This window comes from Nerophis lumbriciformis, linkage group LG20 (assembly GCF_033978685.3).
Source record: "Nerophis lumbriciformis linkage group LG20, RoL_Nlum_v2.1, whole genome shotgun sequence".
Classification (NCBI taxonomy): domain Eukaryota; kingdom Metazoa; phylum Chordata; class Actinopteri; order Syngnathiformes; family Syngnathidae; genus Nerophis; species Nerophis lumbriciformis.
The window spans coordinates 42,889,250-42,961,338 of record NC_084567.2 but is presented as its reverse complement, the minus strand read 5'-3'; positions in this window follow the sequence as shown (position 1 = coordinate 42,961,338).

Genomic DNA, 72,089 nt, shown 5'->3' with positions numbered 1-72,089 from the left:
TCTAGGTCTAAGTCACACCTACATAAAGGTTTTTGTTTCATGTCTCTCCGACCTTCCTAGTGGGAGTTACAGGCAGTCTAGTTTTTTTTTTCATAGGGGGTGCTAGAGCGCAATTTTGAGTTGTGTGGTTCGGTTTTGTAAAAAAAAAGGCAATTTTCGCAGGTCCTGATGTGTGGGTCAAATATGGTGAGTTTTGAAGCATGTTAAGTGGGTCAAATTACAGTTTAAAGTGGCGGCGGAAGAATAAAGAATAAAGAATAATAAAACCTTACAAATTCAATAGGTCCTTATGTCCCATTGCATAAGGACTCCCTTTGGGAGTCCTTATGCAATGGGCCATGCGGGCCCTAATAATACATATTATCTGGTAATCTTCAATTGCGATGCAGCATCCGAGCAACTCTTCAAAGGTCAACTGCTTTAATATTGCACTAAAGAACTGTGATCCAAGCTATCATTTACTTCAATATTGAAGGTCAGAAGCTAGAAGGGGAACTGCACATGTTTGGGTATTTTATATATAATTCACAATCCTTGTGAGAGACAAGAACACGTCTTTTTCTAACGCATTCTAACTTGTAATTAAACAAAATATAAAAGTCTGTTTACAATAATGGGAGCAACGATGTCATTGTGTCTATTCTGACCGTAAACCCAATAAATATCCATCCAAAAAGCGACATCAATAATCCATTTACAAGTTGCGACCTGAATATTAACCAAGCATTAGCAATATTGTTGTTATAAGCTGTCATGTCTGTGTAATCATGTTTTGTTTAGTTATAGGACTCTTTAGTTTCTGGCTTTTCACTCCCTTGTCTTGTTTGCATGATTACCCATTAGTTTCACCTGTTCCACGTTTGGACTCATTGTGCACTCTTGTTTGTCACCATAGCAACCCATTAGTTTTCACCTGTCACGTCACGCACCTGTTTCACGTTTTGAGTCACGCACCTGTTTTCGTTAATCATGTCTGTAGTATTTAAGTTCAGTGTTTTTCAGTTTGTCTTTCTGACGACCTCACCACATTTATGCTCTGTCCATTCTTTCCATGTCCATTCTTCATGCAACCATTTTTGTCCAAGCCAAGTAAGTTTTTGTTCCATGTTTATAGTCTTTTTGTTTTTCATAGTTTGTTCTCCGCCACTGTGCGTGCTTTTCATTTGTACTTTTTTGCTATAGTCTTTTGGTTTCATAGTTTATTCTCCGCCACTGTGCGCGCTTTTTGTTTGATCCTTTTTTTTGTATTTATAGTCTTTAAATAAATCATGTATCTTCATTCCCGTCTCGCCCGTGCCAACTTTCCGTTGCATCCCGGAAAAGCAAACACCCAAGACCAAGTCATGACATGCACATGTTTGGGTATTTTATCTATAATTCACAATCCTTGTGAGAGACAAGAACACGTCTTTTTTTAACGCATTCTAACTTGTAATTAAACACAAATAAAGGTCTGTTTACAATAATGGGAGCAACGATGTCATTGTGTCTATTCTGACCGTAAACCCAATAAATATCCATCCAAAAAGCGACATCAATAATCCATTTACAAGTTGCGACCTGAATATTAACCAAGCGTTAGCAATATTGTTGTTATAAGCTGTCATGTCTGTGTAGTAATGTTTTGTTTAGTTATAGGACTCTTTAGTTTCTGTCTTTTCACTCCCTTGTCTTGTTTGCATGATTACCCCATTAGTTTCACCTGTTCCACGTTTGGACTCATTGTGCACTCTTGTTTGTCACCATAGCAACCATTAGTTTTCACCTGTCACGTCACGCACCTGTTTCACGTTTTGAGTCACGCACCTGTTTTCGTTAATCATGTCTGTGTTATTTAAGCTTTTCATTTTCTGTTGTTCGTCCTGACGACATACCCATATATGCTTCTGCACACTCTCCACACCCTTATGATCCTTGCTGCTCTTTGTTCATGCCGGTTCCATGCCAAGTAAGTTTTTGTTTATCAAGCCACAGTTAATGTTTTGTTTAATTGTTCATAGTTTCCGCCACTGTGCGTGCTTTTCATTTGTATTTTTTTTGCTATAGTCTTTTGGTTTCATAGTTTATTCTCCGCCACTGTGCACGCTTTTCGCACCTTTTTTTTATATATTAAATAATAATAATAATAATAATAACTGGGATTTATATAGCGCTTTTCTAAGTACCCAAAGTCGCTTTACATATAGAACCCATCAGTCATTCACACCTGGTGGTGGTAAGCTACTTTCATAGCCACAGCTGCCCTGGGGTGGACTGAAATCATGTACCTTAATTCCCGTCTCGCCCGAGCCAACTTTCCGTTGCATCCCGGAAAAGCTAACACCCAGGACCAAGTCATGACATAAGCGCTAACGTTGGTGAGCTGCTGTCTCGTCTCTGAGCTTGTGAGAGTTAATTGTCCTTTATAAATATTTCCTTTCATATAAACCAATAAGTTGTAACTTTAACAGCCAACTTAGACAATTGTTTAAAGGGGAACATTATCACAATTTCAGAATTGTTAAAACCATTAAAAATCAGTTCCCAGTGGCTTATTATATTTTTCGAAGTTTTTTTCAAAATGTTACCCATCACGCAATATCCCTAAAAAAAGATTCAAAGTGCCTGATTTTAACCACCCGTCCATTTTCCTGTGATGTCACATAGTGAAGCCAACACAAACAAACATGGCGGAAAGAACAGCAAGCTATAGCGACATTAGCTCGGATTCGGACTCGGATTTCAGCGGCTTAAGCGATTCAACAGATTACGAATGTATTGAAACGGATGGTTGTAGTGTGGAGGCAGGTAGCGCAAACGAAATTGAAAAAGAAACTGAAGCTATTGAGCCATATCGGTTTGAACCGTATGCAAGCGAAACCGACGAAAACGACGCGACACGGGAGAAAGCGAGGACGAATTTGGCGATCGCCTTCTAACCAACGATTGGTATGTGTTTGTTTGGCATTAAAGGAAACTAACAACTATGAACTAGGTTTACAGCATATGAAATACATTTGGCAACAACATGCACTTTGAGAGTGCAGACAGCCCAATTTTCATCAATTAATATATTCTGTAGACATACCCTCATGTCAGCAGGCCAGGGAAGCTAGGGTCGATATTCTTCTCTTGATCATCTTCGGGATGGTGTGAGCCAAGACATCCAGGGGGGTTTAGCTCGCTCGTCTGCGGGAACAAACTGCCGCCATTGCTTGCCGTGCTACCGAGGTCCTTTGTCCCTGAATTGCTCACACACTCCGGCAGATTCAATGGGGGTCTGGCGGCAGATTTCTTTGACTTTATGGTTGGAAATACATCTGCTTTGAGTGTCGCAGGATATCCACACATTCTTGCCATCTCTGTCGTAGCATAGCTTTCGTCGGTAAAGTGTGCGGAACAAACGTTCAATTTCTTGCCACTTTGGCATCTTTGGGCCACTGGTGCAACTTGAATCCGACCCTGTTGGTGTTGTTACACCCTCCGACAACACACCGACGAGGCATGATGTCTCCAAGGTACGGAAAACAGTCGAAAAAACGGAAAATAACAGAGCTGATTTGACTCGGTGTTTGAGAAAATGGCGGATTGCTTCCCGATGCGACGTCACGTTGTGACGTCATCGCTCCGAGAGTGTCATGTCTGTGTAATCATGTTTTGTTTAGTTATAGGACTCTTTAGTTTCTGTCTTTTCACTCCCTTGTCTTGTTTCTATGATTACCCCATTAGTTTCACCTGTTCCACGTTTGGACTCATTGTGCACTCTTGATTGTCACCATAGCAACCCATTAGTTTTCACCTGTCACGTCACGCACCTGTTTCACGTCTTGAGTCACGCACCTGTTTTCGTTAATCATGTCTGTAGTATTTAAGTTCAGTGTTTTTCAGTTTGTCTGTCTGACGACCTCACTACATTTATGCTCTGTCCATGCCTGATACTTCTTTCCATGTCCATTCTTCATGCAACTATTTTTGTCCAAGCCAAGTAAGTTTTTGTTCCATGTTTATAGTCTTTTTGGTTTCATAGTTTGTTCTCCGCCATTGTGCGTGTTTTTCGTTTGTACTTTTTGCTATAGTCTTTTGGTTTCATAGTTTATTCTCCGCCACTGTGCGCGCTTTTTCGTTTGCACTTTTTTTTATATAATAAATAGATCATGTACCTTCATTCCCGTCTCGCCCGAGCCAACTTTCCGTTCCATCCTGGAAAAGCACACACCCAAGACCAAGTCTTGACAGAGAGCAAATATTAGAAAGGGGTTTAATTCGGCAAAATTCACCCATTTAGTGTTCGGAAATCGGTTAAAAAAATATATGGTCTTTTTTCTGCAACATCAAGGTATATGTTGACGCTTACATAGGTCTGGTGATAATGTTCCCCTTTAACCCTTCGCAATGATTAAAAGTCACAAAATATAATATATCAACATCCTAACAGTCAGCATTCCAGTGAGAGCAGACATTGTACAGTAAGTGATATTTGATTATGTTTAGCAGCTGATAACTAACGTTTTTTTGTTTGTTTGTTTTTCAGATTAAACCAATTGAACTCAATGATGGCAGCCAGACTAAACTTTGAAGAAAGGAAATCCATCCATCCATTTTCTACCGCTTATTCCCTTTTGGGGTCGCGGGGGGCGCTGGAGCCTATCTCAGCTACAACCGGGCGGAAGGCGGGGTACACCCTGGACAAGTCGCCACCTCATCGCAGGGCCAACACAGATAGACAGACAACATTCACACTCACATCCACACACTAGGGCCAATTTAGTGTTGCCAATCAACCTATCCCCAGGTGCATATTTTTGGAGGTGGGAGGAAGCCGGAGTACCCGGAGAGAACCCACGCATTCACGGGGAGAACATGCAAACTCCACACAGAAAGATCCCGAGCCCGGGATTGAACCCAAGACTACTCAGGACCTTCGTATTGTGAGGCAGATGCACTAACCCCTCTGCCACCGTGAAGTGTTATTCTAAAATGCTACTGGAAGTATGAACATGCAGGCGAAGTGCAAGGACAATTTAGGAGGGGGTTTCAGAAAGAACCACCAACGCGAGTTAGTTACCATCACTCGAATTAGAAATAGATTCTAAGATGATGCAACTGTTCACAACGTCCACAAGAAGCCTAAGCCCACAAGGTAAGAAAGAGTACTGGAAACGTTTCAGCGAAGTCCAAGAAAGTCTGTACGGCAAGCTTGTTGTGAGGTAGGGATTTCAAAATCATCTGTCCATGATGTTTGTAAATACTTTTGCATACGGAAAATTAAACAATTAACACCTAGTTTCAAATTATTTAAGTTGTGTATACATTTTTTGGGGACACCTTGTATTTCCATTGACGTGAAAATGTCACCAGATGTTGGGAACAACCCAAGTAATCCATACGTAGAACAAATACGTTCAGAAATTAAGTTGTGTATAATAATGTGAAATGACACAGAAAAGAAGGATTGAACACAAGGAAAGTCAAGACAACATCTAAAATATATCAGTAATCAAACAGCTGCTGACACAAGGATGAAGCTTAGAGGTGACAGAGCTTTCGCCGCTGCTGCTCCCAAGCTCTGGAACGACCTACCTCTGAGTGTTAGACAGGCCTCCTCTCGTCCTGTTTTTAAATCTCTCTTAAAAACATACTTTTATTCCATGGCTTTTAACACTGAGTGATATCCATCCTGCTATGGCGCCCCATAATACACCTGCTGTCAACCTGTTTTTATGTTTTTATGTTCTATTTATTTTATTTTTTGTCAAGCTCTGTTTGTGTTGTGTTGTGTTTGCTCGGTTCTCGTATTATCTTTTAACCTGCCCATTGTACAGCACTTTGGCTACCCCTGTGGTGAATTCTAAATGTGCTTTATAAATAAAGTTGATTTGATTTCATTTGATTTAACTGACAGCCTCCAAAAAGGTCTCATTGCCAAAGTGTGAGTCAAGACACATCTCATGATGGGTAAGAGCAAACAGCCGTCTCAAGACCACCGCACACACTACACTCTTAGAAGTAAAAGTGCTAAGTAGAACCATATATGGTTCTTCGGCTCGTCCTCATAGGAGAACCCTTTTTGGCTCCAGATAGAACCTTTTTATAAAGGTTCCACCTGGAACCCTTTTGGAGGGTTCTACCTAGAACTGTGTGTGTAAGGTTCCACCCAGAACCCCCCATGAGAGGTTCTACAAAGAACCCACGCAGGGAGTTCCACTAAGAACCCTTTCGTATTTCAAGGGTTTCATCTAGAACCCACACAGGGAGTTCCACTAAGAACCCTTTTGTATTTCAAGACTTTCATCTAGAACCCACGCAGGGAGTTCCACTAAGAACCCTTTCGTATTTCAAGGGTTTCATCTAGAACCCACACAGGGAGTTCCACTAAGAACCCTTTCGTTTGTCAAGGGTTTCATCTAGAACCTATGCAGGGAGTTCCACTAAGAACCCTTTCGTATTTCAAGGGTTTCATCTAGAACCCACACAGGGAGTTCCACTAAGAACCCTTTTGTATTTCAAGACTTTCATCTAGAACCCACGCAGGGAGTTCCACTAAGAACCCTTTCGTATTTCAAGGGTTTCATCTAGAACCCACACAGGGAGTCCCACTAAGAACCCTTTCGTTTGTCAAGGGTTTCATCTAGAACTCACACAGGGAGTTCCACAAAGAACTCTTTCATGTTTCAAGGGTTTCATCTAGACCTGACACAGGGGGTTCTAAAAACATTCCTTTTCAAAGGTTTTCACCGATAACCGTCTTGTCTTCTGAGGGTTCTATAAAGAACCATATTGTATTCCACAGATCAGTTTAGTTCATATTATATTGTGGTCATTTATCATGTTGACATTGAACAAACATTCAAAACATTTTAATGAGAAAAACATTTATTTAAAGATAGGCACCATTATTGGCAAATGTTATCAGGAAGTATGTCCCTGGTGACACAGGATCTTACCCATGCTTTCAACAATCCCTGAAGAACTCTTTCTTCCAAAAACGGTTCTCTGGATCAAAATAGTTCTTACTGGAACCCTTAGTGTTAGTGAGAACCCTTTTAAAACCAATTATTCAGAAAAGGGGTTTTAAAGGGTTCTCTGGATCGAAATGGTTCTTACTGGAACCATTAGCGTTACCAAGAACCCTTGAAAAACCCTTTCTTCGGGAAAGGGTTTTTCAGAAGCAAATGGTTCCAGTTAGAACCTCAGCCCTTGTAGAAGAACCCTTTTAGAACCCTTATTTCTAAGAGTGTAACTAATAATGATGGCATTAGTTACAGGCACATATCTAAGCTCCTGAATGTTCCAGTGAGCACGGTTTGATACATAAATGGAAAGCCCAACCATACGACCGTAAATTGGCATCGATCAGGTGCCCCTCGCAAGATTTCTGACAGAGAAGTGCAAAGAATAATCAGAAGAGTTGTTTGAGAGCCGAGGATCACCTGTGGAGAACTTCAAAAAGACCTGGAATTAGCAGGTACTGTTGTTACAAGGAAGGTCAAGGTTTCTTTAATGGTACCCGGAGGTGAAATAGTTGTGCGGACATTTGTATTTCAGCGTCAAGACAGAATGAAGCAAAACAACACAAATCATATTAAACATTAAAACATTTTAAAATTCAACAAACCATCACAAGTATACAGGCACACTGTAGAACAATAAAATATGATACCTAATAAACCAATAAAATCATTGTGATTAAAGTGTTATGGCATAATAAATCATACTTGTGGAGGGGGGCGTGGTCTGCGGGCCTGCGGCGGAGCGGGGTGTGTATCAATCAATCAATCAATGTTTATTTATATAGCCCTAAATCACAAGTGTCTCAAAGGGCTGCACAAGCCACAACGACATCCTCGGTACAAAGCCCACATAAGGGCAAGGAAAAACTCACCCCAGTGGGACGTCGATGTGAATGACTGTGAGAAACCTTGGAGAGGACTGCATATGTGGGTAACCCCCCCCCCCCCCCACCCTCTAGGGGAGACCGAATGCAATGGATGTCGAGTGGGTCTGACATAATAGTGTGAGAGTCCAGTCCATAGTGGATCCAACATAATAGTAAGAGTCCAGTCCATAGTGGATCTAACATAATAGTGTGAGAGTCCAGTCCATAGTGGATCTAACATAATAGTGTGAGAGTCCAGTCCATAGTGGATCTAACATAATAGTGTGAGAGTCCAGTCCATAGTGGATCTAACATAATAGTGAGAGTCCAGTCCATAGTGGATCTAACATAATAGTGTGAGAGTCCAGTCCATAGTGGATCTAACATAATAGTGTGAGAGTCCAGTCCATAGTGGATCTAACATAATAGTGTGAGAGTCCAGTCCATAGTGGATCTAACATAATAGTGAGAGTCCAGTCCATAGTGGATCTAACATAATAGTGTGAGAGTCCAGTCCATAGTGGATCTAACATAATATTGTGAGAGTCCAGTCCATAGTGGATCTAACATAATAGTGAGAGTCCAGTCCATAGTGGATCTAACATAATAGTGTGAGAGTCCAGTCCATTGTGGATCTAACATAATATTGTGAGAGTCCAGTCCATAGTGGATCCAACATAATAGTAAGAGTCCAGTCCATAGTGGATCTAACATAATAGTGTGAGAGTCCAGTCCATAGTGGATCTAACATAATAGTGTGAGAGTCCAGTCCATAGTGGATCTAACATAATAGTGTGAGAGTCCAGTCCATAGTGGATCTAACATAATAGTGTGAGAGTCCAGTCCATAGTGGATCTAACATAATATTGTGAGAGTCCAGTCCATAGTGGATCCAACATAATAGTAAGAGTCCAGTCCATAGTGGATCTAACATAATAGTGTGGTAGTCCAGTCCATAGTGGATCTAACATAATAGTGTGAGAGTCCAGTCCATAGTGGATCCAACATAATAGTAAGAGTCCAGTCCATAGTGGATCTAACATAATAGTGTGAGAGTCCAGTCCATAGTGGATCTAACATAATAGTGTGAGAGTCCAGTCCATAGTGGATCCAACATAATAGTAAGAGTCCAGTCCATAGTGGGGCCAGCAGGACACCATCCCGAGCGGAGACGGGTCAGCAGCGCAGAGATGTTCCCAGCCGATGCACAGGCGAGCGGTGCACCCCGGGTCCCGACTCTGGACAGCCAGCACTTTATCCATGGCCACCGGACCTGTGCCCCCCCTTCCCCCCTACACAAGGAAGAGGGGAGCAGAGGAGAAAAGAAAAGAAGCGGCAGATCAACTGGTCTAACAGGGTGTCTATTTAAAGGCTAGAGTATACAAATGAGTTTTAAGATGGGACTTAAATGCTTCTACTGAGGTAGCATCTCTAACTGTTACCGGGAGGGCATTCCATAGTACTGGAGCCCCAATAGAAAACGCTCTATAGCTCGCAGACTTTTTTTGGGGCTCTGGGAATCACTAATAAGCCGGAGTTCTTTGAACGCAGATTTCTTGCCGGGACATATGGTACAATACAATCAGCAAGATAGGACGGAGCTAGACCGTGTAGTATTTTATACGTAAGTAGTAAAACCTTAAAGTCACATCTTAAGTGCACAGGAAGCCAGTGCAGGTGAGCCAGTATAGGTATATATATATATGTATATATGTATATAAAGGTATATACAGTATAGGCGTAATATGATCAAACTTTCTTGTTCTTGTCAAAAGTCTAGCAGCATTTTGTACCAATTGTAGTCTTTTAATGCTAGACATAGGGAGACCCCAAAATAATAGGTTACAGTAGTCGAGACGAGACGTAACGAACGCATGAATAATGATCTCAGCGTCGCTAGTGGATAAAATAGAACGAATTTTAGCGATATTAAGGAGATGAAAGAAGGCCGTTTTAGTAACACTCTTAATGTGTGACTCAAAGGAGAGAGTTGGGTGGAAGATAATACCCAGATTCTTTACTGATTCGCCTTGTGTAATTGTTTGGTTGTCAAATGTTAAGGTGGTATTATTAAATAAATGTCGGGGTTTAGCAGGACCGATAATCAGCATTTCCGTTTTCTTGGCGTTGAGTTGCAAGAAGTTAGCGGACATCCATTGTTTATTTTCATTAAGACACGCCTCCAGTGGAAGGACCGGCCTCAAAGCACAGCTGGCAGGTGATTGGATTACCCAGCTGGGGCTGATCAATCAATCACCAGCCATGCTTATTAGAAGCAGCCGGGCCGAGACACCGTGGTTGGGAGTTGGAGTTATGCAGCAGACGCACACTGGACATTCAGGGACTGAAAAGTCGCCGAGCAGAGTTGTGACCTGGTGTGTTAGCACATTAAAAGATTGTTCAACCCAGACCCCCGGGCTTCCGAGCAGATCTATTTCGGTCAGGAGAACCCTCAAGAAGGAAACCTCTACAATATTCTTATATTGTTTAGTCCTACAAAGAGGAACAATGAACCGCTGACCAGAGCGAAGGACCTGGAATTCAGGAAAAAAGTGGGTAATGCACTCCGCCGCCATGGCCTGTATGCATACTTGCCAACCCTCCTGGATTTTCCTGGAGACTCCCGAAATTCAGCGCCTCTCCCGAAAACCTCCAGGGACAAATTTTCTCCCGAAAATCTCCCGAAATTCAGGCGGAGCTGGAGGCCACGCCCCCTCCAGCTCCATGCGGACCTGAGTGACGTGTTGACAGCCTGTTCACACGTCCGCTTTGCCACAATACAAACAGCTAATGATGGAGGGCGAGTTCTTGGTTTCTTATGTGGGTTTATTGTTAGGCAGTTTCATTAACGTCCTCCCAGCGCGGTAACAACACACAACAACAGCAGTCAAGTTTTCGTCTACCGTAAAGCAGTTTGTCTGCCGTAAACAGCAATGTTGTGACACTTTTAAACAGGACAATACTGCCATCTACTGTACATGCATATGTGACCCACCCATAATGTGTCACATTTTTGTGTTGATTTATTTATTTTATTTTGTGGTTTGAATTCGTTTTTGGAGCTGTCATTCCACATTTATCAGTATTCACATTGGTCAGTAGGGGGCAGTAGGGCGTTTCTTCCCAATTGAATGCTATCACCTGCAGACCGGAAGTGTCTTGTCATTCTGATGAGCGCGACCAGTCTGTGAACAATTGAAACGTCCTGTGTGCTTTTTCCTCCTGTATAACAGGTTAGTTTTGGTGAATCAACTCACTGAATAATATCCATGTGATCTTTATAAGTTTAAGTACACATTCTGATGGTGGAGCCTAACTCTAAAGTGTTTGTGAGTTGTAGTTTGTATTTGTGAAGGAATCCAGTGCACAGCTGCAGTAATCAATACAAAAAGGCGACGTGAGTGCGCAATGTTTATATAGGAACTTCTGATCCTAATTCAGACTCTCAAATTAGAGCTCCCGTTTTCTTATTGATTTTATAATGTATATTTGTATAATGTGTGTGTTCTGAAATAGTGACAGAGAATAGAACAAGGATGGACAATTCAACCCTTAACTCAACAATGAGTAGAGGAGTGTTATGTGTGTGTATATGTGTAAATAAATGAACACTGAAATTCAAGTATTTCTTTTATTTATTTATATATATATATATATGTGTGGGAAAAAAATCACAAGACTATTTCATCTCTACAGGCCTGTTTCATGAGGGGGGGTACCCTCAATCATCAGGAGATTTTAATGGGAGCATTCGCATACCATGGTTTATATAGGGCACAGAGTGGGTGGGTACAGGCTGGCCTAGGGGCGTGGTAATTGGCTCATGTGTTACCTAGGAGGTGTTTCCGTCTATGGCGGCATGTTGTTACAATTTCGCTGCGCTTGTTGAGGGATGACAGGTCTGGACGGTAAATAATAAACAGTTTCTCTTTCAAGCATAGGTTGCATCTTTTATTACCACTATTGTAAGGTGTGCTGGATGCAAGAATTTGCCATGTTATTGAATATTCAACATTATTGTCTTTGAGGTCCCAAATGTGTTTGCTGAGTTCTGTGGTATTTCGCAGGTTTTTGTTCCTGAAAGAAGCCTTGTGATTGTTCCATCTGGTTTTGAATTCTCCCTCGGTTAATCCTACATATGTGTCGGATGTGTTAATGTCCTTGCGTATTACCTTAGATTGGTAGACAACTGATGTTTGTAAGCACCCCCCGTTGAGAGGGCAATCAGGTTTCTTTCGACAGTTACATCCTTTGTTGGTTTTGGAGTCGCTCTGTCTGGGGGCCGACGGCTCATTTGCAATTGTTTTGTTGTGGTTTGAGATGATTTGTCGTATATTGTTCATGCAGCTGTAGCTCAATTTAATGTTGTTCTTGTTGAATACTTTTCTTAGGGTGTTGTCTTTGGGAAAGTGTTTGTCAATCAGATTGAGGAATTTGTGTCCAATGTTCGTTGAGACGTTTTTGCTGTATGGGGGGGGTTGTACCAGATGATGTCGTTTCGCTTTCTGTTCTTTTTTGGCTGGTTTCCTGGCGTGGGTTCATAGGTGAGGGTGAAATTGTATCCGCTTTCATCAAGGGCTTTTTGGTACGGGGGTATATATATATATATATATATATATATATATATATATATATATATATATATATATATAGTTAGAATTCACTGAAAGTCAAGTTTTTCTTATATATATATATATATATCTTAACCACGCCACCAACCACACCCCTCTCCCCACCCCCGACCACGCCCCCACCCCCCACCTCCCGAAATCAGAGGTCTCAAGGTTGGCAAGTATGCCTGTATGCACGCTTACCACGCAAGACCCCAGTGCTGGGAACAAAAGCATGTCAAAGCTTGCTTAAAGTTTGCTGAACAACATTTGGACAAGCCAGTTAATGACTGGGAGAATATAGTCTGGTCTGAGGAGAGAAACATGAACTATTTGGATGTCAAAAATGCACATCTCGTTGGGAGCAGAAATGGTACTGCACATTATCCTAAACACAACATACCAACAGTGAAGTTCGGGGGTGGTAGCATGATGGTGTGGGGCTGCTTTTCAGCAAACGGTACTGGTAATCTTCACATTATTGAAGGAAGGATGAAGGGGAAAGTGTATCCGAGACATTCTTGACAAAAATCTGCTGCCATCTATGAGGATGATGAAACATTTCAGCAGGATAATGATCCTAAACATACTGCCAAGGAAACTCTCAATTGGCTTCAAAGAAGGAAACCAAATACTGCTGGAATGGCCCAACTTCAATCCAATCAAAAATCTATGGAAATCTATGAAACTCCATCCATCCATCCATTTTTCTACCGCTTGTCCCGTTCAGGGTCGCGGGGGATGCTGGAGCCTATCCCAGCTGCACAAGTCGCCACCTCTGATCAACACAGACGGACAACATTCACACTCACATTCACACACTAGGGACCATTTAGTGTTGCCAATCAAAGAACTGAAACTCGAGTTCCATAAAAGAAGTTTCAAGATTTGAAGACTTGTGTGGAGAAATGGGCCAAAATCCCCCCGGGAGCAATGCAGGTAACTAGTTTCTCCATACAGGAAGAATCTAGAAGCTGTCATTGCCAACAAAGGCATTTTTTACAAAGTATTCAACAAATACCAGCTGGTGCATTTTATACTGTGGCATTTCACATTATTACACACAACTTATTTTATGAGCTTATTTCTTCTACTTTCTTTGTATGTCAGGGTTACTTGGGTTCTTCCCAAAATCTGGTCAAATGTTCATGTCAGTGGCATCTTTGGAAATATATTTATTTTGTGTTAAATACTTATTTCAGCCACTGTATTGACTTGTTAGAGTGCATAAAAACTAAACATATGTCTTTCATCAGGATTGTAAATGATAAATAAGGTCTATTCAGGTGTACTGGAGAGGAGGCTACGCCGGATAGTCGAACCTCGGATTCAGGAGGAACAGTGTGGTTTTCGTCCTGGTCGTGGAACTGTGGACCAGCTCTATACTCTCGGCAGGGTCCTTGAGGGTGCATGGGAGTTTGCCCAACCAGTCTACATGTGCTTTGTGGACTTGGAGAAGGCATTCGACCGTGTCCCTCGGGAAGTCCTGTGGGGAGTGCTCAGAGAGTATGGGGTAACGGACTGTCTGATTGTGGCGGTCCGCTCCCTGTATGCTCGGTGCCAGAGCTTGGTCCGCGTTGCCGGCAGTAAGTCGGACACTTTTCCAGTGAGGGTTGGACTCCGCCAAGGCTGCCCTTTGTCACCCATTCTGTTCATAACTTTTATGGACAGAATTTGTAGGCGCAGTCAAGGCGTTGAGGGGGTCTGGTTTGGTGGCTGCAGGATTAGGTCTCTGCTTTTTGCAGATGATGTGGTCCTGATGGCTTCATCTGGCCAGGATCTTCAGCTCTCACTGGGTTGATTCGCAGCCGAGTGTGAAGCGACTGGGATGAGAATCAGCACCTCCAAGTCCGAGTCCATGGTTCTCGCCCGGAAAAGGGTGGAGTGCCATCTCCGGGTTGGGGAGGAGATCTTGCCCCAAGTGGAGGAGTTCAAGTACCTCGGAGTCTTGTTCACGAGTGAGGGAAGAGTGGATCGTGAGATCGACAGGCGGATCGGTGCGGCGTCTTCAGTAATGCGGACGCTGTATCGATCCGTTGTGGTGAAGAAGGAGCTGAGCCGGAAGGCAAAGCTCTTAATTTACCGGTCGATCTACGTTCCCATCCTCACCTATGGTCATGAGCTTTGGGTCATGACCGAAAGGACAAGATCACGGGTACAAGCGGCCGAAATGAGTTTCCTCCGCCGGGTGGCGGGGCTCTCTCTTAGAGATAGGGTGAGAAGCTCTGCCATCCGGGAGGAGCTCAAAGTAAAGCCGCTGCTCCTCCACATGGAGAGGAGCCAGATGAGGTGGTTCGGGCATCTGGTCAGGATGCCACCCGAACGCCTCCCTAGGGAGGTGTTTAGGGCACGTCCGACCGGTAGGAGGCCGCGGGGAAGACCCAGGACACGTTGGAAAGACTATGTCTCCCGGCTGGCCTGGGAACGCCTCGGGGTTCCACAGGAAGAGCTGGACGAAGTGGCTGGGGAGAGGGAAGTCTGGGCTTCCCTGCTTAGGTTGCTGCCCCCGCGACCCGACCTCGGATAAGCGGAAGAAGATGGATGGATGTAAATGACAGGCAAAATAAGAAAAGTACAGTTCCCCCTCAAGGAGCAGTCTGTTAAATACCTGGCGCTCGCAAACCTTACTGCGCATATGCCACCTCCTATTTTAGCACCTTAACATACACAATAATTTCACTTGTTTTACCTCTTGTGTGTATCGTGGCACTTAACGTAAACTAGTAGAGGTTAAGGTTCGTAACCTATTTAATTGAAAGAGGACTGCAAAGAAATGACATTGAAGTACAAACTGTGGAGCTCTCCAGCCTGCATGCTTGAATTTCATTGTTCATTTTGTTAATTGAAAATATTTGTCTTAGTTAGGATAGGATAGGACTTTATTGTCATTGCACAAGTACAACAAAACTCCTGTTCTTGCATCAAGGCCATTCGAGGGAGTCAAATCGTAGATTAGGATTTAGTTTTTACAATGGCTTGTCTGTTCTATTCCATGCCGGCCCTCATATCCAATTTTTCCCTTTCGACCAGCTTCTCCATGATGTGATCCATCTTGCGATCCAGTTCAGAAGAATTTTGTCAATTGAGTCGAGAGTCCAGCTGATCATTTACATGTCTGATGTTTAGATTTAGAGGACAGCGCAAAGAAAGAGGCTTCAAAAAAGTGTAGACAGGACAAAACAAAGAGAGCAAGCAGGGACAAGAAGGGACCGGGAAAAAAATGCGACGCCCTCACCAGAGGCAAGACAGAAAAGTTATTGTCAACAACCTATTTTTCCCTGACTAAAATAGGACCAAAACGAGTCAACAAATGCATGTTGACAAAATCAAAACGAGATGAAAACAATTGACAGGTGAGGGGGGTAAATCATCCAATCAGAACTACAACTACCAAGACACGGTGTTTGGATTTTTCAGCGAGAAACGAGACTATATTGTAGGGATGTAACCATAAACGGTAATAATGACTATTGCAAGAACACTCTCGACGGGTTAGTGTTAGTTACCCTTTCAAGTTAAAACCGATAACAGCACTTTTATAAACTTACGGGCCACGGCGGACTTACCGGTGTCAGCTCGCTAGCTTAAATGCTAACATGAAAACAAGAGACATACGTCTTTCCTCGTTAAAAACAACACACCCCAATCTAGACGTCTATTAACACAACTAAGCTATTCAGTTGTGCACATTGAACCTGCAAACTGTGCTCTCTGGGCACAGAATTATAATGATTTATGTTTTGGAGATAACAACACATATTTTTCACGTCAGTCACAGCAGCTCAGTAGCTAGCTTACCTCTCGCTACTGGCTGAAGAAGCAGGGTACCTCTGTGAACAAAAATAGTTCCTCTCTGTTAGCTCATACAATAACAATGGCATTACAGCTTGGTTCTGTTGCGTCAGACCAGCTCTTCCTCCCAGGGAATTTAAGTTACTGGTCAATCCCAAGTTCTTTAGATGACATATATGCTGAGTAAGAAGGACCATCAAGACAGAATTGGAATATTTTCAAGTTTATACCAAAGCTTTAGGAAAACAGCTTAACCAATACATTCATATCAGCTGCTCTAGTTGATCTGGCATTCCAAGGGAAAAACCAACTTCTTTTCACACAAATAAAACCCCCATCTCCCCCTCGCACCACTGATAAGAAACCAGTGGGGGAGGGCTTCACATTCCAACGTAAGACACAAAACAGACCTCTGAACACAAGAGAAACTAGTAAAAGACAAAAAGGAAAAGTACTAGGTACTCTAAACATGTCTATGTAAAAAGAAATAACTCTTAAACATATATGCATCCTTCCACAGTTCATTTGCAGGTCACGGCATGTAATTAGAGTGTTTGGACGTTCTTTTAGAGAGCTTTATATGCGGAATAAATTGTATCTACATTATGGGCATTGTTAGCCACCTCTTGCTAGCAGTTTTTTACTATTTAGAACACAAAGAACAGAGAAAGACGTGTGTTCTTGTCCCAAATGAGGATTGTGAATGATAGGCAATATTTCAAAAAAGAAAGCGAACCTCCCCTTTAAAGCTATACTGCCTTTTTATTTGCACCACAAAGGTTTTTCTTTCTGACTGTCTAATATCGCCTCTCAATTTCTCTCTGGGTCGGGGCCTCATAATAACAGACCACGTTCTTTGACCTCTCCACAATAAACTTCCTGCCTTCTTTCTTCTGCTGTCATTGAAAAAATCATTAGTGACCAAACTCTCGGAAGGAAAGGGTCAAAGACTTAACTGTCATTAGCATTTAGATTTGAACTGCTATGAAGCTTTGGCAGCAGGCGGAAATACTTCCAGGCGATGACGAAGAGGAAGAAGGGAATGAAACCTGGATAAAGGTCGATATGCCTCAAAATATATTTTTTCAAACTGACTTAAATAGGGAAGGTTCTAAAACTATGAACAAAATGTAGTTTTGTGGACATACTCAATAGGCCACTCGTACCAAGCTGGACTTGGGTGGGATTGGATGTAGCTTTTATTGTGACATTAGCATCCGCAGCTAAACATACAAACTAACATAATAAACTATAATAAAACAAACACTTTGGGATATCAACTGACAGGATGCTCACATAATTCCGTTTAGATGAAGATTCAATCGTAAATCCTCACGAGGGTTAAAATAAAGTTGCTGCAACTAGTGTCTTTTTGTTCATAGACATCTTCTAAAGATATGCATCTGGCCCGCCGGACATTCCCGAATATTTGTTTTTCGATCTTTAAGCTGTAAAGTGTAGCTGCCATTATGATGTGCACTCATGTTTTCTAATGACCGTAAATCCTCAACTATACTAAGTCTTTCCATGGTTGGAAAGTTCTAAAGCTTAGTGATGTATCAAATATATCAGATTGTAGATATTTTTTTGTTTTTTTTACCCTTCACGTGTCATGTCTGTGTAATCATGTTTTGTTTTAAGTCATGTTTTGTTTAGTTTCTGGCTTTTCACTCCCTTGTCTTGTTTGCATGATTACCCCATTAGTTTCACCTGTTCCACGTTTGGACTCATTGTGCACTCTTGATTGTCACCATAGCAACCCATTAGTTTTCACCTGTCACGTCACGCACCTGTTTCACGTCTTGAGTCACGCACCTGTTTTCGTTAATCATGTCTGTAGTATTTAAGTTCAGTGTTTTTCAGTTTGTCTTGCTGACGACCTACTGTCATGACTTGGTCTTGGGTGTTTGCTTTTCCGGGATGCAACGGAAAGTTGGCTCGGGCGAGACGGGAATGAAGGTACATGATTTATTAATATATCAAAAAAAAGTACAAACGAAAAGCGCGCACAGTGGCGGAGAACAAACTATGAAACCAAAAAGACTATAAACATGGAACAAAAACTTACTTGGCTTGGACAAAAATAGTTGCCTGAGGAATGGACATGGAAAGAATGGACAGAGCATAAATGTGGTGAGGTCGTCAGAAAGACAAACTGAAAAACACTGAACTTAAATACTACAGACATGATTAACGAAAACAGGTGCGTGACTCAAGACGTGAAACAGGTGCGTGACGTGACAGGTGAAAACTAATGGGTTGCTATGGTGACAATCAAGAGTGCACAATGAGTCCAAACAAGGAACAGGTGAAACTAATGGGGTAATCATGCAAACAAGACAAGGGAGTGAAAAGCCAGAAACTAAACAAAACATGACTTAAAACAAAACATGATTACACAGACATGACATCACGTTCATATTTTGTCGTGTTTGTTGCATTTTTGTTGCATTTGGTTTGATTGTAAAATATGTGGATTGAGAGGGGGTGTGACGTTCATATGTTCTCAATATTCAGGGTTTTATTGTTCATAGAAAAAAAATTATTTCCTTTCCGTTTTTAAGGCGGTCTGTTATAACATTTTTAGCATTCAATCAGACTTTATTGTGAGGTTTTGTATTAGTTTTCCTAAAAATAGATATACCAGCCCCCAGACACATTTTTTTCTCTAAATTTGGCCCCCTAGTCAAAATAATTGCCCAAGCCTGTTTTAGACGCTATTTTCACATACTTTGCATACTGTAAATACTATCGGATATAGTTTAATGCAGTGGTTCTCAAATGGGGGTGCGCGTACCCCTGGGGGTACTTAAAAGTATGCCAAGGGGTACGTGAGATTTTTTTTTAAATATTCTAAAAATAGCAACAATTCAAAAAAAATCCTTTATAAATATATTTATTGAATAATACTTCAACAAAATATGAATGTAAGTTCATAAAGTGAACATCAATTCAAGTAGGCTATTCCATTCATTACAATGCAACAATGCAATATTCAGCGAGATTTTTTTGTGGACATGTTCCATAAATATTGATGTTAAAGATTTATTTTTTTGTGAAGAAATGTTTAGAATTAAGTTCATGAATCCAGATAAATCTCTATTACAGTCTATGTGTAGAAATCTTTATTTATAATTGAATCGCTTGTTTATTTTTCAACAAGTTTTTAATTATTTTTATATCTTTTTTTTCCAAATAGTTCCAGAAAGACCACTACAAATGAGCAATATTTTGCACTGTTATACAATTTAATAAATCAGAAACTGATGTATTTTACTCCTTTATGTCTTTTTTTCAACCAAAATATTAGGGGGTACTTGAATTAAAAACACTTTCACTGAAAAAAGGTTGAGAACCACTGGGATATGCAAATAAGCATATAAAGTCAACTTTTTTTCCCACTGTTCCGGTACTTAAAAATAACAGCACTGGATAATAATTTAAACTATTAAATGAGTGACTGAGATAAAAAAAAAGGGTTAATTAAACATTTGATGTTTAATAAATACAGCATTTAAAATAGTGGAAAAAAAAAACCCGAGTAAAACAATCCTACATAGAACAAACATCATAGATCAGCGATTCAAATGTAATGACTACAAACATTCAAATGACTAATAGCTCGGCCAGTGCCAATTGTTCATCGACCTCTCCTCGAGTCCTTTATTAAAAAGTGCCACAAGATGAGATTAGTCTAAAACAGATCACACTTTCAGGTCAAGATAGCTGAATGTGCGTCGACAGTCAGAGGTTTTGCCGTCCCTCAAGTCGCGATTTAAACCGGAAGCTGCCAGAGAGAAGTCGCACTCTCACGCTCGGCCTTTTATCAGTGCAGCTGACCCTGACTTGCAAGTTCCTAAAGCTATTACATCGGGAATAGGAATAATTGTAAAGGTTTAAGGCAGAGGTGTCCAAACGTTTTGCAGTGAGGACCACATATAGACAAAATGAAGGATGCAAGGGTCATTTTGATGGAGTTTAGATACTAAAACCGATATAATGTACCGTATTTTCCGCACCATAAGGCGCCCTGGGTTAAAAGCCGCGCCTTCAATGAACGGCATATTTCAAAACTTTGTCCACCTATAAGCCGCCCCGTGTTATAAGCCGCATCTAACTGCGCTAAAGGAATGTCAAAACAACAGTCAAATAGGTCAGTCAAACTTTAATAATATATTAAAAACCAGCGTGATGTGGGCGCGCATGGAGTCGTATATCAACATGGACGGAGCTGCGTGAAAAAAGCCACCCAGCCTCTTCGCGTAAACTTAAACTTACCTTAACCACTCGCTCATCTTTTCTTCATCCATCCCTTCGAGTTAGCTTTTATGATGACGCCGGCTGGAAAGGTCTCTTTTGGCAAGGTCTTCCTTTTGAATATCACCATGGGTGGAAGTTTCTGGCCATTAGCATGGCAAGCTAGAACCACAGTGAAGGATGACTTCTCATTCCCTGTGGTGCGAATATTCACCGTACGTGCTCCCGTTGTATCCACAGTGCGGTTCACAGGAATATCAGTTGCTGTGAAATAGTAGTCCGTGTGCGGATGGAGAGATTGCGTCTTTTCATGAACCGGATCCCTGTCGTTTAGTAGGAGCCTTTTTGTGGTCTTTACAGATGTAAACACACAAAGGAAATGAAACGTACGGTAATATCCGCGCGCTTTTTCTTCTTCTACGCGGGCGGGTGGTTGCTTACAGTAGAAGAAGAAGCGCTTCCTGTTCTATGGGGGCGGGTGCTTACCTTGGCGGTTGCTTGCGTAGAAGAAGAAGCGCTTCCTGTTCTACCGGGAAAAAAGATGGCGGCTGTTTACCGTAGTTACGAGACCAAAACTTTATGAAAATGAATCTTAATATTTATCCATATATAAAGCGCACCGGGTTATAAGGCGCACTGTCAGCTTTTGAGAAAATTTGTGTTTTTTAGGTGCGCCTTATAGTGCGGAAAATACGGTAGGTTCATCAATCCATGCTAAAGTATCAGAACCAACATCCACACCTTAGGTTTGTGTCAAATTAGTGTAACAACTAATCCATCCCCCTTAAATAATGGAATGTATTGTTATTGTTCTTCATTAATATTAGTTTTATTAACGAAACAAAAACCTTTTTAATGGATTTAGCACATCTGAAAACTTAGAAAGCTTTCAAGAAATGTGTACACATGTTCTTTGTGCAGGGCCGGTTCTAGTCAGGCATATGTGAGGGGCAGTCAGGAATGTGAAGGGGGCCTCGTGTTTACGCGCAATTTTTTTGTCTTAAAACAATAGTAACTTTGCCTTCTTCATTGAATGTGGCTGTTAGCTACAGTAAGGGCCTTGGTTTACTTAGATCCTGTCGGAGGCAGATATTTACATATATCCGAATTTAAGTGTTACTTCTTTTCATTTCATTTTCATATTACAAAACAGCTAGTGTTTTTCTTCCAAATGTGGTCTTTTGGTTGTCTGCAAAACTGTGTGCTTAACCTTGAAGTGAGGAATGTTAGAGAGAGAGATAATGGACATTTTTTTTGGCTAGAGAGACATGACTGCCAGGGACTTAAGAGGGGAGAGGGTTTTTCCGGGGGGCAGACCATCTTAGCGAAGCGATTGAATGTTCTATGCTGGACTGGTCTCAATGTATGTATCGTATTTTCCGCACCATAAGGCGCCCTGGGTTATAAGCCGCGCCTTCAATGAACGGCATATTTCAAAACTTTGTCCACCTATAAGCCGCCCCGTGTTATAAGCCGCATCTAACTGCGCTAAAGGAATGTCAAAAAAACAGTCAGATAGGTCAGTCAAACTTTAATAATATATTAAAAACCAGCGTGATGTGGGCGCGCATGGAGTCGTATATCAACATGGACGGAGCTGCGTGAAAAAAGCCACCCGGCCTCTTCGCGTAAACTTCCCTTAACCACTCGCTCATCTTTTCTTCATCCATCCATCCCTTCGAGTTAGCTTTTATGATGACGCCGGCTGGAAAGGTCTCTTTTGGCAAGGTCTTCCTTTTGAATATCACCATGGGTGGAAGTTTCTGGCCATTAGCATGGCAAGCTAGAACCACAGTGAAGGATGACTTCTCATTCCCTGTGGTGCGAATATTCACCGTACGTGCTCCCGTTGTATCCACAGTGCGGTTCACAGGAATATCAAAAGTCAGTGGAACCTCGTCCATGTTGATAATGTTCTCTGGCCGGATCTTTTTTTCAGCTATCTTGTTTTTACAATATGCACGGAAAGTAGCCAGCTTTTCTTGAAAGTCTTTAGGCAGTTGCTGTGAAATAGTAGTCCGTGTGCGGATGGAGAGATTGCGTCTTTTCATGAACCGGAAACCTGTCGCTTAGTAGGAGCCATTTTGTGGTCTTTACAGATGTAAACACACAAAGGAAATGAAACGTAATATCCGCGCGCTTCTTCTTCTTCTACGGGGGCGGGTGGTTGCTTACAGTAGAAGAAGAAGCGCTTCCTCTTCTATGGGGGCGGGTGCTTACCTTGGCGGTTGCTTGCGTAGAAGAAGAAGCGCTTCCTGTTCTACGGGGAAAAAAGATGGCGGCTGTTTACCGTAGTTGCGAGACCTAAACTTTATGAAGATGAATCTTAATATTAATCCATATATAAAGCGCACCGGGTTATAAGCCGCACTGTCAGCTTTTGAGTACATTTGTGGTTTTTAGGTGCGGCTAATAGTGCGGAAAATACGGTATGCAAAGCTTTGCAAATATATTACAAAATATCTATTCTGTCTCTGGTGGTTTTTCTACTCAGCTTTAAGTGTCGTAAAGAGCTTGGGAGCGACTTGTGACTTGAATTCCCTAGGAGGAACAACTGGTCCAAAACGTGCTAAACAGCGTGAGCAACTTTACAAAATAGTCTGTATTAGTGGGCGTGTTATGTGCAGAGGTGGGTAGTAACGCGCTACATTTACTCCGTTACATCTACTTGAGTAACTTTTGGGATAAATTGTACTTCTAAGAGTAGTTTTAATGCAACATACTTTTACTTTTACTTGAGTATATTTATAGAGAAGAAACGCTACTTTTACTCCGCTACTTTTATCTACATTCAGCTCGCTACTCGCTACTAATTTTTATCCATCTGTTAATGCACGCTTTGTTTGTTTTGGTCTGTCAGACAGACCTTCATAGTGCCTGCGTTTCAACAAATACAGTCACTGGTGACGTTCACTCCGTTCCACCAATCAGATGCAGTCACTGGTGACGTTGGACCAATCAAACAGAGCCAGGCGGTCACATGACCTGACTTAAACAAGTTGAAAAACTTATTGGGGTGTTACCATTTAGTGGTCAATTGTACGGAATATGTACTGTACTGTGCAATCTACTAATACAAGTTCCAATCAATCAATCAAAAGTGTGAAGGAAAAAAGACAATTTTTTATTTCAACCGTACACCCCATCAAAAGCCTAAAGACTGACTGCACAGTTCCTGTCTTCACAATAAAAGTACCGCTCCATCGCGCCTGCGCTTTCAAAATAAGAGTCTCCGAAAGCCTGCGCAAACAAGCTAGCAAGCTACGGAGTTTGCCGCCAATGTATTTCTTGTAAAGTGTATAAAAACGAATATGGAAGCTGGACATATAAGATGCCAAAAACCAACCACTTTCATGTGGTATTAGACAGAAAGGAGGAACTTTTTTTCTCCTCCATTTGAAAACGTGGACGTTTGTCATCACTACTGTCTGATTACAATCAACGCAAGTCATCAGAATCAGGTAATACACCAACTTATATTCTTGTCTTCATGAAAGAAAGGAATCTATATATGTTAAACATGCATGTATATTCATTAAAACACCTTTAACATGTAAACAAAAACGGCAAAAAAAATAAATATAAATTATATACTGTATATATCAACGTATGTATATATATATATATATATATATATATATATATATATATATATATATATATATATATATATATATATATATATATATATATTTATATGTATATATATATATATAGGTGTGTGTGTATATATATGTATATGTATATATGTGTGTGTGTGTGTGTATATATATATATATAAAATCTAAATATATATATATATATAAAATCTATATATATATATATATATACAAAATCTCCTGATGATTGAGGGAACCCCCTCATGAAACAGGCCTGTAGAGATGAAGTAGTCTTGTGATTTTTTTCCCACACATACATATATATATATATATATATATATATATATATATATATATATATATATATATGATATGTGTGTGTATGTTACTCATCAGTTACTCAGTACTTGAGTAGTTTTTTTACAACATACTTTTTACTTTTACTCAAGTAAATATTTGGGTGACTACTCCTTACTTTTACTTGAGTAATAAAGTAACAGTACTCTTACTTGAGTACAATTTCTGGCTACTCTACCCACCTCTGGTTATGTGTGATTTACTAAAACTGTGTGTACAATTGTAAAGTGGTGCAGACCGCCTTACTTAAATGAGTATTTTGTGTGTACAAGGCATCGCCACGGAGACACTGCACATTCATTCAAACAAGCAGGAGACATCTACCACTTTTTATGGGCATTTTAGAAGCACTCGTGCATTGCGTCTAAAGTACATTGACACATTTTTTCACCATTGAATGTGCATTGAAGAGAGAGAGATGTGTGTATCATATTTGAATCCGGGACATATTTATTTTGTGTTTAGAACGCGTTGCTGGCCTGAATAAAATGAGCTGCAAGCTGCAGATGGCGCACTTAGCACATTCCTGACTTAAGGGGGTTGGACCCTTTTTAGAAAAGCAAGACATGGAAGCATGTTGCAAATCTGTAAGAAGACAATAATTGATTTTTTGAAGAAATATCAATAGGTGACTTTGGGGCCTTTCTCGTCGTTCACCGTGGAATTGCTTGAATTGATTGGTTTTGAACTTTTGCAAGTTTAGCAGAAAGTTAAATTGAGTCTGTGTCGCTCTCTATTCCGCACGGTCAAATCATATCACAGAAAGACTTTGGCGCTGCACATGTCCATCCACCTGGAAGCCACCATCACACATTTTCTCTACAGTCTGTTTAGCTGATGACATACACAAGACAGACATTTTCACCATCTTTTTTGGACTAAATTACATTTTTTGGATTATTTTTTTTCTGCCTGGGAAGTTTTGTGCAGGCAGCACGGTGGTAGAGGGGTTAGTACATGTGCCTCACATTACGAAGGTCCTGAGCTCAATCCCGGGCTCTGGATCTTTCTGTGTGGAGTTTGTATGTTCTCCCCGTACTCCTCTGGGTGCAATGGACGTCAAGTGGATCTAGCATAATATTGTGAGAGTCCAGTCCATAGTGGATCTAACATAATAGTGTGAGAGTCCAGTCCATAGTGGATCTAACATAGTAGTGTGAGAGTCCAGTCCATAGTGGATCTAACATTATAGTGTGAGAGTCCAGTCCATAGTGGATCTAGCATAATAGTGTGAGAGTCCAGTCCATAGTGGATCTAACATAATAGTGAGAGTCCAGTCCATAGTGGATCTAACATAATAGTGTGAGTCCAGTCCATAGTGGATCTAACATAATAGTGAGAGTCCAGTCCATAGTGGATCTAACATAATAGTGAGAGTCCAGTCCATAGTGGATCTAACATAGTAGTGTGAGAGTCCAGTCCATAGTGGGTCTAACATAATAGTGTGAGAGTCCAGTCCATAGTGGATCTAACATAATAGTGTGAGAGTCCAGTCCATAGTGGACCTAACATAATAGTGTGAGAGTCCAGTCCATAGTGGATCTAGCATAATAGTGTGAGAGTCCAGTCCATAGTGGATCTAACATAATAGTGTGAGTCCTGTCCATAGTGGATCTAACATAATAGTTAGAGTCCAGTCCATAATAGATCTAACATAATAGTGAGAGTCCAGTCCATAGTGGATCTAACATTATAGTGTGAGAGTCCAGTCCATAGTGGATCTAACATAATAGTGTGAGAGTCCAGTCCATAGTGGAGCTAACATAATAGTGTGAGAGTCCAGTCCATAGTGGATCTAACATAATAGTGAGAGTCCAGTCCATAGTGGATCTAACATAATAGTGTGAGAGTCCAGTCCATAGTGGATCCAACATAATAGTGAGAGTCCAGTCCGTAGTGGATCTAACATAATAGTTAAGAGTCCAGTCCATAGTGGATCTAACATAATAGTGTGAAGGTCCAGTCCATAGTGGATCTAACACAATAGTGTGAGAGTCCAGTCCATAGTGGATCTAAAATAGTAGTGTGAGAGTCCAGTCCATAGTGGGTCTAACATAATAGTGTGAGAGTCCAGTCCATAGTGGATCTAGCATAATAGTGTGAGAGTCCAGTCCATAGTGGATCTAACATAATAGTGAGAGTCCAGTCCATAGTGGATCTAACATAATAGTGAGAGTCCAGTCCATAGTGGAGCTAACATAATAGTGAGAGTCCAGTCCATAGTGGATCTAACATAATAGTGTGAGAGTCCAGTCCATAGTGGAGCTAACATAATAGTAAGAGTCCAGTCCATAGTGGATCTAACATAATAGTTAAAGTCCGGTCCATAGTGGATCTAACATAATAGTGTGAGAGTCCAGTCCATATTGGATCTAACACAATAGTGTGAGAGTCCAGTCCATAGTGGATCTAACATAGTAGTGTGAGAGTCCAGTCCATAGTGGGTCTAACATAATAGTGTGAGAGTCCAGTCCATAGTGGATCTAGCATAATAGTGTGAGAGTCCAGTCCATAGTGGATCTAACATAATAGTGAGAGTCCAGTCCATAGTGGATCTAACATAATAGTGTGAGAGTCCAGTCCATAGTGGAGCTAACATAATAGTGAGAGTCCAGTCCATAGTGGATCTAACATAATAGTGTGAGAATCCAGTCCATAGTGGAGCTAACATAATAGTAAGAGTCCAGTCCATAGTGGATCTAACATAATAGTTAGAGTCCAGTCCATAGTGGATCTAACATAATAGTGTGAGAGTCCAGTCCATATTGGATCTAACATAATAGTGTGAGAGTCCAGTCCATAGTGGGTCTAACATAATAGTGTGAGAGTCCAGTCCATAGTGGATCTAACATAATAGTGAGAGTCCAGTCCATAGTGAGTCTAACATAATAGTGTGAGAGTCCAGTCCATAGTGGAGCTAACATAATAGTGAGAGTCCAGACCATAGTGGGGCCAGCAGGAGACCATCCCAAAGCGGAGACAGGTCAACAGCGCAGAGATGTCCCCGACCGATGCACAGGCGAGCGGTCCACCCCGGGTCCCAACTTTGGACAGCCAGCACTTCATCCATGGCCACTAAATGGTCCGTAGTATGTGAACGTTGTGTCTATCTGTGTTGGCCCTGCGATGAGGTGGCGACTTGTCCAGAGTGTACACCGCCTTTCGCCCGAATGCAGCTGAGATTGGCTTCAGCATCCCCCCGGCGACTCCGGAAGGGACAGGCGTTAGAAAATGGATGGCTGGAAGTTTTGTGCAGTTATTTGCAAAGCCATTCACATACCTGTACATTATGTGCATGTATTTCTCTCAGTGGCTGAATGTGTGCATGCTAATGAGCTCTACTTTCCAACACAACTCCTTTGTGGCTAGCAGAGTGTAAATTGTGTCGAGAGGAGATAAACACAAAAGTCATGATGAGAGCCTCCGAACCTGTCTGGAATACAACAAACACTCATTGTTTGGGTTCTTGTTGTGACATCTTGGTGAGTTTGTCCTCCTTTTTTTAATGAGGGCATGTGGTCTACGTGCATAAACCTCTCAAACCCACTTGGAGGGTTTGTACTTTTTTTGGTAGACTTTTTCTGGTGTGTGTGGGCTCTCACCCGAGGATGAGCCTCAGAAGCACCAGACTGGCTATTGCGAGGCTTTGAAGTTCGCCAAATTGACGATGATTACGCTCTGTCATCAGCAATGGCATCCTAGCGACATCGATCGCCTTCACACGTTCCCGTCAGATGAAGCCACTTTCGGAGAGCTGGGTGCTGACGGGATCAGAAACGGATGAGGTTAATGAGGTCTTTCTTCGACAACGAGGACTCCTCTTGAGGGTTGGGTTTGTGGGATGTTAGGGAGATGAGACGGGGATGGTCGGAGGGGGGATGGAGGCATCTCCTACCGATGATTGCTTGGCGAGTTGATCGTTCGAGTTGGTTGTCATCTTGGGAGAGGGAGGAGCCGAGCTTGGCTTGTTCATCGGCAAGGTCATGGCCTGCTAGGTTGATCGTTCGAGTTGATCCTTCGAGTTGATCGTTCGAGTTGGTTGTCATCTTGGGAGAGGGAGGAGCCGAGCTTGGCTTGTTCATCGGCAAGGTCATGGCCTGCTAGGTTGATCGTTCGAGTTGATCGTTCGAGTTGATCGTTCGAGTTGGTTGTCATCTTGGGAGAGGGAGGAGCCGAGCTTGGCTTGTTCATCGGCAAGGTCATGGCCTGCTAGGTTGATCGTTCGAGTTGATCGTTCGAGTTGATCGTTCGAGTTGGTTGTCATCTTGGGAGAGGGAGGAGCCGAGCTTGGCTTGTTCATCGGCAAGGTCACGGCCTGCTAGGTTGATCGTTCGAGTTGATCGTTCGAGTTGATCGTTCGAGTTGGTTGTCATCTTGGGAGAGGGAGGAGCCGAGCTTGGCTTGTTCATCGGCAAGGTCATGGCCTGCTAGGTTGATGGTTCGAGTTGATCGTTCGAGTTGATCGTTCGAGTTGGTTGTCATCTTGGGAGAGGGAGGAGCCGAGCTTGGCTTGTTCATCGGCAAGGTCATGGCCTGCTAGGTTGATCGTTCGAGTTGATCGTTCGAGTTGATCGTTCGAGTTGGTTGTCATCTTGGGAGAGGGAGGAGCCGAGCTTGGCTTGTTCATCGGCAAGGTCATGGCCTGCTAGGTTGATCGTTCGAGTTGATCGTTCGAGTTGATCGTTCGAGTTGGTTGTCATCTTGGGAGAGGGAGGAGCCGAGCTTGGCTTGTTCATCGGCAAGGTCATGGCCTGCTAGGTTGATCGTTCGAGTTGATCGTTCGAGTTGATCGTTCGAGTTGGTTGTCATCTTGGGAGAGGGAGGAGCCGAGCTTGGCTTGTTCATCGGCAAGGTCGTGGCCTGCTAGGTTGCAATGGCCTGGGACCCAGATGAGTTGCATCTGTTTTGAAGATGGGAAAGCCCATAGGGAGGATTGGATTGATATTATGGAGGGGTCTGTGGTGTTGGGGTTGCTGACAGCTTGGGACCAGGGACTTGCAGTCGCTGATGATGGAAACTGAGAACCGGTCGTCATACTGATGCATCCAAGAGGTGGCGGCAATCATGGCAGATTTTCCAGATTGAAATGAGCTGCAAAAGATCCCAGTGGCTGCATGTCAAGAGTGGAAGATGTGTCAGGTTCAAACACCGAACTATCTATTACACAAGACAAGAAGAAGGAATCAGGCAGAGACAGAGTTCAATTTTTCTCATGAGGAGAAACGTATTGGGCTGTACACTCAGTTACAGTTTGACCTTACCCTCTAAGGTACAGTCTCACGTGCTCCTCTATTTATTCGGGAGGCTGAGGCTGCTTCTGAAGGGAGGGGTAATGCAAGCAGCCCCAGTAGACACAATACATGATTATTCAAAATGGAAATGTGCCCTGTCTCTGTTTTGTCTACGTTGAGGTACTCGATGTCCGTCCTTGGCTGTCAGCAGGCAGGGTCTGTGAAACAAACTGCTGATACGAGACAACTCGCAGTGGAAGATTACAAGTTGTGCCTTTGCACAGATGGAAAAGTACAACTTCAGCACAATTGATAATAACTATAGCAACGGCCTTTAAGCATAAGAGTTGTGTGATAACTTAAACATAATTATTCTAACAAGATGTCATCTTTACGACAAACTATCACACCCGCTCCTCCTGGGTTAAGAATGGGATGGCACTTCAAGTACTTATGTGAGTCACGGCAGGTGGCCAAATACAATTAAAAACATCCTTCAACCTTGAAACATTACAAGCTGCCAACTACTGTACATCCCTTGGAGTTTTTTTTATGAAACACAATTAACCTCTACTAATTATTTCAATCTTATGTCACATTTTTTGTGGGGTTTTATATGAACACATTCAACTTCAATGCAATTTGCCATCACACAGCCAGATACACAACATACAGTCTCTACAACAACAAAAAGAATAGGATTCATCTTTATTTAGTGGCTGCACTGAGCCTTTTTTTTGCACTGCACATCCTTTCAGATCTCAGCCTCAAACTTGATATTGCTACTCAACTATTAGTCTGGGATTTGTAATTTATTTTTATTACCGCAACGGGAGAAAAACCCATCTCAAAGAAAGTTTAGAAAACCCATCTCAAAGAAAGTTTAGTAGAGAGGCATAAAACACACCGTTTTTTTTCTCATTTCCTACTCGAGTTACGGTGAAGCCAAAGCTACGTATGCTTTGTCATATTTTAGGTCTTTTTACTCTGGTTATTGTCACTTGTTTTCCTTTCATTCCTGTCACAAACTTATCCATTGTCATGTCTGTGTAATCACGTTTTGTTTTAAGTCATGTTTGGTTTGGTTATAGGACTCTTTAGTTTCTGTCTTTTCACTCCATTGTCTTGTTTCCATGATTACCCCATTAGTTTCACCTGTTCCACGTTTGGACTCATTGTGCACTCTTGTTTGTCACCATAGCAACCATTAGTTTTCACCTGTCACGTCACGCACCTGTTTCACGTTTTGAGTCACGCACCTTTTTTCGTTAATCATGTCCATAGTATTTAAGTTCATTCTTTTCAGTTTGTCGTTCTGACGACCTCACCACATTTATGCTCTGTCCATTCTTTCCATGTCCATTCTTCATGCAACTATTTTTGTCCAAGCCAAGTAAGTTTTTGTTCCATGTTTATAGTCTTTTTGGTTTCATAGTTTGTTCTCCGCCATTGTGCGTGTTTTTCGTTTGTACTTTTTTGCTATAGTCTTTTGGTTTCATAGTTTATTCTCCGCCACTGTGCGCGCTTTTCGTTTGTACTTTTTTTGATACATTAAAATAAATCATGTACCTTCATTCCCGTCTCGCCCGTGCCAACTTTCCGTTGCATCCCGGAAAAGCAAACACCCAAGATCAAGTCATGACATCCATCTTTCCGACAATGTTAGTTCTGTTCCTGTGCACACTAACTGACCGTCACCTAAATACTACAGGTACTAAGTAACTCACCGCCTATCATGTTAGCGCTATTATTTGTTAGTTTGAAATAAGTGCCTTCTCATTCAGATGAGCGTGATGAGAGACAGATTCTGACTCCGAGACGCTCCAGTTCACGTCGGCCGCTAAAAGTTTGTGGTCAAAAGCTTGCTTGATTTGCCACAGTGAGTAATATTTGAGTTTTATCGAGAAACACAAGGAAGTACAATTTTTGGGAACAGAGATCGAGAGTCCATTTTATTTTTAGTTTGTTACAAGTTTAGGATCATTGGAAGTTGTAGACTTTCCAATTACAGTGGTAGAACAATACCAATGAAGAATACAAGTTGATTGCGTTTAAAAGGGTTACTTGCGTTATTACTATGATTATATTTTGATAACATTAGTGCTTACCGTATTTTCCGCACCATAAGCCGCCCTGGGTTATAAGCCGCGCCTTCAATGAACGGCATATTTCAAAACTTTGTCCACCTATAATCCGCCCCGTGTTGTAAGCCGCATCTAACTGCGCTAAAGGAATGTCAAAAAAACAGTCAGATAGGTCAGTCAAACTTTAATAATATATTAAAAACCAGCGTGATGTGGGCGCGCATGGAGTCGTATATCAACATGGACGGAGCTGCGTGAAAAAAGCCACCCGGCCTCTTCGCGTAAACTTACCTTAACCACTCGCTCATCTTTTCTTCATCCATCCATCCCTTCGAGTTAGCTTTTATGATGACGCCGGCTGGAAAGGTCTCTTTTGGCAAGGTCTTCCTTTTGAATATCACCATGGGTGGAAGTTTCTGGCCATTAGCATGGCAAGCTAGAACCACAGTGAAGGACGACTTCTCATTCCCTGTGGTGCGAATATTCACCGTACGTGCTCCCGTTGTATCCACAGTGCGGTTCACAGGAATATCAAAAGTCAGTGGAACCTCGTCCATGTTGATAATGTTCTCTGGCCGGATCTTTTTTTCAGCTATGTTGTTTTTACAATATGCACGGAAAGTAGCCAGCTTTTCTTGAAAGTCTTTAGGCAGTTGCTGTGAAATAGTAGTCCGTGTGCGGATGGAGAGATTGCGTCTTTTCATGAACCGGAAACCTGTCGCTTAGTAGGAGCCATTTTGTGGTCTTTACAGATGTAAACACACAAAGGAAATGAAACGTAATATCCGCACGCTTCTTCTTCTTCTTCTACGCGGGCGGGTGGTTGCTTACAGTAGAAGAAGAAGCGCTTCCTGTTCTATGGGGGCGGATGCTTACCTTGGCGGTTGCTTGCGTAGAAGAAGAAGCGCTTCCTCTTCTACGGGGAAAAAAGATGGCGGCTGTTTACCGTAGTTGCGAGACCGAAACTTTATGAAAATGAATCTTAATATTAATCCATATATAAAGCGCACCGGGTTATAAGGCGCACTGTCAGCTTTTGAGTAAATTTGTGGTTTTTTACGTGCGGCTAATAGTGCGGAAAATACGGTAATTTGGGCTCAAAATAATAATATTGCTTACTGGCAATAATTTGTGGCACAATATGTCATTCAGAAAAATGTGTTGTGGATCCAGGCCCAATATACACCCACCACTTAACGGATTAGTTTTCTTTTTTTAAAGGCAGGTGTCACGGCCCGAGCGAACCCCAGTGCGCATTCATCTGTGCGCTGTGCTGGGAGCGCGCCACTCCGGTTGTGGCAAGCGGCTGCATTCAATCACCAATCAATCAGACTCTACACATCTGTCGCTGATGAGTTCTGTGTCTTCTTAAGCCAGCGCAACCTGCTATCCTGTGCCAGAACGTAGCGACCTGTCCTGTACAGCAAGCCGAACCTATCGAGCTCCATGCAATCTTTCTCTCCCTCCGTGTTCATTTGTCTCGTGTTCCTCCTTGTCGCCTCCCTGCAGCCTACCTTTGTTCCCACGTCACGAGCAGTGTGTCTCGTCTTCTCGTGTTCCCTCTGGTTCCCTGGCTGCATCTTGGATCTCGACCTCCCGCCCGGACACGGACTTTGACGTCTCTCTATTGCCCCCAAATTCCAGCCTGTCTCAAGGACTTCCAAGCTCATCTTGCCCCCCGCCCCTTGGACTTCCGCACCTCGCTCAACACTTCCAAGTATAACTTCAGTTAATCTCCACACATAGTCGCATATATACACATTTGGATTTGTTTCACCCTCCATACTTTTTTAAAATAAATATAAATAATAATTAGAACTAAAACAACATCCCTCCTGTCTGTACCGTCTTCTTCCCCTGTACGCACGTAACAGCAGGCTTCGCTACACATCTTAAATTAAAGTTAATGTTAGCAATGTGCTCACGGGGACGGCGTGGCACGGTTGGGAGAGTGGCCGTGCCAGCAACCTGAGGGTTCCTGGTTCGATCCCCACCTTCTACCAACCTACGTCACGTCCGTTGGGTCCTTGAGCAAGACACTTCACCCTTGCTCCTGATGGGTGGTGGTTAGTGTGAATGTGTGTGTGAATGTAGAAATAGTGTCAAAGCGCTTTGAGTACCTTGAAGGTAGAAAAGCGCTATACAAGTTTAACCCATTTACCATTTTACATAGCTTTGCGAGTGTTATGTCCTTAATGCCCCAAGTGGAGGAGTTCAAGTACCTGGGAGTCTTGTTCACGAGTGAGGGAAGAGTGGATGGTGAGATCGACAGGCGGATCGGTGCGGCGTCTTCAGTAATGCGGACGCTGTATCGATCCGTTGTGGTGAAAGAAGGAGCTGAGCCGGAAGGCAAAGCTCTCAATTTACCGGTCGACCTACGTTCCCATCCTCACCTATGGTCATGAGCTTTGGGTTATGACCGAAAGGACAAGATCACGGGTACAAGCGGCCCAAATGAGAGGAGCCAGATGAGGTGGTTCGGGCATCTGGTCAGGATGCCACCCGGACGCCACCCTAGGGATATGTTTCGGGCATGTCCGACCGGTAGGAGGCCACTGGGAAGACCCAGGACACGTTGGGAAGACTATGTCACCCGGCTGGCCTGGGAACGCCTCGGGATCCCCCGGGAGGAGCTGGACGAAGTGGCTGGGGAGAGGGAAGTCTGGGCTTCCCTGCTTAGGCTGCTGCCCCCGCGACCCGAGCTCGGATAAGCAGAAGAAGATTGATGGATGGATGGATGTCCTTAATGTCATGTCGTAGGTAATACTTATTTTTTCCAAAAAGTACATGGATGTACAAAAAAGCAGATGGAAACATGCTTTTTGTCTTTGAGGCTGTCATGTCTGTGTAATCAAATCATGTTTTGTTTTAGTCATGTTTTGTTTTGTTTAGTTATTGGACTCTTTAGTTTCTGTCTTGTTTCCATGGTTACCCATTAGTTTCACCTGTTCCACGTTTGGACTCGTTGTGCACTCTTGTTTGTCACCATAGCAACCCATTAGTTTTCACCTGCCCTCACGACTCACGCACCTATCTTTAATCATGTCACTATTATTTAAGCTTCCAGTTGCCAGGCCGTCTGTCTGGCGACATCATAACCCCCGACACACACCTGACACTCTGCTTCATGCTCAGTTCACGCTGCTTTCTTCATAGTCCATGCCAAGTAAGTTTTTGTTTATTAATGCCACAGTTAGTGTTTTTTGTTTCATTGTTCATAGTTTCTGCCTTTGTGCAAGTTTTGTGTTTTATAGCCAAGTTTTGTACCTCCACTGTGAGCGCCTTTTGTTTGTTTCTTTTTTTTGAGTGTTAAAAATAAATCATGTACTCCCCTTCACGCCACGTATGGTCCAAATCATTTGCACCACGGGAGAACAAATCAACTCATAGTTCTAGCAGAGGTGGGTAGAGTAGCCAGAAATTGTACTCAAGTAAGAGTACTGTTACTTTAGAGATTTATTACTCAAGTAAAAGTAAGGAGTAGTCACCCAAATATTTACTTGAGTAAAAGTAAAAAGTATGTTGTGAAAAAACTACTCAAGTACTGAGTAACTGATGAGTAACATACACACACATATCATATATATATATATATATATATATATATATATATATATATATATATATATATATATATATATATATATATATATACACACACACATATATATATATATATATATATATATATATATATATATATATATATATATATATATATATATATATATATATATATATATATACATATACACACATTTATATATATATACATATATATATATATATACATACATATATATATATATATATATATATATATATATATATACAGTATATAATTTATATTTATTTATTTTGCCGTTTTTGTTTACATGTTAAAGGTGTTTTAATGAATATACATGCATGTTTAACACATATAGATTCCTTTCTTTCATGAAGACAAGAATATAAGTTGGTGTATTACCTGATTCTGATGACTTGCATTGATTGTAATCAGACAGTAGTGATGATAACGTCCACGTTTTCAAATGGAGGAGAAAAAAAGTTCCTCCTTTCTGTCTAATACCACATGAAAGTGGTTGGTTTTTGGCATCTTATTTGTCCAACTTCCATATTCGTTTTTATACACTTTATAAGAAATACATTGGCGGCAAACTCCGTAGCTTGCTAGCTTGTTTGCGCTGGCTTTCGGAAGCTCTTGTTTTGAAAGCGCAGGCGCAATGGAGCGGCACTTTTATTGTGAAGACAGGAACTGTGCAGTCAGTCTTTAGGCTTTTGACGGGATGTACGGTTGAAATAAAAAAGGGTCTTTTTTCCTTCACACTTTTGATTGATTGATTGAAACTGTTATTAGTAGATTGCACAGTACAGTATATATTCCGTACAATTGACCACTAAATGGTAACACCCCAATAAGTTTTTCAACTTGTTTAAGTCAGGTCATGTGACCGCCTGGCTCTGTTTGATTGGTCCAACGCAGGGCCGGCCCGTGGCATAGGCTGTATAGGCAAATGCTAAGGGCGCCGTCCATCAGGGGGCGCCATGCCAGTGCCACAAATGTTGGAGAAAAAAAAAAAAAAAAAAAATGTTGTTACTATTATTTCTAAATACAAAAAATAATCTCACGTTAATTAAAATGCAAAGTAAAGCCTATTTAATAGAAATATTATTTGTTACAACATTACGCCCCCCCCCCCCCTCCTCCCCCCGCACGGTGCGCCCCCTCCCTTCCCGTATCATGACTCTTTTTGGAAGTCACCACATCAAAAAATCAACACAAGATGTCAAAACGGCCAAAACTGTCAGGTGCCCAGGGAAGAAAAAAGAGAAAAGAAGAGGAGGAGAAACGAGAAAAGACAGAGTTAGCAGGTAGGTAACGTTAGCCTACATGAAATTATTTGTCTGTTACAGAATGTGATAGTAACCTGGCTTTTTAGCATTAAGCTAATGTTACATGATTCGGCAATTGCTAATCAATAAATAGCTAGTTCTGTTTTAACGTCGGGTTAATATTGTGGAGGGGGCTAAATTGTTATGGAAAATAATAATGTAACGTTAGGTAATTACAGTACTCCCACCTTACATTCCTCAGGGACATTTGTATTAGATCTTTTAAGCAGGTGTTTTTTGTTTACATTATTGCCTTCTGGTTAGCTAATGTTTGCCCTGCAGGTAATAGTCACTTTTCCACCCCTTTATATATTAAGTATAGTTGTAAGTAAAAAAAAATGGTCAAAGACAAAGCTATTCGGGTTCTTGTGAGTATATAGACTTCACTGCCGATGTGGGGGGGGGGGCGCCACCTAAAATCTTGCCTAGGGCGCCAGATTGGTTAGGGCCGGGCCTGGTCCAACGTCACCAGTGACTGCATCTGATTGGTGGAACGGAGTGAACGTCACCAGTGACTGTATTTGTTGAAACGCAGGCACTATGAAGGTCTGTCTGACAGACCAAAACAAACAAAGCGTGCATTAACAGATGGATAAAAATTAGTAGCGAGTAGCGAGCTGAATGTAGATAAAAGTAGCGGAGTAAAAGTAGCGTTTCTTCTCTATAAATATACTCAAGTAAAAGTAAAAGTATGTTGCATTAAAACTACTCTTAGAAGTACAATTTATCCCAAAAGTTACTCAAGTAGATGTAACGGAGTAAATGTAGCGCGTTACTACCCACCTCCGAGTTCTAGTCATGACAGAGGCACGACAGAATAAACATCATTGGGTTGAAAACACAGTTAATACAAAATACCTTTTTTCACATGCATTGACTGTTGTTGTATGTTCTCTTAATCTGTGCAATCTACCAAAGCCATCTTTTTTTTTTTTTAACGCTGAGAGAAATGACGGTTTGTCTAAAATTCTGGAATCCCCCAACTTTCATTATGACTTCAGATAAGCAGGTGGCTGAACCTGTAATGCACTTTTTGACTTACAATGTAATGGATAAGGCGCAGCGGGAGAATTGTAAATAGCCTAGTAAATCAACAATATGCACCGCTGGGTTCCAGGACAGTCTGCTCCGGCAGATAGCAGCAGGCTGGCAGAGTCCATTTAGCCTCAGACTAGATTGTCCATCCATTATCAATGACAATGCTACTGTTCACTTCCATAGACTCAATGCTACGGTAAAAAAGGAAGAAAGCATGAAACCTAATCTGAATGAATCTCACAGGTATGTTTGAAAGCAATATACATTTTCTTTGATCAAACTTAGATCGTCTAATAACATGTTCACATTGAGTTGCATGCACAAAGAACCAGAGCATACGCATTCAGGTGGGCAAGCAAGGCGAGGTGTCATTCTGTCCTAAACTCTCTGCTGACTAACTCACACTGTTAAACAGGAAACTGACTTAAAAAGCAAAACAAAAAAGGTGACTAAATTACAGACCTTGAAACTCCAAACATACACTACATTGCCAAAAGTATTTGTCCACCTGCCTTGACTCACATATGAAGTTGAAGTGCCATCCCATTCCTAACCCATAGGGTTTAATATGACCTTTTGCAGCTATTCCCACCTCCGGAAGAACTTTGAACATGTCACGAGGGAGGCACTAGACATTGAGTCCGAGTGGACGATGTTCCGTGCCTCTATTGTCGAGGCGGCCGATTGGAGCTGTGGCCGCAAGGTGGTTGGTGCCTGTCGTGGCGGTAATCCTAGAACCCGCATGCCGTCAAGCTGAAGAAAGAGTCATATCGGGCTCTTTTGGCTCATAGGACTCCGGAGGCAGCAGACAGGTACCGACAAGCCAAGCGATGTGCGGCTTCAGCGGTCGCGGAGGCAAAAACTCGGACATGGGAGGAGTTCGGGGAAGCCATGGAAAACGACTTCCGGACGGCTTCGAAGCGATTCTGGACCACCATCCGCCGCCTCAGGAAGGGGAAGCAGTGCAGTGTCAACACCGTGTATGGTGAGGATGGTGTTCTGCTGACCTCGACTGCGGATGTTGTGGATCGGTGGAAGGAATACTTCGAAGACCTCCTCAATCCTACCAGCACGTCTTCCTATGAGGAAGCAGGGCCTGGGGAATCTGTGGTGGGGCTCTCCTATTTCTGGGGCTGAGGTTGCCGAGGTAGTTAAAAAGCTCCTCGGTGGCAAGGCCCCGGGGGTGGATGAGATCCGCCCGGAGTTCCTTAAGGCTCTGGATGTTGTGGGGCTGTCTTGGTTGACAAGACTCTGCAACATCGCGTGGACATTGGGGGCGGTACCTCTGGATTGGCAGACCGGGGTGGTGGTTCCTCTCTTTAAGAAGGGGAACCGGAGGGTGTGTTCCAACTATCGTGGGATCACACTCCTCAGCCTTCCCGGTAAGGTCTATTCAGGTGTACTGGAGAGGAGGCTACGCCGGATAGTCGAACCTCGGATTCAGGAGGAACAGTGTGGTTTTCGTCCTGGTCGTGGAACTGTGGACCAGCTCTATACTCTCGGCAGGGTCCTTGAGGGTGCATGGGAGTTTGCCCAACCAGTCTACATGTGCTTTGTGGACTTGGAGAAGGCATTCGACCGTGTCCCTCGGGAAGTCCTGTGGGGAGTGCTCAGAGAGTATGGGGTATCGGACTGTCTGATTGTGGCGGTCCGCTCCCTGTATGATCAGTGCCAGAGCTTGGTCCGCATTGCCGGTAGTAAGTCGGACACGTTTCCAGTGAGGGTTGGACTCCGCCAAGGCTGCCCTTTGTCACCGATTCTGTTCATAACTTTTATGGACATCATTTCTAGACGCAGTCAGGGCGTTGAGGGTATCTGGTTTGGTGGCTGCAGGATTAGATCTCTGCTTTTTGCAGATGATGTGGTCCTGATGGCTTCATCTGGCCAAGATCTTCAGCTCTCACCAGATCGGTTCGCAGCCGAGTGTGAAGCAACTGGGATGGGAATCAGCACCTCCAAATCCGAGTCCATGGTTCTCGCCCGGAAAAGGGTGGAGTGCCATCTCCGGGTTGGGGAGGAGATCTTTCCCCAAGTGGAGGAGTTCAAGTACCTCGGAGTCTTGTTCACGAGTGAGGGAAGAGTGAATCGTGAGATGGACAGGCGGATCGGTGCGGCGTCTTCAGTAATGCAGACACTGTATCGATCCATTGTGGTGAAGAAGGAGCTGAGCCGGAAGGCAAAGCTCTCAATTTACCGGTCGATCTACGTTCCCATCCTCACCTATGGTCATGAGCTTTGGGTCATGACCGAAAGGACAAGATCACGGGTACAAGCGGCCGAAATGAGTTTCCTCCGCCGGGTGGCGGGGCTCTCCCTTAGAGATAGGGTGAGAAGCTCTGTCATCCGGGAGGAGCTCAAAGTAAAGCCGCTGCTCCTCCACATCGAGAGGAGCCAGATGAGGTGGTTCGGGCATCTGGTCAGGATGCCACCCGAACGCCTCCCTGGGGAGGTGTTTAGGGCACGTCCGACCGGTAGGAGGCCGCGGGGAAGACCCAGGACACGTTGGGAAGACTATGTCTCCCGGCTGGCCTGGGAACGCCTCGGGGTCCCACAGGAAGAGCTGGACGAAGTGGCTGGGGAGAGGGAAGTCTGGGCTTCCCTGCTTAGGCTGCTGCCCCCGCGACCCGACCTCGGATAAGCGGAAGAAGATGGATGGATGGATGGATGCCTTGACTCACATATGAACTTGAAGTGCCATCCCATTCCTAACCCATAGGCGTCAATATGATGAGGGTCCACCTTTTGCAGCTATTACAGCTTCAACTCTTCTGGGAAGGCTGTCCACAAGGTTGCGGAGTGTGTTTATAGGAATTTTCCACCATTCTTCCAAAAGCACATTGGTGAGGTCACACACTGATGTTGGTGGAGAAGGCCTGGCTCTCTGTCTCCGGTCTAATTCATCCCAAATGTGTTCTTTCGGGTTCAGGTCAGGACTCTGTGCAGGCCAGTCAAGTTCATCCACACCAGACTCTGTCATCCATGTCTTTATGGACCTTGCTTGTGTTGGAAGAGGAAGGGGCCCGCTCCAAACTGTTCCCACAAGGTTGGGACCATGGAATTGTCCAAAAATAGTTTGGTATCCTGGAGCATTTAAAGTTCCTTTCACTGGAACTAAGGGGCCAAGCCCAACTCCTGAAAAAACAACCCCACACCATAATTCCTCCTCCACCAAATTCCACACTCGGCACAATGCAGTCCGAAATGTAGCGTTCTCAACCCAGACTGGTCCATCAGATTGCCAGATGGAAAAGTGTGATTCATCAGTCCAGAGAAGGCATATCCACTGCTCTAGAGTCCAGTGGTGATGTCCTTTACACCACTGCATCCCACGCTTTGCATTGGACTTGGTGATGTATGGCTTAGATGCAGCTGGTCGGCCATGGAAACCCCTTCCATGAAACCCTCTGCGTACTGTACGTGGGCTAATTGGAAGGCTTAATGAAGTTTGGAGCTCTGTAGCAAGTGACTGTGCAGAAAGTCTTTGCACTATGCTGACCTCTCTGTCAGTTTACCTGGCCTACCACTTGGTGGCTGAGTTGCTGTTGTTCCCAAACTCTTCCATTTTCTTGTAATAAAGCCGACAGTTGACTTTGGAATAGTTTAGGAGCGAGGAAATTGCACGACTGGATTTGTTGCACAGGTGGCATCCTGTGACAGTTCCACGCTGGAAATCACTGAAAGCGGCCCATTCTTTCACAAATGTTTGTAGAAACAGTCTCCATGCCTAAGTGCTTGATTTGATACACCTGTGACCGGGCCAAGTGATTAGGTGTTAGAATAATTATGTATAAGTTATCACACAACTCTTATACTTAAAGGCCCTTGCTATAGTTATTATCTATTATGCTTTTTTCTCCTCCGTGCAAGGGCACGAAACTTGTTATCTTCCACGGCATATGAGGGGTGACCTCGCCGCAGATGTTTTCTTTGTTTTAGCCCGCTAACGTCCAAGGACTTCAAGTACCTCAACGAAGATAAGACGACAGCACGCAGACGAAGCAGAGACAGGGCCCCCCAGCGCATTCCGTCACGTATTGTGCGTACTGGAGCTGCTTCGCACGATATGTGTGACCACTCCCTTTAGAGGCAGCCTCTCAGTGATGTTAAATAGGGAACTCCTGAATAAATAGAGGAGCGCGTGGGACTGTACCTTAGAGCGTGGTGGGAGACTGTAACTGAGTGTGCAGCCCCAGACGTTTCTCCTCATGAGCTAAATTGGACTCTGTCCCTGCGTGATTCCTTGCTTCTTGTCTTGTTTAATAGATAGTTCGGTGTTTCAACCTGACATTAGGACACCTGATTTTGACATGCAAAATGACCCCTTTTGACTATTTTGGACTTGATTCAATATTTTTCTGTGTTTGGAATCACTTTCTGTCATGTGTGTTTCAATTTGCTCCCACGTCACTTATGGTCCGAGAGCTGGTTCCCTCACCTGATGCTGATTGACAATCAGGAGGCACACTTGTCCCTGGTTGCCAAACAGGAGGCTTCTTGTGCCACCTGGACAACGCCGGTTCCTTATCGACTCCGATCGTTGCTTTGCACTTTATCCTAGCAAGTCCTGTTTGGTAGGATTACATGCTGGTGCCTCCTGATTCTTCCCTTCTAAAATTAAATCTCATTTATTTAAATTGCATCTAGCAAGAGAACATCCTCAAGTTGTCAAGTGTCTGTTTGTGCCCGCACTACTCACACTGCTGGGACAAATTGCCTGGAATGTGTTACCAGAAACACTTAAGGGCTTTTGTCACTCTGCGATGCAGACGGTTAATTGCCTTCAAATTGTAATCAGATGAATAATGATGATGGATTCATCTGCATTTACACATACCCCTACTTACGTTGCATTCACATATGATTAATAAACACATTAAGTGTGTATATATATATATATATATATATATATATAAATATATATATATATATGTATGTGTGGGAAAAAAATCACAAGACTATTTCATCTCTACAGGCCTGTTTCATGAGGGGGGGTACCCTCAATCATCAGGAGATTTTAATGGGAGCATTCACATACCATGGTTTATATAGGGCACAGAGTGGGTGGGTACAGGCTGGCGTAGGGGCGTGGTGATTGGCTCATGTGTTACCTAGGAGGTGTTTCCGTCTGTGGCGGCATGCTGTTACAATTTCGCTGCGCTTGTTGAGGGATGACAGGTCTGGACGGTAAATAATAAACAGTTTCTCTTTCAAGCATAGGTTGCATCTTTTATTACCACTATTGTAAGGTGTGCTGGATGCAAGAATTTGCCATGTTATTGAATATTCAACATTATTGTCTTTGAGGTCCCAAATGTGTTTGCTGAGTTCTGTGGTATTCCGCAGGTTTTGGTTCCTGAAAGAAGCCTTGTGGTTGTTCCATCTGGTTTTGAATTCACCCTCGGTTAATCCTACATATGTGTCGGATGTGTTAATGTCCTTGCGTGTTACCTTAGATTGGTAGACAACTGATGTTTGTAAGCACCCCCCGTTGAGAGGGCAATCAGGTTTCTTTCGACAGTTACAGCCTTTGTTGGTTTTGGAGTCGCTCTGTCCGGGGGCCGACGGCTCATTTGCAATTGTTTTGTTGTGGTTTGAGATGATTTGTCGTATATTGTTCATACAGCTGTAGCTCAATTTAATGTTGTTCTTGTTGAATACTTTTCTTAGGGTGTTGTCTTTGGGAAAGTGTTTGTCAATCAGATTGAAGAATTTGTGTCCAATGTTAGTTGAGACGTTTTTGCTGTATGGGGGTTGTACCAGATGATGTCGTTTCGTTTTCTGTTCTTTTTTGGCTGGTTTCCTGGCGTAGGTTCATAGGTGAGGGTGAAATTGTATCCGCTTTCATCAAGGGCTTTTTGGTACGGGGGGGTTGCTTGGTCAAATTCATATATATATATATATATATATATATATATATATATATATATATATATATATATATATATATATATATATAAAGTACTTTATTGATCCCTGGGGGAAATTCAGCACCACAGTTCGCTCACAATAAACACTAAACACTTAGGTATTATTTTTAGATGTGAATATATATAAATACAGTCTATCATACATTCAAGTACAGTCAAAAAGGAACATATGCATTATACAGTCTGATGGCTGTCGGTATGAAGGATATATATATATATATATATATATCAGTGACCTGCAGTCACTAGAAGCAGGTGAGGCGGGGCCTCACCTGCCATCATGGAAAGAAAAAAAATGTAAAAAGAAAAAAATAATAATTAAATTGTTATATGTATGCAGTGATTATACTATAAAGTTATTTTCCATTTAACTTCACCAGTTTTAGATTATTTTTATTCAAAATCGCTGAATTTTCACATTTGCCGTTCAAATACTGAGAAGAGACGGTGCGGTGAACGGCAGCCAGTTGAGGCACGTCACTCAGTGCCTCAACATGGATTGCGGACTCGGCTAACTGCTGGCCTGCTGTGCAGTGAGACTGTATTGCTATATGAATTATATTATACATTTCCATAGTTTAGTTAGCTGAGGTATATAATGTACAGTGTATTTTGTCAACAACTGTATGTGTGTAACGTATTTCTTGTGCTGAGCGATCATAAAACGGCTGCAAAAGACGCACTGGCGGAGGCTCCAGTAATCCCGCCTCCTGCACCCCCGCCGTAGAATTGTTATATCAACTAAAGCCCACACTTAAACTTTCCACGTGCAAGATTGAATCTATTTAAAAAAGTTATTTCATAAGAAGCCAAAAAGTGCAAAAACAATAATGTTGGTGTTGGAGGAGTTGTGAATGACTGCGGGGCCACAACATTAGGTACACCTGCAGACTGCAGGTGTATCTAATTCACAACTCCTCCAACATGAACATTATTGTTTTTGCACTTTTTGGCTTCTTATTAAATAACTTTTGTAACCTATTTTTATGGGCTTTCCTATTTGTGATGTTAAGTTCCTGTTATGCGCTGTTATACAGTGTATGCCTTGAGCTCTTATTTTGAAGGCGACAAGCGCGGAAGTGATGACATGTTGTAGTGGAGCAGAGGTTTTTGAAAGAAAGTAAATAAAGTGGTCCTCGTGTAAACTGGAGCCTCCGTGTTTGTTATTTTGTAGTTTCATACAGTATAGGCCACATTTATAAACCCTCGGTTACACTTTTTTAAATAGATTCAATCTTGCACGTGGAAAGTTGAAGTGAGGGCTTTAGTTGATATAACACACCCGTCAGGGGGTTCATTAATCCAGCACAACAACGGCGAATGGACTTTATTTCTAAGTAAAGGTAAGACCATAATAACGTTTTTTTTATTAAATGTGCTTTTTTGTGTGCTACAGTTTGTATGTGTAAAGTTAAAGTTAAGTTAAAGTACCAATGATTGTCACACACACACTAGGTGTAATGAAATTTGTCCTCTGCATTCGACCCATCCCCTTGTTCACCCCCTGGGAGGTGAGGGGAGCAGTGGGCAGCAGCGGTGCGGCGCCCGGGAATAATTTTTGGTGATTTAACCCCCAATTCCAAGCCTTGATGCTGAGTGCCAAGCAGGGAAGAATGCTGGTATGAGCTTTTAAACATAACCCGTTAACTGCTGCCAATCAAATGGTGAATAAGATACTCTTTAGGGTTCATATGTTTGTAAATCTGACTGTGATGAAGTCAGTGCCTCACCAGCCATCAACCTCACCGCATGTCACTGATGTACTTAACGACATCCAAGATACCTATTAAAATTAGTAAATATATTTATATTACGCAAATGTATATTATTTGAAAACTGCGATTCATAACTTTTATGGACATAATTTCAAGGCGCAGTCAGAGCATTGAGGAGATCCGGTTTGGTGGCTGCAGGATTAGGTCTCTGCGGTCCCCTCCAAGGTTTCTCATTGTCATCCCATTGGGTTGAGTTTTTTCTCTGCCCTGATGTGGGATCTGAGCCCAGGATGTCGTTGTGACTTGTGCAGCCCTTTGAGACACTCCTGATTTAGGGCTATATAAGTAAACATTGATTGATTGATTGACTGTCATGATCTGTGGTCTGGATCATGTTTTTTTGTTATTTTCGGTTTAAGACCCCAATAGTTCCTGTTTTTGTGCACCCTTGTTTGTTTTAGTTTCCATGACGACTGATTAGTTTCACCAGTCTCATATGTTTGACTCACGCACCTGCTTTAATCAGAGACTATTATTTAAGCCTGTTTTGCCAGTTAGTCGTCCTGGCGACATCACTCTGTATTTGCTGTGTCCATGCCACAGTTCTTGATGTTCTTTTCATGCTCTGCTCATGCCATTGTTCATGCTGCTCTTTTCATGCCACAGTAAGTGTTGTTTGTTTTATGTTCATAGTTTACGTTAAAGTGTTAGTTTTGTTCCCCTGCGCCAAGTTTGTGCCTTCGCCTTGTGTGCGCCTTTTTGTTTCCACCTTTTTATAGTCATAATTAAAAATGTTCCTACCTTCAAGCCATGTCCGGTCTAGTCCGATTACATCCCGGGAGAACAAATCTCACAGTAAGCTGCGAAAAACTCCTCGTCATGACATTGAATTGTATATTGAACACAACACAAATACAGCAAATATTTACTGAAAGGACACAAAAAGTCAGCCTTTGTCCCGTGAAGGACTTCCAGTTAGCGGATTTTCAAGAGCTGAGTCTTGCATTGCTGGACTCTGGACCCTCCACCTTTTTCCAACCAAAATCTTGTTTCCACTAATCAGCACAGTGGGAGTGCGATGGTCGCCATGCAGCTCTTGTATCGGATCTCATTAGAATGTGCAGGTGGACCTCATGAAGAATGTCTACCTACATCCTGTCTGCACAAATGATGAAGCTCCAATAAACACAAACTGCGTGGTTTTTTGCAACTCAAAACGGTTTAGAAAACCTTGTTTTTTTCCCTCTCCAAGTGGAAAGTGATATCTCTTTGCAGTGTGTAAGGCTTTAATCCCTGCTGTGTTTTAAAAGCCAGCAGTAATGTCAGACGAACAGTTTCCTACCTGACTTCCTGCCCGGGGAGGGAGTGCGCTGTCAAATTTGAATTGTTTCATGATCATTCTTCTCTCAGAGGTCACATTTGGCTCCGCTGCGACCCGGAGGAATGGGTCGGATGTCAAACCTGTCTCACCAGGTTTCTGCACCAAACACTCAAATGTTACTGCCAGGCGTCTGTAATGAGGGATGGATGGACCCAATTTTACTAGCAGGAAAAATATGGAGGAAAGGTGGAAAAAAAGCTTGTGGTGTTTTTCGTTTTTTTCCCTAATAATTACCAAGGACTAGGGATGATGTTTGATAAGAAATTATGGAGTTCGAGCCCATTATCGAATCCTCTTATCGAACCGATTCCTTATCGATTCTCTTATCGAATCCAGATAGGTTGTTGTATATGGAAAAAAAAACACATTTGGTTTAATAAAAGCTCACTTTTATTTTATAAGAAAAAAATTAATAAAATAAATAAATAAATATTGACTGTTGTTACCCAAAGTATATTAAGTGGGATTTTTCAGAAAAAACAAATATATACAGTAACACAAAAACAACCTGTCTCTGTGATCACTATAAGTGTATAAATAATAATATAGTGTTAAATAAAATCAGTCCCTTGGGCACAAAACTGAAACTAATACAGCTCTTCAAAAAGTGCACTTCTACTGCTATTGGAGCCTACTAACTACTATGACACTAAGAACGCCACAGTCATCAAGAACCGGTTTCGAACATCATCCTTACCATGGACAAAGTAAATGTAAACATTCCCGTGTATCAATGTGTCGTAAACACCTTTGTTTTAAAATCAAGTCTTTAAATAACTCACAATCCAAAAGTAAAATGACTCATAACATTATTCTGCAACAGTCATATGATGTCATGTATTTAATTGTGTGCGTTTATTTGAACAATCACGTCTTGATGGAAAAGGTGTGCACTATCGGTGACATTCTCCTTCAGTAAATGTTAGAATAATATTTAGTTATCACACAACTCTTATGCTTAAAGGCCGTTGCTATAGTTATTATCAATTGTGCTGAAGTTGTACTTTTCTATCCGTGCAAAGCGAGTCGTCTCGTATCAGTGTTTGTTTCCAGAACCGGCCTGCTGACTGCCAAGGGCGAACATCGAGTGCCGTGACGCAGACAGAGCAGAGACAGGGCAAACACTGATGACATCTATTAAACAGACAAGAAGCAAGGAATCATGCAGAGACAGAGTTAAATTCAGCTCAATGAGGAGAGACGTTTTGGGCTGTACTCTTAGTTACAGAAACAACCTACGCTCTAAAGTCCAGCCCTCGTGCTCCTCTATTCATTTGGGAGGTCCCTGGTTACATCACTGAGGCCGCATCTAAAAGGAATGGCCACACATTTCATGCAAAGCAGCTTCCAGTACGCAAAATACGTGACGGAATGTGCTGGGGCCTTGTGATTGCCTTGTCTCTGCTTCGTCTGCGTGCTGTCGTCATATCTTCGTTGAGGTCCTTGAAGTCCTTGGCTGTTAGTGGGCTAAAACAAACAAAATATCTGCGGCAAGGCCACCTCTCATATGCCATGACTGATAAGAACTCCGGCTTATTAGTGATTCCCAGAGCCCAAAAAAAGTCTGCGGGCTATAGAGCGTTTTCTATTCGGGCTCCAGTACCCTGGAATGCCCTCCCGGTAACAGTTAGAGTCCCATCTTAAAACTTATTTGTATACTCTAGCCTTTAAATAGACCCCCCTTTAGACCAGTTGATCTGCCGTTTCTTTTCTTTTCTCTTCTGCTCCCCTCTCCTTTTTGTAGGGGGTGACACACAGGTCCGGTGGCCATTGATGAAGTGCTGGCTGTCCAGAGTCGGGACCTGGGGTGGACCGCTAGCCTGTGTATCGGTTGGGGACATCTCTGCGCTGCTGACCCGTCTCCGCTCGGGATGGTTTCCTGCTGGCCCCACTATGGACTGGACTCACACTATTATGTTGGATCCACTATGGACTGGATTTTCGCTGATATGTTGGATCCACTATGGACTGGTCTCTCACACTATTATGTTAGATCCACTATGGACTGGACTCTCACACTATTATGTTAGATCCACTATGGACTGGACTTTCGCTGATATGTTGGATCCACTATGGACTGGACTTTCGCTGATATGTTGGATCCACTATGGACTGGACTCTCACTATTATGTTAGACTCACTATGGACTGGACTCTCACTATTATGTTGGATCCACTATGGACTGGACTCTCACTATTATGTTAGATCCACTATGGACTGGACTCTCACTATTATGTTAGATCCACTATGGACTGGACTCTCACTATTATGTTAGATCCACTATGGACTGGACTCTTACTATTATGTTAGATCCACTATGGACTGGACTCTCACACTATTATGTTAGATCCGCTATGGACTGGACTCTCACACTATTATGTTAGATCCACTATAGACTGGACTCTCACTATTATGTTAGATCCACTATGGACTGGACTCTCACTATTATGTTAGATCCACTATGGACTGGACTCTCACACTATTATGTTAGATCCACTATGGACTGGACTCTCACTATTATGTTAGATCCACTATGGACTGGACTCTCACACTATTATGTTAGATCCACTATGGACTGGACTCTCACACTATTATGTTAGATCCACTATGGACTGGACTCTCACTATTATGTTAGATCCACTATGGACTGGACTCTCACACTATTATGTTGGATCCACTATGGACTGGACTCTCACTATTATGTTAGATCCACTATGGACTGGACTCTCACTATTATGTTAGATCCACTATGGACTGGACTCTCACACTATTATGTTGGATCCACTATGGACTGGACTCTCACTATTATGTTAGATCCACTATGGACTGGACTCTCACTATTATGTTAGATCCACTATGGACTGGACTCTCACTATTATGTTGGATCCACTATGGACTGGACTCTCACAATATTATGTCAGACCCACTCGACATCCATTGCTTTCGGTCTCCCCTAGAGGGGGTGGGGGGGTTACCCACATATGCGGTCCTCTCCAAGGTCACATCGACGTCCCACTGGGGTGAGTTTTTCCTTGCCCGTATGTGGGCTTTGTACCGAGGATGTCGTTGTGGCTTGTGCAGCCCTTTGAGACACTTGTGATTTAGGGCTATATAAATAAAGATTGATTGATTGATTGATTGAAATGTAAACATTCCCGTGTATCAATGTGTCGTAAACACCTTTGTTTTAAAATCAAGTCTTTAAATAACTCACAATCCAAAAATAAAATTACTGATAACAGTTATATGATGTAATGTATTTAATTGTGTGCGTTTATTTGAACAATCACGTCTTGATGGAAAAGGTGTGCACTATCGGTGACATTCTCCTTCAATAAATGTTAGAATAATATAATGTGTTAGTTATCACACAACTCTTATGCTTAAAGGCCGTTGCTATAGTTATTATCAATTGTGCTGAAGTTGTACTTTTCTATCCGTGCAAAGCTCGGGATGGTTTCCTGCTGGCCACACTATGGACTGGACTCTCACTATTATGTTGGATCCACTGTGGACTGGACTTTCGCTAAAATGTTGGATCCACTATGGACTGGACTCTCACACTAATATGTTAGATCCACTATGGACTGGACTCTCACTATTATGTTGGATCCACTGTGGACTGGACTTTCACTGATATGTTGGATCCACTATGGACTGGACTCTCACACTATTATGTTAGATCCACTATGGACTGGACTCTCACACTATTACGTTAGATGCACTATGGACTGGACTCTCACACTATTATGTTAGATCCACTATGGACTGGACTCTCACTATTATGTTAGATCCACTATGGACTGGACTCTCACAATATTATGTTAGATCCACTATGGACTGGACTCTCACTATTACGTTAGGTCCACTATGGACTGGACTCTCACACTATTATGTTAGATCCACTATGGACTGGACTCTCACTATTATGTTGGATCCACTGTGGACTGGACTTTCGCTGATATGTTGGATCCACTATGGACTGGACTCTCACACTATTATGTTAGATCCACTATGGACTGGACTCTCACACTATTACGTTAGATGCACTATGGACTGGACTCTCACACTATTATGTTAGATCCACTATGGACTGGACTCTCACTATTATGTTAGATCCACTATGGACTGGACTCTCACAATATTATGTTAGATCCACTATGGACTGGACTCTCACTATTACGTTAGATCCACTATGGACTGGACTCTCACACTATTATGTTAGATCCACTATGGACTGGACTCTCACACTATTATGTTAGCTCCACTATGGACTGGACTCTCACTATTATGTTATATCCACTATGGACTGGACTCTCACACTATTATGTTAGATCCACTATGGACTGGACTCTCACACTATTATGTTAGATCCACTATGGACTGGACTCTCACTATTATGTTAGATCCACTATGGACTGGACTCTCACTATTATGTTAGATCCACTATGGACTGGACTCTCACACTATTATGTTAGATCCACTATAGACTGGACTCTCACTATTATGTTGGATCCACTATGGACTGGACTCTCACTATTATGTTAGACTCACTATGGACTGGACTCTCACTATTATGTTAGATCCACTATGGACTAGACTCTCACTATTATGTTCGATCCACTATGGACTGGACTCTCACACTATTATGTTAGATCCACTATGGACTGGACTCTCACTATTATGTTAGATCCACTATGGACTGGACTCTCACACTATTATGTTAGATCCACTATGGACTGGAATCTCACTATTATGTTAGATCCACTATGGACTGGACTCTCACACTATTATGTTAGATCCACTATGGACTGAACTCTCACACTATTATGTTAGATCCACTATGGACTGGACTCTCACTATTATGTTAGATCCACTATGGACTGGAATCTCACTATTATGTTAGATCCACTATGGACTGGACACTCACACTATTATGTTAGATCCACTATGGACTGGACTCTCACTATTATGTTAGATCCACTATGGACTGGACTCTCACACTATTATGTTAGATCCACTATGGACTGGAATCTCACTATTATGTTAGATCCACTATGGACTGGACTCTCACACTATTATGTTAGATCCACTATGGACTGGACTTTCGCTGATATGTTGGATCCACTATGGACTGGACTCTCACACTATTATGTTAGAACCACTATGGACTGGACTCTCACTATTATGTTAGATCCACTATGGACTGGACTCTCACTATTATGCTAGATCCACTATGGACTGGACTCTCACACTATTATGTTAGATCCACTATGGACTGGACTCTCACTATTTTGTTAGATGCACTATGGACTGGACTCTCACATTATTATGTTAGATGCACTATGGACTGGACTCTCACACTATTATGTTAGATCCACTATGGACTGGACTTTTGCTGATATGTTGGATCCACTATGGACTGGACTCTCACTATTATGTTAGATCCACTATGGACTGGACTCTCACTATTATGTTAGATCCACTATGGACTGGACTCTCACACTATTATGTTAGATCCACTATGGACTGGACTCTCACTATTATGTTAGATCCACTATGGACTGGACTCTCACACTATTACGTTAGATGCACTATGGACTGGACTCTCACTATTATGTTAGATCCACTATGGACTGGACTCTCACACTATTATGTTAGATCCACTATGGACTGGACTCTCACAATATTATGTCAGACCCACTCGACATCCATTGCTTTCGGTCTCCCCTAGAAGGGGGGGGGTTACCCACATATGCGGTCCTCTCCAAGGTTTCTCATAGTCATTCACATCGACGTCCCACTGGGGTGAGTTTTTCCTTACCCTTATGTGGTCTCTGTACCGAGGATGTCGTTGTGGCTTGTGCAGCCCTTTGAGACACTTGTGATTTAGGGCTATATAAATAAACATTGATTGATTGATTGAAATTATGTGCCTTTAAGGTTTATTGGCGCTCTGTACGGCGTTTTAAAAAGTCATACATTTTACTTTTTGAAATCGATACAGATAATTTCTGATATTACATTTGAAAGCATTTATCGGCCGATAATATCGGCAGTCCGATATTATCGGACATCTCTAATGGCAACGGCCTTTAAGCATAAGAGTTGTGTGATAACTTACCAGAGGTGTGGACTCGAGTCACATGACTTGGACTCGAGTCAGACTCGAGTCATGAATTTGATGACTTTAGACTCGACTTGACAAAATGTAAAAAAGACTTGCAACTCGACTTAGACTTTAACATCAATGACTTGTGACTTCACTTGGACTTGAGCCTTTTGAATTGACATGACTTGACATGACTTGCTACTTTCCCCAAAACCCAAAGATGAAAAAGTTATTCGGGAGCGCTCCGTATTTTTCATTGTGTACTTGTCTATCAGCGTTGCGTGTGTCAGCTGGTGTGCTCTCAGTACAACAGCCAATCAAATTAGATCTACTTTGTTTTCATCACACAGCATTCATCCAATCAAATTGCAGGAAGAAGACATGTCCAAACCACACGCCAGTGAACAAAAAAATGATGCCTAAAATAATTTCGTTTGGGTATAAAAATTACGAGGTGGTCAACACAAAAAGGTTTGCAGTATGCAACACATGCGGTTCCAAAATGACTGATGGAGAGGCAACAACTTCCAACTTCGTCCGGCATTTGAAGTTGCACAAAGAACGGTAAGTTTTGAATGTAAGATAACGTTTATTGGCTAAGTAACGTGACTTTTATTTGCTGTGTAGTTAAATCAGTGAGGCTGTAAACTCACTGCTAACGTTATAACGTTATTGCAAACACGGGAATCTGTTGCAGTTCACTACCTTATTCATACTTTTTGTTCAGTGATTTTTTTTTAAGCAGGGTTACGTTAGTCAATATATCACACGTAACGTTAGACGGCGGTCAGCAGCACCGCGTATTTTAGCCACCTAAAAAAAGACAAAAATAGTCAAATAAAGGTCAGTTAAAATGTATATTATATTATGAATATGTGTACCGTTTTAGCTAGCTTTCTGACATACTGTTGGTTGTTTACCTCAGTGGTCCCCAACCACCGGGCCGCGGCCCGGTACTGGTCCGTGGATCGATTGGTATCGGGCCGCACAATAATTTTATTTATTTATTTATTTATTTTTAATTAAATCAACATAAAAACACAAGATACACTTACAAGTAGTGCACCAACCCAAAACAACTCTCTCCCCCCTTTTGTTCTGGGCATTGAACATGAAGACTCTTCCTTCACTGTTCCGAGTGGCCATGAGAGTCTTGGCAGTGCCTGCCTCCAGTGCTCCAGTAGAGCGAGTTTTCAGCCATGGTGGCATCATACTCCGCCCCCATCGTGCACAAATGACTGACAGACTCTTGGCTAATTTGGTCTTTTGCAAATGCAATGCAGCATAGGGCCCTGACATATAAAAAGTACAACTTTTTTGTTGTGTTCACGTATATGTCATGTTTTTTTCAATGTTAACACTTTTGTACAAATAAGTACATTTGCACTTTATTTTTCAATGTGTTTGTTCTGTAAAGGAATGAGTTAATGTTTAAAATGACTGGTTAATAGCAGAGGTGGGACCAAGTCATTGTTTTGCAAGTCACAAGTAAGTCTCAAGTCTTTGCCCTCAAGTCCGAGTCAAGTCCCGAGTCAAGACAGGCAAGCCCCGAGTCAAGTCCAAAGTCAAGACTGGAAAGTCTCAAGTCAAGTCCTAAGTCCTGCATTTTGAGTTTCGAGTCCTTTCAAGTCCTTTTAACCACAGACTAATATATTAACACAGATTGTGTATGCTTTTCAAACGCTGTATTTATTTATTAAAACAAGTGCATTTTAAATTGCAGGAAAGAAAATTGTGCTGACATTGCACTTTATAATAGCACTATTAACCAGTCATTTTAAACATTAACTCATTCCTTTACAGAACAAACACATTGAAAAATAAAGTGCAAATGTACTTATTTGTACAAAAGTGTTAACATTGAAAAAACATGACATATACGTGAACATAACAAAAAAGTTGTACTTTTTATATGTCAGGGCCCTATGATGCATTGCATTTGCAAAAGACCAAATTAGCCAAGAGTCTGTCAGTCATTTGTGCACGATGGGGGCGTAGTATGATGCCACCATGGCTGAAAACTCGCTCCACTGGAGCACTGGAGGCAGGCACTGCCAAGACTCTCATGGCCACTCGGGAACAGTGAAGGAAGAGTCTTCATGTTCAATGCCCAGAACAAAAGGGGGGAGAGAGTTGTTTTGGGTTGGTGCACTACTTGTAAGTGTATCTTGTGTTTTTTATGTTGATTTAATTAAAAAAAAAAAAAAAAAAAAAAAAAAAAATTCTTGTGCGGCCCGATACCAATCGATCCACGGACCGGTACCGGGCCGCGGGCCGGTGGTTGTGGACCACTGAGGTAAACAACCAACAGTATGTCAGAAAGCTAGCTAAAACGGTACACATATTCATAATATAGTATACATTTTAACTGACCTTTATTTGACTATTTTTGTCTTTTTTTAGGTGGCTAAAATACGCGGTGCTGCTGACCGCCGTCTAACGTTACGTGTGATATATTGACTAACGTAACCCTGCTTGAAAAAAATCACTGAACAAAAAGTATGAATAAGGTAGTGAACTGCAACAGATTCCCGTGTTTGCAATAACGTTATAACGTTAGCAGTGAGTTTACAGCCTCACTGATTTAACTACACAGCAAATAAAAGTCACGTTACTTAGCCAATAAACGTTATCTTACATTCAAAACTTACCGTTCTTTGTGCAACTTCAAATGCCGGACGAAGTTGGAAGTTGTTGCCTCTCCATCAGTCATTTTGGAACCGCATGTGTTGCATACTGCAAACCGTTTTGTGTTGACCACCTCGTAATTTTTATACCCAAACAAAATTATTTTAGGTATCATTTTTTTGTTCACTGGCGTGTGGTTTGGACATGTCTTCTTCGTTGGTTGTCCTGCAATTTGATTGGATGAATGCTGTGTGATGAAAACAAAGTAGATCTAATTTGATTGGCTGTTGTACTGAGAGCACACCAGCTGACACACGCAACGCTGATAGACAAGTACACGATGAAAAATACGGAGCGCTCCCGAATAACTTTTTCATCTTTGGGTTTTGGGGAAAGTAGCAAGTCATGTCAAGTCATGTCAATTCAAAAGGCTCAAGTCCAAGTGAAGTCACAAGTCATTGATGTTAAAGTCGAAGTCGAGTTGCAAGTCTTTTTTACATTTTGTCAAGTCGAGTCTAAAGTCATCAAATTCATGACTCGAGTCTGACTCGAGTCCAAGTCATGTGACTCGAGTCCACACCTCTGGTTAATAGTGCTATTATGAAGTGCAATGTCAGCACAATTTTCTTTCCTGCAATTTAAAATGCACTTGTTTTAATAAATAAATACAGCGTTTGAAAAGCATACACAATCTGTGTTAATATATTAGTCTGTGGTTAAAAGGACTTGAAAGGACTCGAAACTCAAAATGCAGGACTTAGGACTTGACTTGAGACTTTCCAGTCTTGACTTTGGACTTGACTCGGGGCTTGACTCGGACTTGAGGGCAAAGACTTGAGACTTACTTGTGACTTGCAAAACAATGACTTGGTCCCACCTCTGTAACTTACACATAACTATTCTAACACTCACCCAGTTACCAAAATACCGGCTTCCTTTTTTTTATTATCTTTTTATCCGTCTCATCACGGCTAAACATTGGAACTAGTATGCATTTCACCAAGTTAATCTAGCGAGACGCCATGGAGGTCTTGTTTATTTACAGAGCACTAAGTGCATTGTTGGCAATATAAAGCATGCTGATTTATGGAATGAAGATGTGCAGGAAGTTCATAAAATCGGGGCGAGGAGCTGATCTTTCCACTGCACTCCCATCTTTTTTCCATTTGCCGCCCTCAAAACTCCCTCCTATCTTCCTGCATCAGTCGAACATTTATAAGAGTATAACTTTATGAGCACCTCCTCCACTCCTGTCTGCCTCACACTTTGTCCTTCATTGAGACCGCATGCTCTCCTCCCTGCAGGGATGTAATGAGATGCTTTAACTGTGTCGTACATTTTGCCTTCTACTGTACATTACTTTTTACGGCCTTTTTTAATTCAACCACAGGAGGAGGACTTTGTTTGGAAATATGCTCTGCGACGGAATGTGTTGCACTAAATTTAAACTAAGTCCATAAAAATAACCTCAAAGCTGCTATATTTTGTTTTATTTCACGGGTTGCCAACAGGCTTCCTGGGCACCAACACACGCTGACTTTGAGGTGAGGGTGCTATGAATACAGTTTGAAGCAGGCGTGTAGATTAGAGATGCGCGGTTTGCGGGCACAACCGCGGAGTCCGCGGATTATCCGCGGATCGGGCGGATGAAATTTAAAAAAATTAGATTTTATCCGCGGGTCGGGTCGGGTCGGGTCGGGTCGGGTCGGGTCGGGTCGGGTCGGGTCGGGCGGTTGAAATAAAAAAAAAAAAAGATTTTAAATAGATTCAGGCGGGTGGCAGTTAAACCAATTGGGAAATATATATACATAGTTAAATGTTGTTACCCACATACGAAAAACGAGCAGGCACCTGCAGCATATGCCACAACAGAAGAAAAAAAAAAGAAAAAGAGATGGACACTTTTACGGAGCGGAGAAGGGACGCCTCGCCGGGGTTCGGGACCGAGGCCCCTTCCCCCGAGAGGGCCCCACCGGGAGCCGTAGCTGAGGCGATCCGCGAGAAGGGCCCGACGCACGTCCAGGGTCACCACCGCGCCCACCGCACCGACACCCCGCCTCGTCCGCCTTCGCCGCGGCCGGCGTCACGCGCAGCAGGTAAGCAGCTTACCTGCCCGCCACCCCCGTGGCCGGGGGCTCGTAACAGGGGTCACTCCGCGCGCTCCGCCCGCGCAGCTTACCTGCCCGCCACCCCTGTTGCCGGGGGCGCGTAACAGGGGTCACTCCGCGCGCAGTGCGCTCACGAAAGGGGTGGGGCTCACCCTGGTTGATATAGACAGCAGGACGGTGGCCATGGAAGTCGGAACCCGCTAAGGAGTGTGTAACAACCCACCTGTTGAATCAACTAGCCCTGAAAATGGATGGCGCTGGAGCGTCGGGCCCATATACCCGGCCGTCGCCGGCAGCGAGACGCGCTTGGAGGTGCGCTCAGCGCGGCTCCCATATGATTGCGCACTGGTGTGCGTCTGGGTCGTGACAGCGTGGCACGCGAATGTCTGTGCTGCATTGGATCAGTCTCCTTTCTTTAACAGGCAAAAGCTTTATAACCTCACTAATGCCTCGCATCGTCTATATTAGATATATAACAACGGGCGGGTGCGGGCGGGTGCGGTTCTGATCAAATGTTACATCGGGTGGATGGCGGATGGTTGACGACTTTTTGATGCGGTTGCGGATGAAATAATTGCCTATCCGCGCATCTCTAGTGTTGATACAAACCCCGTTTCCATATGAGTTGGGAAATTGTGTTGGATGTAAATATAAACGGAATACAATGATTTGCAAATCCTTTTCAACCCATATTCAGTTGAATATGCTACAAAGACAACATATTTGATGTTCAAACTCATAAACTTTATTTTTTTTTTTTGCAAATAATAATTAACTTAGAATTTCATGGCTGCAACACGTGCCAAAGTAGTTGGGAAAGGGCATGTTCACCACTGTGTTACATGGCCTTTCCTTTTAACAACACTCAGTAAACGTTTGGGAACTGAGGAGACACATTTTTGGAATTCTTTCCCATTCTTGCTTGATGTACAGCTTAAGTTGTTCAACAGTCCGGGGGTCTCCGTTGTGCTATTTTAGGCTTCATAATGCGCCACACATTTTCAATGGGAGACAGGTCTGGACCACAGGCGGGCCAGTCTAGTACCCGCACTCTTTTACTATGAAGCCACGTTGATGTAACATGTGGCTTGGCATTGTCTTGCTGAAATAAGCAGGGGCGTCCATGGTAACGTTGCTTGGATGGCAACATATGTTGCCCCAAAACCTGTATGTACCTTTCAGCATTAATGGCGCCTTCACAGATGTGTAAGTTACCCATGTCTTGGGCACTAATACACCCCCATACCATCACACATGCTGCTTTTTCAAATTTGCGCCTATATCAATCCGGTTGGTTCTTTTCCTCTTTGGTCCGAAAGACACGACGTCCACAGTTTCCAAAAATAATTTCAAATTTGGACTCGTCAGACCACAGAACACTTTTCCACTTTGTATCAGTCCATCTTAGATGAGCTCAGGCCCAGCGAAGCCGACGGCGTTTCTGGGTGTTGTTGATAAACGGTTTTCGCCTTGCATAGGAGAGTTTTAACTTGCACTTACAGATGTAGCGACCAACTGTAGTTACTGACAGTGGGATTCTGAAGTGTTCCTGAGCCCATGTGGTGATATCCTTTACACACTGATGTCACTTGTTGATGCAGTACAGCCTGAGGGATGGAAGGTCACGGGCTTAGCTGCTTACGTGCAGTGATTTCTCCAGATTCTCTGAACCCTTTGATGATATTACGGACCGTAGATGGTGAAATCCCTTTGCAATAGCTGGTTGAGAAAGGTTTTTCTTAAACTGTTCAACAATTTGCTCACGCATTTGTTGACAAAGTGGTGACCCTCGCCCCATCCTTGTTTGTGAATGACTGAGCATTTCATGGAATCTACTTTTATACCCAATCATGGCACCCACCTGTTCCCAATTAGCCTGCACACCTGTGGGATGTTCCAAATAAGTGTTTGATGAGCATTCCTCAACTTTATCAGTATTTATTGCCACCTTTCCCAACTTCTTTGTCACGTGTTGCTGGCATCAAATTCTAAAGAGGAGAGAACCAAACAAGTGTCGCAGCGAGAGGAACGGAGAGAGCGACGGAGACGGAGAGCAAGAAGCAGACGGAAACGACGACGTGCTGCTGAAAAGCAGACGGCGGAGCGAGCAGCAGAGGGAGGCGCAGCTGAAAAGCGACCCGACCGCAAACAAGGTTTTATTTGCAAAAATAAAAGAAAGTCTACACCTGCTCGCAGAAATGTCTGTGCTTGGTGGTCCTTGGAACCCACACGACGGCTTGAGACCGTCACAACCACATTTTCCGGACCTCTACTGAGGTAGCAAATCTAACTGTCTAACAGAGTACTGGAGCCCCAATAGAAAACGCTCTATAGCCCGCAGACTTTTTTTGGGCTCTGGGAATCACTAATAAGCCGGAGTTCTTTGAACGCAGATTTCTTGCCGGGACATATGGTACAATGCAATCGACAAGATAGGACGGAGCTAGACCGTGTAGTATTTTATACGTAAGTAGTAAAACCTTAAAGTCACATCTTAAGTGCACAGGAAGCCAGTGCAGGTGAGCCAGTATAGTAGAGATGCGCGGATAGGCAAATATTTCATCCGCAACCGCATCAGAAAGTCGTCAACCATCCGCCATCCACCCGATGTAACGTTTGATCAGAACTGCATCCGCCCGCCATCCGCCCGGTATATCTAATATAGACGATGCAAGGCATTAGTGAGGCACCTGCCAACTACTCCGGTTTTCCCGTAATTCGTACGGTTTTCATCAACCTATTCCGGGTTACGGTTGCAGTGATAAAAAATACGGTTTTTCATTAATTTAAAAAAAAAAGGGTGAAAACTACGTGAATTGCACCTTGTGCAGACAAGATTTTTCGATCGGACACGGAGGAATTAGCCATGTAAAAGACCACGTTGGGACAAAAGAACACAAGTCTAATGCCGTTGCTAGCGATACAAGTGGAACACTTTCAACGTTTTTCGTCGCCCAAACAGATTCTTTGGATGTGATTAAATGCCGAAGTTTTATTTACGGAGGCAATAATTGAGCATGGACTTCCAATCGCACTGGCTGATCACATGGGACAGTTAAATGTTTGTAATGCAACCTTTAAAAATCATTACGCGGTGATCGCGGTCCCAAAAATAAACTTTTCTTGCATGATAATGTCCAGAAAAATTCGCTTTATTTTACTATAGAGTCCTTTTAACGAATGAGTTTGATGGTTTATCACAAACCTTAAATGAAAGAAGTCCTTTCTTCTCCTGCACCATGCATGCGCTTTGGCCTTGCCTCGTGTTTGGTGCGCAATCCTGTCGGCTGTATTTCACAGCACGACATACTGTTAAAAGTGTTTATACTATTTATGCTTTCAAGTCCAAGTTGAAGAAATCTTGTTAAATGTTGACAGCATAACTACCAAAATACAGAAGTATGTCCTTAATATTTTTGCAGTGCTATTTCTTTTGAAAAGTTAAAATGATTACATTAGAGATGTGATGTGCCACTTTTCAAGTGTCTGATGGCTTCAATTCATTTTCATTAATTTTTCATATTTTGAATTCTTTTGAAAGGCTTACAAAAAAACTACATTTGAATTGTAATTCCATGCTATTGACAGGACTATTAATTTTAATGAAGTTAGCTTACCATGTTTACAGTATGATAATTGTGATAGAAATGTGAATTTTAGGCACAGAATATTTTTTACAATTGAACAAGGCAGTAGATTATACAAGCTTGGACAGAAAGTTAATAATGACACCAATTTTTTTTTTTATGGAATTGTTTAGTACTGTTTTACCATTTGTTTACTGTAAAAAGTGTTTATACTGTTTATACTTTCAATGAACAAATTGAAGTCTTGTGAAAGGTTGACAGGATAACTGGCATTAACTGTCAAAATAATTTCAAACTATTGAAGTTAGCTTACAGAATAAACATGTCAATCAACCCATATGATTTTTGCTGTAATATTTTTGTTTTGAAAAGTCACTGTGACTGATAGAAAAGTGATGGTTTTAGCAACATTTTAACCTGTCTGAATGCTAATAATCATTTTGCGTCGGGCGGCGAAGCCCTGAACCCTCCACCAGGACTTTGTCCTGGACCTACCGGGGCCTGCGGCCCTTGGACCCTGGCTACTAGGTTTTTCTGATTTCAAAAGTTGGCAGGTATGGTGAGGTTATAAAGCTTTTGCCTGTTAAAGAAAGGAGGCTGATCCAATGCAGTACAGTCTTTCGCGTGCCACGCTGTCACGACCCAGACGCACACCAGTGCGCAATCATATGGGAGCCGCGCTGAGCGCACTGCGCGCGGAGTGACCCCTGTTACGCGCCCCCGGCAACAGGGGTGGCGGGCAGGTAAGCTGCGCGGGCGGAGCGCGCGGAGTGACCCATGTTACGAGCCCCCGGCCACGGGGGTGGCGGGCAGGTAAAGCTGCTTACCTGCTGCGCGTGACGCCGGCCGCGGCGAAGGCGGACGAGGCGGGGTGTCGGTGCGGTGGGCGCGGTAGTGACCCTGGACGTGCGTCGGGCCCTTCTCGCGGATCGCCTCAGCTACGGCTCCCGGTGGGGCCCTCTCGGGGGAAGGGGCCTCGGTCCCGGACCCCGGCGAGGCGTCCCTTCTCCGCTCCGTAAAAGTGTCCATCTCTTTTCTTTTTTTTTCTTCTGTTGTGGCATATGCAGCAGGTGCCTGCTCGTTTTTCGTATGTGGGTAACAACATATATCTATGTATATATATTTCCGAATTGGTTTAACTGCCACCCGCAAAAAAAAATAAAAAATCTAATTGATCCGCCCGACCCGACCCGCACGCGGATAAAATCTTATTTTTTTAAATTTCATCCGCCCGATCCGCGGATAATCCGCGGACTCCGCGGTTGTGCCCGCAAACCGCGCATCTCTACAGTATAGGTATATGTAGCAGAGCTAAATTGTATTCTATTTTATTTTAATTTTGGTTATTTATTCACATCATCTTTTGTGGTGAACTTCCCCAAAAGTGTTTCTCATTGTGAATAGGTTCCACTCTATTATTTTCCGTTACATACCTTTTTGTTTCCCTGGGGGGTGATTTGGCGTTGCACCTTTGTGACCAGCTTCAGTGAGCACTGACGCTCGGAGCTGGTGAGTCACGTTTATGTCTCTCTCCCTTTGTTTTTTTTATAAACTTTTTGGTTGTCGTTCTTAAAAGTGTTTTGTGGGAATGTGCACTGTCTTGTCACTTGTTGGTGGGCATGCGGGTTGAATTCCTGAATGTTGGTTGTTGAATTAGTGAAAAAAAAAAAGACTTTTGTATGCTAAATGATGTGTGGATTAGCTTATTGCTAGCGGCAGTTGTTGCGGGGTTTCCTGGTCTCGTAAGTTTACGCACGGGTCAGGGGCTCTGTTGTGTGTCTGTGTGGACATATTGTGTGCCGCTCTAGCATTAATATGAGTGTGTATTATTTTCTTCTTTATTCTTTAGTGGAGAGAGATCGTTTTTGCCGTGGACTGTGTGTGACGCCTTGTTGTTTTTGTTTCTATTCAAAAAAGGTATGTCTGTTATGAGGTTTTTTTTGGCATAGTTTATTGTATAAAAAATGTAAAAAGAGTCGATGTGGGTGGGAAAGATGAAGTGTATTACTGCACATTTTAAGGATCATTTTTCTTAATATATATTGTTATTTGCTGAAGTATATATTTTATATACTGTGTTTTATTTAATTAATTTATTTGAGACTATTTTATGCTATATTTACCTTTTCATTATTATTATTATTACTATTTTATTTATTATTATTATTATTATTATTATTATTTCCACATTAAGCATATATAATTGATTTGAGTGAGCACTGACGCTCGAAGCTGTGGAGAGAGATCCTTTTTGCCGTGGACTGTGTGTGACGCCCCGTTGTTTTTGTTTCTATTCAAAAAAGGTGAATAAATCTTCCATGATTCAACTCCTGTGTGTGCGCCTCACTACAAGTTACACAACGCAGATCATTGACTGTTACATATATAAATAGGCGTATATGTATATAGGTATATACAGTATATATATATATATATATATATATATATATATATATATATATATATATATATATATATATATATATATATATATACAGTATATATATATATATATATATATATATATATATATATATATATATATATATATATATATATATATATATATATATATATATATATATATATATATATATATAGGTGCATATGTATATAGGTATATAAAGGTATATACAGTATAGGTAGATATATATAGGTGTATATGTATATAGGTATACAAATGTATATACAGTATAGGCGTAATATGATCAAACTTTCTTGTTCTTGTCAAAAGTCTAGCAGCCGCATTTTGTACCAATTGTAATCTTTTAATGCTAGACATAGGGAGACCCCAAAATAATACGTTACTGTAATGGAGACGAGACGTAACAAAAACATGAATAATGATCTCAGCGTCGCTAGTGGACACAATTAAACACATTTTAACGATACTACGGAGATGAAAGAAAGACGTTTTAGTCACACTCTTAATGTGTGACTCAAACGAGAGAGTTGGGTCGAATATAATTTTGGTTTGGGTGTCACATGTTAAGGTGGTATTATTAAATAAGTGGAACATTGTTTGGGTGTCAAATGTTAAGGCGGTTATATTTAATAGGTGTACAATTGTTTGGTTGTCAAATGTTAAGGTGGTATTATTAAATAGGTGTAAAATTGTTTGGTTGTCACATGTTAAGGTGGTATTATTAAATATGTGTACAATTGTTTGGTTGTCAAATGTTAAGGTGGTATTATTAAATATGTGTATTACTGTTTGGTTGTCAAATGTTAAGGCGTATTATTAAATAGGTGTATAATTGTTTGGTTGTCAAATGTTAAGGTGATATTATTAAATAAGTGTATAATTGTTTGGTTGTCAAATGTTAAGGTGGTATTATTAAATAGGTGTGTGATTGTTTGGTGGTCACATGTTAAGGTGGCATTCTTAAATAGGTGTGTAATTATTTGGTGGTCAAATGTTAAGGTGGTATTATTAAATATGTGTATAATTGTTTGGTGGTCAAATGTTAAGGTGGTATTATTAAATAGGTGTATGATTGTTTGGTGGTCAAATGTTAAGGTGGTATTATTAAATAGGTGTACAATTGTTTGGGTGTCACATGTTAAGGTGGTATTATTTAATAGGTGTACAATTGTTTGGTGGTCAAGTGTTAAGGTGGTATCATTAAATAGGTGTATAATTGTTTGCTTGTCACATGTTAAGGTGGTATTATTAAATAGGTGTAAAAATGTTTGTTGTCACATATTAAGGTGGTATTATTAAATAGGTGTATAATTGTTTGGTGGTCACATGTTAAGGTGGTATTATTAAATAGGTGTATAATTGTTTGGTGGTCACATGTTAAGGTGGTATTATTAAATAGGTGTACAATTGTTTGGTCGTCAAATGTTAAGGTGGTATTATTAAATAAGTGTATAATTGTTTGGTTGTCACATGTTAAGGTGGTATTATTAAATAGGTGTACAATTGTTTGGTGGTCAAATGTTAAGGTGGTATTATTCAATATGTGTATAATTGTTTGGTGGTCACATGTTAAGGTGGTATTATTAAATAGGTGTACAATTGTTGGTGGTCACATGTTAAGGCGGTATTACTAAATAGGTTTAAAATTGTTTGGATGTCACATGTTAAGGTGTTGAACATTATAAAATGAGACACAGTATATCATTTCCTATTCACCTTCATCTCATTAACATGCTAATCTGACTTGCTAATTTACCAACAATTGGAAGGAAACAATACGTGGAAAAAAACAGCAGCACATTTAAAAATACCAGTTTGTGTGTATGTGTGTGTGTGTGTGTGTGTGTGTGTGTGTGTGTGTGTGTGTGTGTGTGAGGTGCAAGTGATTTGTTTTGGATGAACACATGGACTGAATGGATGAATAGAAGGAATGATTGAAGGGTCTAAAATGGCCGGTGATGGTTTTGGTATGGCAAGAGAGGACTGTTTCATTAGATGAGTCAAGGGCACACCTAAAACCCTCAGGCCTCCTCCTCGTGTTGGCATCCTCCACATTTTATACACAAGCCATTTTCATTGTCCTTTTATGGACACAATGTGCTTTTTTATCTGCTTCCAAGCATATCGCCGTATATTGCACATATGCCTCCCTCAGCTCATTTCTCCTCACCGTCAAATCTTTTAAAGAGGGCATTTGGAGCGGCCATTTAAACAGGCAACGGCCCGTTTCTGGAGTTGCTCGCCGCCATCCGAGTGACTCCGTAACATCACAGTCGTCAGGTGAGCTCGTAACGTGAACACTCAGACTTGAGAGGTTGGACGTGAGGAGAGAACAATGGCTTTTTTTTACAACACGGAGACGATGTTATATTTGAAGATGGGATTCTGAAGGTCTGCAATAACTGATGGAGGTGAAGCTTGTATTCTGAAAAGGTTTTGGGATGTGATTTGCAGTTAGGTGGGCGCTCACAACCACACACAGGTCTCAGTTCTGTGGTCTCAATCAATCAATCAATCAATCAATCAATGTTTATTTGTATAGCCCTAAATCACAAGAGTCTCAAAGGGTATACCGATACTTGCCAACCCTCCCGGATTTTCCGGGAGACTCCCGAAATTCAGCGCCTCTCCCGAAAACCTCCCGGGACAAATTTTCTCCCGAAAATCTCCCGAAATTCAGGCGGAGCTGGAGGCCACGCCCCCTCCAGCTCCATGCGGACCTGAGTGACGTGTTGGCAGCCTGTTCACAACATTGCCGTAAACAGCAATGTTGTGACACTCTTAAACAGGACAATACTGCCATCTACTGTACATGCATATGTGACCCACCCATAATGTGTCACATTTTTGTGTTGATTTATTTATTTTATTTTGTGGTTTGAATTCGTTTTTGGAGCTGTCATTACACATTTATCAGTATTCACATTGGTCAGTAGGGGGCAGTAGGGCGTTTCTTCCCAATTGAATGCTATCACCTGCAGACCGGAAGTGTCTTGTCATTCTGATGAGAGCGACCAGTCTGTGAACAATTGAAACGTCCTGTATGCTTTTTCCTCCTGTATAACAGGTTAGTTTTGGTGAATCAACTCACTGAATAATATCCATGTGATCTTTATAAGTTTAAGTACACATTCTGATGGTGGAGCCTAACTCTAAAGTGTTTGTGAGTTGTAGTTTGTATTTGTGAATGAATCCAGTGCACAGCTGCAGTAATCAATACAAAAAGGCGACGTGAGTACGCAATGTTTATATAGGAACTTCTGATCCTAATTCAGACTCCCAAATTAGAGCTCCCGTTTTCTTATTGATTTTATAATGTATATTTGTATAACGTGTGTGTTCTGAAATAGTGACAGAGAATAGAACAAGGATATGGCCAATTCAACCCTTAACTCAACAATGAGTAGATGAGTGTTATGTGTGTGTATATGTGTAAATAAATGAACACTGAAATTCAAGTATTTATATATATATATATATATATATATATATATATATATATATGTAATAAAATATATATATATATATATATATATATAGCTAGAATTCACTGAAAGTCAAGTATTTCTTATATATATATATATATATATATATATATATATATATATATATATATATATATATATATATATATATATATATATATTAGAGATGCGCGGATAGGCAATTATTTCATCCGCAACCGCATCAGAAAGTCGTCAACCATCCGCAACCCACCCGATCTAACATTTGATCAGAACCGCATCCGCCCGTTGTTATATATCTAATATAGACGATGCAAGGCATTAGTGAGGTTATAAAGCTTTTGCCTGTTAAAGAAAGGAGACTGATCCAATGCAGCACAGACATCCGCGTGCCACGCTGTCACGACCCAGACGCACACCAGTGCGCAATCATATGGGAGCCGCGCTGAGCGCACCTCCAAGCGCGTCTCGCTGCCGGCGACGGCCGGGTATGGGCCCGACGCTCCAGCGCCATCCATTTTCAGGGCTAGTTGATTCAGCAGGTGGGTTGTTACACACTCCTTAGCGGGTTCCGACTTCCATGGCCACCGTCCTGCTGTCTATATCAACCAGGGTGAGCCCCACCCCTTTCGTGAGCGCACTGCGCGCGGAGTGACCCCTGTTACGCGTCCCCGGCAACAGGGGTGGCGGGCAGGTAAGCTGCGCGGGCGGAGTGCGCGGAGTGACCCCTGTTACGAGCCCCCGGCCACGGGGGTGGCGGGCAGGTAAGCTGCTTACCTGCTGCGCGTGACGCCGGCCGCGGCGGGGTGTCGGTGCGGTGGGCGCGGTGGTGACCCTGGACGTGCGTCGGGCCCTTCTCGCGGATCGCCTCAGCTACGGCTCCCGGTGGGGCCCTCTCGGGGGAAGGGGCCTCGGTCCCGGACCCCGGCGAGGCGTCCCTTCTCCGCTCCGTAAAAGTGTCCATCTCTTTTTTTTTTCTTCTTCTGTTGTGGCATATGCTGCAGGTGCCTGCTCGTTTTTCGTATGTGGGTAACAACATTTAACTATGTATATATATTTACCAATTGGTTTAACTGCCACCCACCTGAATCTATTTAAAATCTAATTTTTTTTTATTTCAACCGCCCGACCCGACCCGACCCGCGGATAAAATCTAATTTTTTAAAATTTCATCTGCCCGATCCGCGGATAATCCGCGGACTCCGCGGTTGTGCCCGCAAACCGCGCATCTCTAATATATATATATCTTAACCACGCCCCCCGCCCCACCCCCGACTACGCCCCCCACCCCCCACCTCCCGAAATCGGAGGTCTCAAGGTTGGCAAGTATGGGTACACCCCGCCTTCCGCCCCCCCGCGCGACCCTGAGAGGGACAAGCGGTAAACAAAAGATGGATGGATTTGAAGTTTGAAAGTTATTATTTGCCTCCAAATGGTTGTCTTTCTAATTGCAGTATATCAGTGTCCAACACTCCAATCACCAGGCTATCATTTGGCTGGCAGAACCATGATTGGATCAGGCGAGCGTTAAAGCAAAAACCTGCAGAACGGATCAATACTTATGCTGAGAGGAATTGGTGGCGGGCGACAAGACGTGGAGGGAGACCAGCAGGACAATTGCTGCAATAGAAGGAATCAGGGGAGGAGATGGAGAAGAAAGATTTTGTGGGAGAAAACCAATCAGAAATCATCTGCCTTTAAACTCTAAACACTTCAAGACTGCCATTTTCACTCGGTTAGAAGCATTTTTTTCATTATGTCAGAGAAGCATATTGATTATGTAGTTCCTCTTCAGACCTTGCAGGGTTGTTTATACGAGCGATGCTAAGAATTGTTTTGCAATCAGTGATAAATATTTGCAAACTACTACTTTGTCTACTTTATAAAAGTGTCAAGCTGTTAAAGTGTGAATAAGAAGTTAAAAATGTTTATATTCTGACTTAAAACACTATTTTTAATGTGTTAATTGCTGTTAAAGTGTAAAAAGAAGTCAATCATGTTCATATTCTGACTTAAAAACACTGTTTTTAACTTAATTGCTGTTAAAGTGTAAAAAAAAGTCAAAATTGTTTATATTCTGACTTAAAAACACAATTTTTAACTTAATTGCTGTTAAAGTGTAAAAAAAAGTCAAAATGTGTTTATATTCTGACTTAAAAACACTATTTTTAACACGTTAATTGCTGTTAAAGTATAAAAAGAAGTCAACAATGTTCTTATTCTGACTTAAAAAACACTATTTTAACTTAATTGCTGTTAAAGTGTAAAAAAATGTCAAAATGTGTTTATATTCTGACTTAAAATAACATTTCTAGTATGTTAATTGCTGTTAAAGTGTAAAAAGAAGTCAACAATGTTAATATTCTGACTTAAAAACACTATTTTTAACTTAATTTCTGTTGAAGTGTAAAAACAAGTCAAAATTGTTTATATTCTGACTTAAAAACACTATTTTAACTTCATTGCTGTTAAGGTGTAAAAAACTGTCAAAATGTGTTTATATTCTGACTTAAAATAAAATTTCTAGCGTGTTAATTGCTGTTAAAGTGTAAAAAGAAGTCAACAATGTTTATATTCTGACTTAAAACACTTTTTAACGTGTTAATTGCTGTTAAAGTGTAAAAAGAAGTCAACAATGTTTATATTCTGACTTAAAAACACTATTTTCAACTTGGTAATTGCTTTTAAAGTGTAAAAAGAAGTCAATCATGTTCATATTCTGACTAAAAAACACTATTTTTAACTTAATTTCTGTTGAAGTGTAAAAACAAGTCAAAATTGTTTATATTCTGACTTAAAAACACTATTTTAACTTCATTGCTGTTAAAGTGTAAAAAATAAATAAAATGTGTTTATATTCTGACTTAAAAAGAACATTTTTAACATGTTAATTGCTGTTAAAGTGTAAACATAAGTCAATCATGTTCATATTCTGACTTAAAAACACTATTTTTAACTTAATTGCTGTTAAAGTGTAAAAACAAGTCAAAATTGTTTATATTCTGACTTAAAAACACTATTTTTAACTTAATTGCTCTTAAAGTGTAAACAAATGTCAAAATGTGTTTTTATTCTGACTTAAAAACACTATTTTTAATGCGTTAATTGCAGTTAAAGTGTAAAAAGAAGTCAACAATGTTTATATTCTGACTTAAAAACACAATTTTTAACACGTTAATTGCTGTTAAAGTGTAAAAAGAAGTCAACAATGTTTATATTCTGACTTAAAAACCCTATTCTTAACACGTTAATTGCTGTTAAAGTGTAAAAAGAAGTCAACAATGTTTATAATCTGACTTAAAAACACTATTTTCAACCTGGTAACTGCTTTTAAAGTATAAAAAGAAGTCAACATTGTTCATATTCTGACTTAAAAAACACTATTTTAACTTTTTGCTGTTAATGTGTAAAAATAAGTCAACAATGTTTATATTCTGACTTAAAAACACTATTTTTAACACATTAATTGCTGTTAAAGTGTAAAAATAAGTCAACAATGTTTATATTCTGACTTAAAACACTATTTTTAACGTGTTAATTGCTGTTAAAGTGTAAAAAGAAGTCAACAATGTTTATAATCTGACTTAAAAATACTATTTTTAACTTAATTGCTGTTAAAGCGTAAAAATAAGTCAACAAATGTTTATATTCTGACTTAAAAACACTATTTTTAACTTAATTGCTGTTAAAGTGTAAAAAGAAGTCAACAAATGTTTATATTCTGACTTAAAAACACTATTTTCAACTTGGTAATCGCTTTTAAAGTGTAAAAAGATGTCAACAATGTTCATATTCTGACTTAAAAACACTATTTTAACTTAATTGCTGTTAAAGCGTAAAAAGAAGTCAACAATGTTTATAATCTGACTTAAAAATACTATTTTTAACTTAATTGCTGTTCAAGCGTAAAAATAAGTCAACAATGTTTATAATCTGACTTAAAAATACTATTTTTAACTTAATTGCTGTTAAAGCGTAAAAAGAAGTCAACAAATGTTTATATTCTGACTTAAAAACACAATTTTTAACTTAATTGCTGTTAAAGCGTAAAAAGAAGTCGACAATGTTTATAATCTGACTTAAAAATACTATTTTTAACTTAATTGCTGTTAAAGCGTAAAAAGAAGTCAACAAATGTTTATATTCTGACTTAAAAACACTATTTTTAACTTAATTGCTGTTAAAGCGTAAAAAGAAGTCAACAATGTTTATAATCTGACTTAAAATACTATTTTTAACTTAATTGCTGTTAAAGTGTAAAAATAAGTCAACAAATGTTCATATTCTGACTTAAAAACACTATTTTAACTTGTTTTTGCTGTTAAAGTGTAAAAAAAAGTCATCAATGTTCATATTCTGACTTAAAAACCACTATTTTAACTTAATTGCTGTTAAAGTGTAAAAAATGTCAACACATGTTTATATTCTGACTTAAAAACACTATTTTCAACTTGGTAATTGCTTTTAAAGTGTAAAAAAGAAGTCAACAATGTTCATATTCTGACTTAACAACACTATTTTTTAACTTAATTGCTGTCAAAGCGTAAAAAAAAGTCAACAAATGTATATATTCTGACTTAAAAACACTATTTTCAACTTGGTAATTGTTTTTAAAGTGTAAAAAGATGTCAACAATGTTTATATTCTGACTTAAAAACACTATTTTTAACTTAATTGCTCTTAAAGCGTAAAAATAAGTCAACAATGTTTATAATCCGACTTAAAAATACGATTTTTAACTTCAATGCTGTTAAAGTGTAAAAAGAAGTCAACAATGTTTATAATCTGACTTAAAAATACTATTTTTAACTTAATTGCTGTTAAAGCGTAAAAAGAAGTCAACAAATGTTTATATTCTGACTTAAATATACTATTTTTAACTTAATTGCTGTTAAAGCGTAAAAAGAAGTCAACAATGTTTATAATCTGACTTAACAACACTATTTTTTAACTTAATTGCTGTTAAAGTATAAAAATAAGTCAACAAATGTATATATTCTGACTTAAAAACACTATTTTCAACTTG